The sequence below is a fragment of the Artemia sp. Qi Xiang Cuo genome, chromosome 14 (assembly GCF_049724085.1).
Source record: "Artemia sp. Qi Xiang Cuo chromosome 14, ASM4972408v1, whole genome shotgun sequence".
Taxonomy (NCBI): domain Eukaryota; kingdom Metazoa; phylum Arthropoda; class Branchiopoda; order Anostraca; family Artemiidae; genus Artemia; species Artemia sp. Qi Xiang Cuo.
The window spans coordinates 34,559,530-34,631,618 of NC_142807.1; the positions used below are offsets into that span (position 1 = coordinate 34,559,530).

At 34.5% G+C, this 72,089-nt stretch overlaps 1 protein-coding gene across 3 annotated transcripts; it reads right to left on the reverse strand.

Annotated features, from left to right (window-relative positions):
- Window positions 1-445: 445 nt before the first annotated feature.
- LOC148944402 (DNA topoisomerase-like protein cin-4) lies at window positions 446-32,871 on the reverse strand. Of its 3 annotated transcripts, XM_089100736.1 has the most exons (5): window positions 32,779-32,871; window positions 22,521-22,697; window positions 5,081-5,210; window positions 2,104-2,233; window positions 446-1,016 (listed from the first exon to the last, which is right to left on the reverse strand). In XM_089100736.1, the coding sequence occupies exons 2-4, from the start codon at window positions 22,695-22,697 to the stop codon at window positions 2,127-2,129; spliced, it is 414 nt and encodes a 137-aa protein (XP_088956862.1). In that variant the 5' UTR covers window positions 32,779-32,871; the 3' UTR covers window positions 446-1,016; window positions 2,104-2,126. The 3 variants fall into 3 exon arrangements, 1 of the variants encoding a protein (XP_088956862.1); XR_016142886.1 differs by lacking the exons at window positions 446-1,016; window positions 2,104-2,233; window positions 5,081-5,210 and adding exons at window positions 3,462-4,017; window positions 15,948-16,079; XR_016142887.1 differs by lacking the exons at window positions 446-1,016; window positions 2,104-2,233; window positions 5,081-5,210; window positions 22,521-22,697 and adding exons at window positions 3,462-4,017; window positions 15,948-16,079 and having other exon boundaries at window positions 32,779-32,856.
- Window positions 32,872-72,089: the final 39,218 nt, after the last annotated feature.

Consider the following 72,089-nt stretch of genomic DNA (forward strand, 5'->3'; position numbering starts at 1 on the left):
TTTGCCAATTGATTGCTCTAAAATTATATTCGATGTATTGGTCTATTTTATCTATATTATAATTATTATATTAATTTAGTAGTATAGATTAGTTAGCGTATTCAAGGATTCCAGGACCATGATTTTGAGCAAGATCACCTTCCCAACTGACTCAACCTTTTTATATGGGTTCCTTAAATACTTTCTGAGTCTAGGAACAGGCAAGTAGCAAGTATATGATAAGCTGTGAGAATACAAATTATAAAGTTGTACTTAAACATTCTTTTCAATTTTTATTTAGATAAAGAGAAAATAAAATGTTTCGAATTTTTTTTCTTGTTTACTTGATTGTTGACTCCGGATACGATTTCTTGGCTGAGGAGCAGAAGCTGTACAAGGAGCAGAAGAGCTTGAATGAGCAGTAAATTCGTTTAGCGAGGGATGAGCAAAAAAGATAATTTATTGAAAAAAAAGTAAAGGGTTCTATTTCTTTTAAAATGTAAAAATGGGGAGAAAAAAAAAGGCATAAATAACAATTATACGGAGAATGAAACGAACTTAAGGTTAAGAACCCTTGATATTTATTTTAACTTTAGAATTACAAGAAGCCATGTCTGTTGCAACGACTTTTTATGTAAAAATACATGCCATTACACAAAAAGATGGCAACAGTATACAGACTACACAGAATTAAGTTCAAAATTTACTGCTCAGCTCTAATTTTCAACCTAGAAAACACGGCCCTTTTTAGCAGTAAAAGCGCTTTGCCTGTGGAGCCAATAAGTTCATACGCATGTAATTTTCCAAAGATTTACTTAAAAATAGGTCTATAAAAAGTAGGTAGAGCTGATTCTTGTTCTTGTGAAGCGAACTTTGAAGATTTTGCAGGGAATTATGTCCAGTAGTAGTGATTATGTTCAGTGAAATTTAGTAGTTTCAAGTAGTCTATGCTATTATTTTCTGTGATTGTGTTTAATTGAAAACTTCTATAACTCAAATCATAGGAAATAAGTGGCAAATAGACTGATCGGCAGCACCTGAAAAAGAAACAAAGAAAATAAAACATAGAATATATAATACCTAAAATTATAACCTCTCTAAAATTCTCGTCGTCGAAAAAGGCACGAAAATACACAGAAACAAATTATTCAAATTTTCATTCTATGAACTTCATAACTTCATTCAGGATAAAGTTATTCAGTCATTATTTCTGTGGCACATTCAATTTGTGAGGTGCGTCTTAATATGTCTCTGTGGCGTGTACCCGATGGTAGCCGGAGTAGCACTGCATTCCGTTTTGAGGAATTTTCCACAAGTAGGACGGGGTCAAGCCATCTCCACCATCGAACTTTTATAACATATAGCACATGAGGGTAACCCCTTATCGCGGATGTCACCCCTTTTATCTCTTTCCTCCTTAATAGAATAAAATTTTATTGTGAAGAATCCTCTTTTAATATCCTACTCTATTATTATTTCACAGATTGCTTTTCAAGCTCATCCCCCACAAATAACATAGTTGCTCAAGTTTTTGTGGAAAGACGCAATTGGTCATCAGTGCCTCCTAATGAAAGGCAGCGAAACCTCAGAATGGTTGTTGCTAGATTGGATCAATCTAAGATTGGATCAACTCAGAAAAGCCATCTATCATGTGTACCACTTAGACCAATCTCAATCATGACATACAGAGCAGTGAGGTTGCCATGCAGGGATAAACGCTCCTCAGGCAAGACCGTGACCGTAGTGACGGCGCTAAATACAGAAAAGGTGTTGCTGTATATCTACAGAGCCTTATACCATAATAATGCCCAAATATACCAGATTCAGCAAGCAAAGAAGCTCTGTACGTTAGGGTAACTCCCTCAAATACATTCAAAAAAAAAAATAATAATAAATAAATAAATAAATACTAATAATAAGAAACTGGTTGCAAAAAACTGGTAATAAACTAAAATAAAAAAAAAATCGTTTAAAACAAGAGCCAAACAATTTTCTAATAGGCCCCTGACCTTTTTGCAGTGTTAAGGTCTTCCAATTTGAAAAATATAATGATTAATCATGCTATTTACTTTCTAAGTGGATTTGGAAAATAAAATTCTAAGTGAAAAAAATAAATAATAATACCTTTGTAGTACTTAATGTTGTAATTATCCCAGTCGGTTATTGTCTTCTTCCATTCCTCGAGACCTCGGAGGATTGACGGGCGAAATTGATGAAAATAATTTATTAGTCGTGCTTTTAGGTAGCATCCATCCTAAAAAAATGAATCAAAAAATCAAAAAAAATCAAAGGACTATTTCTCATAGTGTTGTATTTCTAATTATTTGTACAAAGCGCTACAACAGCTATTACTTGGGTAACTAATAATTATTTTTGGATCTACTTCCTTTCAACGTATCTTCACAAGTATGACATATGCTACATATATACAAATATATTTGGTTGGCCAAATACATTGCTAAGAGGAAAATCAACATAGAACTACGAGAGGACTTTCATTATTTGTTTATGAGTTGGAGAGAAAATAATATTTGACATCTTTACTGGTATTTGGGAAAGCTAATTATATATATTATATAATTATAATATTTATATAATTATACAATTATTTATGTTTGACTCTATTTTTAGTCATCAAATGGTCTTATGGAAACCCTAGACGGTCAACCCTTTTGATTGAATACTTCCATCAATCAACTGATTAAACCATTATTGACCGTCAAGGAACCTGTTTGAAGCTTGATTCAAGTGTTGATGGTGATTGATAGAAAGCTTGAATGACTCAATCAGTTCCTAAATGGTCAATCTTGCTGTAATCAATTGATTGACGGAAGTTTTAGATCAAAATGATTGACCGTCTAGGGTGTCCTTTATTCCTTTGAATCCAGACTTTTAACAATACCCTGTTTACAATAGTTTCGTTTTAGCAATATTCAGGAGTACGTAGCAGGACATTTCTAGCGTTGGGTTTCCAAGCGTCAAGTTTTTAAGTAAAGTTCTTAAGCTATAAAACTCGAGACTGAAAGTATTACTTTGCCAATTGATTGCTCTAAAATTATATTCGATGTATTGGTCTATTTTATCTATATTATAATTATTATATTAATTTAGTAGTATAGATTAGTTAGCGTATTCAAGGATTCCAGGACCATGATTTTGAGCAAGATCACCTTCCCAACTGACTCAACCTTTTTATATAGGTTCCTTAAATAATTTCTGAGTCTAGGAGCAGGCAAGTAGTAAGTATATGATAAGCTGTGAGAATACAAATTATAAAGTTGTACTTAAAAATTCTTTTCAATATTTATTTAGATAAAGAGAAAATAAAATGTTTCGAATTTTTTTTCTTGTTTACTTGATTGTTGACTCAGGATACGATTTCTTGGCTGAGGAGCAGAAGCTGTACGAAGAGCAGAAGAGCAGTAAATTCTCTTTGCAAGGGCTGAGCAAAAAATATAATTTATTGAAAAAAAGTAAAAGGGTTCAATTTCTTTTAAAATGTGAAAATGGGGAGAAAAAAAAAGGCAAAAATAACAATTATACGGAGAATGAAACGAACTTAAGGTTGAGAACCCTTGATTTTTATTTTAACTTTATAATTACAAGAAGCCATGTCTGTTGCAACGACTTTTTATGTAAAAATACACGCCATTACACAAAAAGACGGCAACAGTATATAGACTACACAGAATTAAGTTCAAAATTTTCTGCTCAGCTCTAATTTTCAACCTAGAAAACACGGCCCTTTTTAGCAGTAAAAGCGCTTTGCCTGTGGAGCCAATAAGTTCATACGCATGTAATTTTCCAAAGATTTACTTAAAAATAGGTCTACAAAAAGTAGGTAGAGCTGATTCTTCTTCTTGTGAAGCGAGTTTTGAAGATTTTGCAGGGAATTATGTCCAGTAGTAGTGATTATGTTCAGTGAAATTTAGTAGTTTCAAGTAGTCTATGCTATTATTTCCTGTGATTGTGTTTAATTGAAAACTTCTATAACTCAAATCATAGGAAATAAGTGGCAAATAGACTGATCGGAAGCACCTGAAAAAGAAACAAAGAAAATAAAACATAGAATATATAATACCTAAAATTATAACCTCTCTAAAATTCTCGTCGTCTAAAAAGGTACGAAAATACACAGAAACAAATTATTCAAATTTTCATTCTATGAACTTCATCACTTCATTCAGGATGAATTTATTCAGTCTTTATTTCTGTGACACATTCAATTTGTGAGGTGCGTCTTAATATGTCTCTGCGGCGTGTACCCGATGGGAGCCGGAGTAGCACTGCATTTCGTTGTCAAGAATTGCCCATACGTAGTACGGGGTCAGGCTATCTCCACCGACTAACTTTTATTATATGTAGCACATGAGGGTAACCCTTGTTACGGAGGTCACCCTTTCCATTCTCCTTCCTCCTTAATCGAATAACAGTTTATTGTGCCTAATCCTCTTTTAATATCCTCCTCTATTATTATTACACTGTTTACCTTTCAAGCTCATCCCCCACAAATAACATAGTTGCTCAAGTTTTTGTGGAAAGACGCAATTGGTCATCAGTGCCTCCTAATGAAAGGCAGCAAAACCTCAGAATGGTTGTTGCTAGATTGGATCAACTCAGAAAAGCCATCTATCATGTGTACCACTTAGACCAATCTCAATCATGACATACAAAGCAGTGCGGTTGCCATGCAGGGATAAACGCTCCTCAGGCAAGACTGTGACCATAGTGACGGCGCTAAATACAGAAAAGGTGTTGCTGTATATCTACAGAGCCTTATACCATAATAATGCCCAAATATACCAGATTCAGCAAGCAAAGAAGCTCTGTACGTTAGGGTAACTCCCTCAAATACATTCGAAAAAAAAATAATAAATAAATATATACTAATAATAAGAAACTGGTTGCAAAAAACTGGTAATAAACTAAAATAAAAAAAAAATCGTTTAAAACAAGAGCCAAACAATTTTCTAAAAGGCCCCTGACCTTTTTGCAGTGTTTAGGTCTTCCAATTTGAAAAATATAATGATTATTTATGCTATTTACTTTCTAAGTGGATTTGGAAAATAAAATTCTAAGTGAAAAAAATAAATAATAATACCTTTGTAGTACTTAATGTTGTAATTATCCCAGTCGGTTATTGTCTTCTTCCATTCCTCGAGACCTCGGAGGATTGACGGGCGAAATTGATGAAAATAATTTATTAGTCGTGCTTTTAGGTAGCATCCATCCTAAAAAAATGAATCAAAAAATCAAAAAAAATCAAAGGACTATTTCTCATAGTGTTGTATTTCTAATTATTTGTACAAAGCGCTACAACAGCTATTACTTGGGTAACTAATAATTATTTTTGGATCTTCTTCCTTTCAACGTATCTTCACAAGTATGACATATGCTACATATATACAAATATATTTGGTTGGCCAAATACATTGCTAAGAGGAAAATCAACATAGAACTACGAGAGGACTTTCATTATTTGTTTATGAGTTGGAGAGAAAATCTTACACCCCTTCCCACCAATTTGGGTACCAACCCGGTGCCAGGTGTATAGATGTTTTATCAGCACTTGCAGATGCCTTGATTGACGCCAATGCGTTCGGTTCTTAATTTGTTCTGGGAGGACCTAACGTAATGCTGCTTTCAATATCCTTATTCAAGTAACATTGAACACAACCAAGCTTAATGAAGAGGGTCAGCCCTGCAATTGTTAGACCACAAAGAGATGCGTATTAGTTTAAAATCCAAACCAAGATTGCTCAATTCAGCAATAATGTTCCTGTTGCCCACAAAACATAATTTTGGTTTGTAGGTTAGAAATTAACCAGGTTAGAAAAGAACAGTACCCGTCATAACATTCCAGTTAACATGAAAGAAACCATAAGTCAACAATCCTTGGAAGCTCATGGAAAAAACTAAACACCGCTATAAAAACTAAATTGTTTAGACAAGCAGCTGATATAGACTGTCTTGTCGTTGCTGTCCTAACAGTCTATTATACAGCATTCTTTTTACCATAGCAGCTGCTCGAGCAGTCTCATTCTTTTTACCATAATAACTTCTCGTGCAGTCCAATAATGACCAAGTCTTTAAGCTACTGAAAAACCTGGGTTTGCTGTTACCTGTATGGGATACAGTTTCAGGCATATTTAAAGCAGATATCCAGACATGTAGTTCTCTTAAACTAACTTAAACTAACTCTTAAGCTAACTTTTTAGTCAACTAAGAATTGGTTCGTCAAATAAAACGTTCAAAGTTAAATAAGAATTACAAATAGAACGACAAAATTACTTTTTTATCTTATTAAACAACATTAAAAAAAAGTTAGTTAATTAAATACAGAAACAAGTTATTTTTTTTATAACAAATTTTAATCAAAAAGTTTTGACGGTAATTGTTAAGTAAATGAAACACACTCACGAAATAAGCTTAGGTTAGATTCCACAAAACTGGTTTCAAAGCATAAAAAGACAAGGGACAGGTGACAGAATGCATTAGACTTAAAAAAATTGGGCTATATATTATCACATTGCGGGGGGGGGGATGTAAAAAGTGGGGTAGCGTATTAGCAATGCTACTTGGCAGTTTTCTTGGCTTAGTAAAATTTGTTGGCAGACTGTCTGGAATTCTTGGGGATTTCCCCAAACATCTGTCTTATCAAAAAAAATCTGTTCCAAGAAAAAAAATGTTTGCAACTCATCTTACAAAAAAAAAACATTTATGCAGACAAAAATTTTTTTGTCTGCATAAACTCTTCCATTCCTATGAATCAAATTCCGGAATTACAGCCTCAGGGGTCATACAGTCAGCAACGTCCAAAATTAGGGACTTAGGGATCTTCCTAAGACCAAAATAGGGACCAGATCAGGATGGAATTTCAGTAACCAGGTTAGAAAACCAAAGAACAGTACCCGTTGTGACATTCCAGTTAACATGAAAGAAACCACAAGTCAACAATCCTTGGAATCTCATAGAAAAAACTAAACATCACTATAAAGACTAAATTGTTTAGTCAAGCAGCTGATATAGACTGCCTTGTCACTGCTGTCCTAACAGTCTACTGTACTGCATTCTTTTTACCATAGCAGCCAGCTGCTCAAGCAGTCTCATTCTTTTTACCATAGTAGCTTCTCATGCAGTCCAATAGTGACTAAGTCTTTAAGCTACTGAAAAACCTGGGTTTGCTGTTACCCGTATGGGATACAGTTTCAGGCATATTTAAAGCAGATATCCAGACATGTAGTTCTCTTTCCCACAATTTACTTCCCACTTTCACAATTTCAAACCCCCAGGTAGAATATTTGGATTTTCCTCCACCAAGTCTTATAAAATAAAATATCACTAACTTAGTACTCTGCAACCAAAAAAAACTTTTTTCTTTTGACATTATGTTGAAAAACTTTCTCAAGGACCATTAGGGCAGTTTTTGTGTTTCAAGAAATTTTAACAGACATTCAAATGTTGTTTTTCTTGCACATGTATTTTCAATAGCTCATACTTGTCTCTGGGGCATCAAATTGTGAGAAAAGTGATGCACTGAGTCCTAACATAGTAGTTTAGTGGCAAATTGCTCACAAGTGGCTGTGCTAGTGTTACATGAATGACAAGCTGATATTATTATTTTTTTTATAAAATTTTATAGCCGTGCAGTTTCTTTTTCCATTTTACTCTTCAAACTTAGTTGACTAAGTGGCTGCACCTCCTCACCCTCCGCAACGCTTAAAGATAATTCTTAATAGTAGTGTCATTGCTAACTTTTTAGTCAACTAAGAATCGGTTTGTCAAATAAAACATTCATTATTCCGTATATTGAAGGGGCTGTCCCCTCTCAACACCTTGCTCTTTACGCTAAATTTTTTGGTTGTTTAAAAAAAATAGAGTTGTGAGAAAGAGACAACTTTAGCGTAAGAGCAAGGCGTTGAGGAGGGGACAGCCCCTTCAATAAACATAATAATTTCTGTTTATTTTAAGTTTTAATGTCAATCCTTACTTTCAGTTAAAAAAAACGTGTTTTTTTAATTTAATTTTGAACATTTTTGAAGTAATACAGGTTTTGATTTTGGCACAGTACATGAATAATTGAAAAAAAAATTACATATAAATTTTACTTTTATTTAGTTAAATGGCTTTCTCAAAAGTTGTGTAATTTTACTTAAGAATGTCTTTATTAGTAATAAATATACTTAACTTACAAATGCCTCTGGATTTTATACCTTCAAAAAATGAAATTATAATCAAATAGTGAGTTTTTAATGGTACTTGTTAAGTAAACAAAACACTCACAAAATAAGCTTAGGTTAGATTTCACAAAACCAGTTTCACAGCAAACAAAGACAAGGGACGGGTGATAGAATGCATTACACTTAAAAAATTTGGGCTATATATTATCACATTGTGGGGGGGATGTAAAAAGTGGGGTAGCGTATTAGCAATGCTACTTGGCAGTTTTCTTGGCTTAGTAAAATTTGTTGGCAGATTTTGTTTGGAATTCTTGGGGATTTCCCCAAACATCTGTCTGAAAAAAATTGGTTCCCCAAAAATCCCCTTGAGTTCAGGGTTGCCACCCCTAGTGATTTATCACTAGTGACAATCCACCCCTAGTAACTATCACTTTCACTTAAATTGGCATAATTCTTTCCCTACTTTCCAAAGTTTTTGTCTCACATTATTTATTATATATATAAAAAAAAAAACAGAAATAGATCATGTCTAAATCCCCTTGTTCAGCAGCAAAGTGTAAAGGGGTTGGTTCTGATTCCTCAAAATCGTCAGTCTTCAAGTTGAGGCTTGCTCCCTTTTTGAAAAATTATTTAACTACTGATATATGCCCTTGTTTTGAAGCCAAAAGTAAAGGAGTGCTTTGTTCATAATCTAAAGCATCTATATGTGAACCTTTCAAAACAAGTAACAGACACATATCTAGTTTACCTTGTCCAGCAGCAAAGTATAAAGGCATTTGTTTGTCAACCTTTGAAATGTGACTCTCCAAGTTGAACTTTGCTCCTTTTTTTAATGATAATTTGCTACAGATATTTGGCCTTCTTATGCAGCTAAATGCCTTCTTTTGCAGCTAAAAGTGATACCATTGCATTTCCTTTGCAATGATTTTACACAATACCCAGAATGCTGCAAAATGGCAGAAAAAGTTATTGAATTCAGCAAAGATGGTTCCCCAAGCAATATTTTTCTTAGTCATGTGGATTCAGCCTTTGACACTTTAACTAGAAGAGCTCAATTTATCATCGGAAACAATACTAGCAACCTTGCAGAGTATTTTATGCATATAGTTGCTAAGCCATTTGATGAAGCAACTTGTTGAGCAGCAGGCCAAAAGTGCCATAAACAAGCAGACATGGAAAGCTAAAAGACGTCTGTTTGCAAAACTATTTATGAAGAAAGTTTTGAAACCCAACAAAAACTATGGCCAGAATGCATGTGTTCCAGATTTAGATCCTGATTCTCTTGAAGATGCAAAAAGTGATTTTCTGAGCCATGTTTAGTGTACTGACTTAAAAATTCACGAAATAGAAGAAGCAAAACAACTTCAGATAAATTGTATTGACAACAGATGGCTATAATACAGAAAAAATAGAATAACTGCATCAGTAGCTGGAATAATTTGCAAAAGACAGACAAAGACTGTTGCATTGCTAGTGCACCAACTGCTTTATCCCAAAAACCACCAGACTAAAGCAATGGAACATGGGCAAATGTACTAACAAATTGCTATATTGGCTTTTGAGAAAAAGATGGACTACAAAGTGCATCCTTCAGGACTTTTTGTTCATATTAAATGTGGATTAGATTTTGTCCGGTGATATGGTTTTGGAAGCAAAAAATCCTTTCAGTGCCAAAACTTTAAATATAGAAGAATGGAGGCTATCCCAAAAAAATATTTGTCTTGAAAACAAAGATAATGGCAAATTACAGCTTAAAAGGTCCTATAACTATTTTTACCAAATACAAATGCAATTAGTGTTGTAACAAAGATTTTGGCTATTTTGTTATTTTTTTCAGCAAAGGCAATCCATTTATTGAGAAAGTCAATTGTGATAAAGAATTCTGGTAGAAAAAAATTCTACCAGAATTACAAAAGTTTTATCTTGAAGCAATATTGCCAGAAATAATTGACGCAAGATTACCAAGAAATATGGAAATACAAGAGCCATTTTTATAAAAAGAATTTGAACAGTATTAACACTCACAACAGACAAATAGTTGCTTCTATACAAATTAAATTTAAAAAAAAATACAAATAGATACTTGTGAATACCACACTAACTTTCCATGACAATAAATAAAAGTTCAAATAGGGATAAATTGTTCTAACAGACAGTGATAATTAACAAAAACTACTTGATATTTCTGTCACATTTACAGTGACCATCATCAGCAGAAACAATCACATCTATTAAAAGGATTTATCCCTATTTGAAAATTTATCTATTGTTTTAACTGAAGTTTTTTCAATGGAAATTAAGGAGCAATGTTGAAACTTCCAACAAACAGAAATTCAACATACACAAAGGGGTATGCCCCTCCTCAACACCTCGCTCTTCACTCTAAAGTTTTTTAGTACTTAATCAAAAGCTTGGCAACAAAAATTTGCAGTTTTGACATGATTTGCCCCTTTATAGAAAACAAACAACTTATTTGCAAAACCAAGGAATGCAGCTATTGCATGATTAAAATTTGAAATTTGGCACCTTTTCTGGTTATAACTGATTGTTTGACTGTAGTATCTTTTTCCTGTATTGTGATTGGTTAACATTTAGGGCTAAAGGTTTCAGCCAATCAGATGTGGCTAAATTTTTCCATTAATTTGTACATTTAAAGTGATTTTTAGAACCATTAAAGAATCCATCAGATTCAAATAGGGAGGAATTGTTGGCATTTTCTCTTTTGAAGGAATTAACCTAGGCTATCTGAGGTTAGAAATATTTGGTAAATATCTACCAAATCATATTATTGAGTTAGGAATAAAGTGAATACACTAGGCCTGTTTTTTCACTCATCAATGTGCTAAGATCTTACATCTTTTGTCAGAAAATGCTTAAAAGTAAAATCTTTGAACAAAGATCTTATATCTTTGGTCATTTTTGTGCAAATGTCTTTCATCATTCTGCTCTGATCAGCGGTCTGAGAACAATGATGAGTGGATCATCAAAGTTCTCTCATCATTTTTCTATATGGCAGAAAGATGGCGTCTTTCACATATGTTGTTAACATCAGCAGGTTGTAAGATCTTAGAACAAAGATGAGTTGAAAAACGATAATCTTTGCAGAAAGATGTAAGATCTTAGTGCTAAAAAACATGCCTACTATTTGATGCCTTTTTTTTGCTGATTCCAAATATAATAAGCATTTCTTTCAGAAATGAATTTCAGCCCCCCCCCCCCCGATATAGGCTATTCCTAACCAAACCTAACCCTGAATTGGCCTATATAGGGGGGGGCTGAAATTCATTTCCAATGGAAATGCTTATTATATTCATAATCAGCATAAAAAAAGGCATCAAATGTTGTATTCACTTTAGTCCTAACTCAATAATATGATTTGGTAGATATTTACCAAATATTTATCAGAAATTTACCTGGGCTTGCTTTAATAAATTGAATATAGCTGTAGGCCTTTATATAGGGGTGGGGGCTAGAATTCATTTCTGACAAAAAAGATTATTATATTTGTGTAGAGCATAAAAAAAGGCATCAAGTGAGTGGTATATTCACTTTAGTTGAAACTCAATAATATGATTTGGTAAATATTTACCATAACCATCACATTGGATTGGGTACCAGGGCATACAAACATTAGTGGAAATGAAATGGCTGATACTGCAGCAAAACAAGCATCCATAAAAGACAGGCAAGCATTTGTAGGTAGGCCTATCACACCCAGGATGGTTAATCAAATTGGAATAGTGATAAAGAAATTGAGAATAAAGATATTCAAGGACAGCCATGTGTTCTCAACAAATATGTTAGTTATACAAAAGAAAGGCAATTTAAAAAGAAAATATATGGACTGCTAAGTAAATCTGAAGCCAGGGTGATATTCAGACTAAGGTTATTTGAATGTGCAGGAACAGAAGACAGGAGGAAGGATATTAGACACTTTAATAGAGAAAAAAGAATTTGACAGAGTAGTGACATACTAAGTGAAGCGCAGGAAGAGAGGAGGAACCATAAATTTCAATAATAAACCATATGTAATACTTACCAGAAAAGATTAAAAGGGATAAATCCACTGTATCCCCATTGCCATTCAGCCCCTGACCCCCTGTATGTTGAATTGTTGAGTGTTGAGTTGATGTAATTATTTGATTAAAATGGAGGTGTGGTTGCCAAATGTTGGGAACTGCATATTCTAAAGTTGTGCCGTCTAAAAGTGAAAATGCTCCAAAAACCCCATTTGACTAGTGAAAATGCGGTGAATGAATGATTTCCCCCCTCAAAATGTGCACCGATTCAAAAAATTCAACTTTTTATGCAAAAATACACACCATTACACAAAAAGACGGCAACAGTATACAGACTACACAGAATTAAGTTCAAAATTTACTGCTCAGCTCTAATTTTCAACCTAGAAAACACGGCCCTTTTTAGCAGTAAAAGCGCTTTGCCTGTGGAGCCAATAAGTTCATACGCATGTAATTTTCCAAAGATTTAATTAAAAATAGGTCTACAAAAAGTAGGTGGAGCTGATTCTTGTTCTTGTGAAGCGAATTTTGAAGATTTTGCAGGGAATTGTGTCCAGTAGTAGTGATTATTTTCAGTGAAATTTAGTAGTTTCAAGTAGTCTATGCTATTATTTCCTGTGATTGTGTTTAATTGAAGCCTTCTATAACTCAAATCATAGGAAATAAGTGGCAAATAGACTTAACGGAAGGTCACACCTGAAAAAGAAACAAAGACAATAAATATATTGAATATATAATACCTAAAATTATAAGCTCTCTAAAATTCTCGTCGTCGAAAAATGTACGAAAATACACAGAAACAAATTATTCAAATTTTCATTCTATGAACTTCATAACTTCATTCAGGATAAAGTTATTCAGCCATTATTTTTATGACACATTCAATTTGTGAGGTGTGTCTGAATATGTCTCTGCGGCGTGTACCCGATGGTTGCCGGAGTAGCACTGCATTTGGTAGCCAGGGATTGTCCATGCGTAGTATGCGGTCAAACTATCTCCACCGGCTAACTTTTATTATATGTAGCACATGAGGGTAATCCTTATCACGGATGTCACCCTTTTTATTCTCCTTCCTCCTTAATAGAATAAAATTTGATGAATAAAAGAATCATTTAGTCGATAGAATAAAAAAATCAAGTTGATGACGCATTTGCTCATCAGTGTCTCCTAATGAAAGGCAGAGAAACCTCAGAATGGTTGTTGCTACATTGGATCAATTTAGTTTTTTTGATCGATTGATAATAATTGCATCAGCAGAAAATTAATTATCCGCGTAAATTTGTTTTGCCTTTTGCAGAAATACCTATTTTTTACAAGGTTTAGGGAAAACAGCATACAGAATAGAGCTGACTGGGAAAAATTTAAGCAAAACAGAGTTGACGATATTTTTTTTCTAACGGTTTTTTTTCCTGTCTATCTGCTTTTTTAAGAGGATTTCTCCTCCAAAGTTTGAAGTTTGATCTTTTTGTATTTATTGAACTAATATTTAATGCATATTTAACTCATAAACATAAAACATAAACTGATCTTATTTGTATTTATTGAACTAATACATAATGCATGTATTGTCTTAAAAGTAAAACCTAAACTACAACATAAAACTTAAATCAATTCTGGTCTACATCAGGTATGCAAAAAGCTCAAAAGCTGCTAGTAGCATTCCAAAAGCTACCAACACTTTAGCAGCAAAACTGTGCCCTATTCTAATCACAAACATAAACAGAGAATTACTGCTACATTGTAATTTGGCTGGTTTAGGCTACTAATCTTCCACATTCCAGCTTTCCCATTATCTGTTATAACTGTATGTACACCTTGATAGCTACCAGCCCTTTTTAGATTCTTTCAACTGACGAATAAACAGTTTTGAGACAATTTGGCTATGTGTGAAAGATTTGGACAAATATTCACTTTCCGTTGAAGAGAAGTGTAGTAAGTAAAAACTTCTCCACGAGGACAAAGAATATCAACGACTTAAAAGTAAATTTTCACATGGTAATATTGAATGTCAATGAGCTTTTAGTTTGAACAAGTTTTAAAAAGCAGCAGCATGAAAGCTCTCTCACAAAGCGGTACTTCTCTAATTATGTGCTAAAGCCATTCTAATGTACAAATTGAATTGGTCTCAGATCAAATTTTGACCATGTCCTATATTTAGTGAACTCAGAAGAGCCATCTATCATGTGTATCACTTAGACCAATCTCAATCATGACATACAGAGCAGTGCGGTTGCCATGCAGGGATAAACGCTCCTCAGGCGAGACCGTGAACGTAGTGACGGCGCTAAATGCAGACGAGGTGTTGCTGTTTATCTACAGAGCCTTATACCATAATAATGCCCAAATATACCAGATTCAGCAAGCAAAGAATGTCTGCACGTTAGGGTGACTCCCTCAAATACATTCGAAAAAAATAATAAATAAATAAATAGATAAATAAACACTAATAATAAGAAACTGGTTGCAAAAAACTGGTAATAAACTAAAAAAAAAAAAAAAAAAAAGCAATCGTTTAAAACAAGAGCCAAACAATTTTCTAAAAGGCCCCTGACCTTTTTGCAGTGTTAAGGTCTTCCAATTTGAAAAATATAATGATTAATCATGCTATTTACTTTCTAAGTGGGATGACACAATTTACTTTTTTATCTTATTAAACAACATTAAAAAAAGTTAGTTTATTAAATACAAAAACAAGTTTTTTTTTTATTACAAAATTTAATCAAAAAGTTTTGACGTTAATTGTTAAGTAAATGAAACACACTCACGAAATAAGCTTAGGTTAGATTCCACAAAACAGGTTTCAAAGCATAAAAAGACAAGGGACTGGTGACAGAATGCATTAGACTAAAAAAAAACTGGGCTATATATTATCACATTACGGGGGGGGGGGGGGATTTAAAAAGTGGGGTAGCGCAGTTTTCTTGGCTTAGTAAAATTTGTTGGCAGACTTTGTCTGGAATTCTTGGGGATTTCCCCAAACATCTGTCTTATCGAAAAAAATCTGTTCCAAGATAAAAAAAATGTTTGCGACTCATCTTACGAAAAATAAAACATTTATGCAGACAAAATTTTTTTTCTTAGAATCAAGATCCAGTTAATTTTGCTTATTTCACATGCAAAGTTTCAAAATAATTATACAAAAAAGCAGGTAATTAAAACAATGAAACAATAGAATCAATGAAATCTTTAATAAATGAAGAAAGCTTTGTTTCTCTCAGTTGAGAGAGATCAGGCAATCAACATACATGCCATGCAGGAAGTGACATACATCTCTTAAAACATCTAAGCCAGGATATGGATGGAAAGCTCCCTAGGAGAATTCCCTAACAATCGAGAATCCTTTACACAATGAAAATACCTGATTTCCTAGGTTGATATTTTAAATGAAACTGCCAAACCAGTACAAAGCTCTCAGTGTTGGCTAGCAATGACATTCCAAATATTGTTGAAAGTCAGTAATAAAAACTACAGGTATCTTTGAAGGAAAACAGGAAACTACCCTAACCATCATTTCAGATGATGAAGTGACGAAATTACTCAGTGCCATTTCAGGACTTTTAACAATTTACTGTGTATATTCCCTACATTTGTATCTACAGGACGAAATACATACAAGTTCTCCCAACTCGACAAAATGCACTGATTTCAGTAAGCATCTGTTGTCACCAACAACTTTAGCACAGTGGTAAATCGGCTAATCGACAGACTTGCAACTCTAACACGGCTAAAACTCACAAAGAAAAATATACCATTTGGGACAAAGACTTACGTGGTCCTAGTTAGTGATTATGAGTACACTACCGTACCGTAGCTTTCTATGATCTTCATAACCTGTATATTTTCTAGCCTTCTCCAAGCCGAGGATTTCGACTATTGAAAGGAAAACTTGATGGTTGTTTGACTGAAAAACAATTTTGGAATGGATAATAATATAAATATATATATATATATATATATATATATATATATATATATATATATATATATATATATATATATATATATATATATATATAAAATAGAATTTGATTTATTGGCTAAAATAGCACAAAAGCTAGCAAAAGCACGTCAGAATTACAATGTAAGAACAGATGTTAGGGGATAAACATAAAACAAAAGTTATATCAATTATTAAAATAGGAAACAAAATACGAAACAAGATAGTTTTTGTACCTCAAGGTCGTCGTCTGGTAACACAGCTTCAAATGAGTGTTGGGAACTCTACAACCGTTGACTCCTGTATTAGGAAGGATTGGAGGATTTTATTTAAAGGGAGGGAGAAAACGTCGAGGATCGCCAGAACTTGGGCACTTGTGACCAAAGTTAATGGTAAGGATGTGACATCATGATTCCAATGTAATAAGTTCAAGTCTAGCCAAACCTTCATTGTATGTAGTATAGGCCGTCCCCAGAATAATTTCTATTGCTCTTTTGAATACTTTCAATTTTCGAACATTGGTCTTTGGTCAACCCAGGGTGCCAGACAGGACAAGCATATTCCAGACAGGGTCTAATATAAGAACAATAAATGATTTTATGGTTATGAATTGATAGGGAGAACCTTTTGAGAAGGGAAAAAGATTTAAGGAGAACAACTACCAAACTTAAATAGGTGGGACATGTGGGAGTTCCATTTAAGGTCATTGTCCAACTGCACACCAATCAGTTTAACAATATTTAAATTTGGTATGCAAAGGTAAGTATCGATAGGGGGTATATTTAAAAAAAGAAAATAACATGAAACTGCTTTTGGGTATGCTTTACTTGAGTTTAACATTATAAAGATCATTCTTTAAATTGTTAATTAGTGAATCGAGTGTAACATTCAAAGTATTAGATGTTTGACAAAGATTCAGTAATGTCAAATCATCTGCAAATTTAAGAGAGTTGTCAAAACTTGGTAAAACATTATTAAAAACTATTAAAAATGCTAAAGGACCTAACTTAGTCCCTTGAGGTGCTCCACAGGAAATTGAGGAAAAACCTGATGAATCTCCATTATGGAGGACTACACGTTGCTCACGGCCAGACAAAAAGCTAGCTAACATACTTAAAACAAAATCTCTTGCACCTGAAGCCCTTGCATTATCAATAACTGTCCGATGATCCAAGTTTTCGAAGACTTTGCTAATATCAGCGAAAACAGTTTCAATGTAGGAACTATTTAACTCAAGATGTTTGAAAACAGTGTCAAGTATATAAACTAAGTATTGTACCTGGCGCTTATTCGGCCTTAGAGCAAACTGATTTTGGTGAAGTTGTCTCATATAACGTCAATAGGGGAATTGTATATAAGACTCTCCTATATACTCGAGAAAACGTACGTTATTGACATTGGTCTTAAGTCAGAGGGAATTTTTGGGGTCTTAGTGTTTGGTATAGGAGGCATAATAGCTTGTTTAAAACGCACTGGAAAAATACCATCTACAAAACATTGGTTAAAAATAGCAGTTAGAGGTACACTTAAATACTGGGCACATCCCACAATCAATTTGGTAGGGCACCTTGGTATACTGACTTATTTGTGTCAAGAATTTCGAGTTTAAGTTGAGTCTAATGAATTTCAATCACAGGATTGTCACTCACTGCACTGTTGGCCGGCATATGCTGGAGTGGCGGGTGAATTTTACAAAATGAAGCAAAATGATCATTTGACATCCGCACCCACTGGGTCACCATTACTGTCCAGTAAGAAAAATTTTGAAGAGACCTTTCCCACGAGATCTTGGACACTTTTGTGGAATTTCTTGGGGTCCGAATACAATAACTTATTGAGCACGTGCGCACCATGCTCGTGTCTTGCTTTACGGATTTTGCTTCCAACAATGTTTCTAAGCTTTCAAGATTCTTGGAGAAATCCTTCCTTGAAGAGATTATAGCATTTTTTTGTTATGCACAAATTTTTTTTATCTATCCATAGTTTGCTGTTGGATTTGAGATTGAATTTTTTCACTGGAAAGGTGTCACAATATAGCTGGAAAAGTTCCGCTGAAAACTTAGAAGCCATTTCATTACCATCAGTAAGACAGGATATTGGCCCAAGATTTGGAACTAAGTTTTAATTTGAAATGGGCGACCTTCTTGTCAGTAATGGTCTATAAGAGTAGCTGATCAATCGCTTAGGAGGAAAGGAAGATAAAGGGGTCCGAAAGACGCATAGATGGTCACTTGCCCCTAATGGAGGGGTGATTTTGGGGACACAGTAGTAATCTTCAATGTTGGTGAAAAGTAAGTCTAGGGTTTTATAACCGCGTGTAGGCGACTTGACCACTTGATCAAGGCTAAGAGCAGAGCTAAGCCACTTTTAGTCTAGCTCATTAAAATCACCACATAATATAATTGCAGCATAAGGATACTTGCAGCAAATTCTGTCAGTATAAAGTTGCAGATATGCCGTCAGCTCCTTCTTAAATCCACTACGAGGAGGTAATAAATAATACAGAAAATCATGCAAGATGCTTCTTTTGGGAGGTTTTTGGGTCTGGTCCATAGCCATGAACTTCAGTTTTGGAGTTGTTCACTATTTCAGAAAATTAAAGAATCCGATTAGGAAGGGTAGACCGACAAAAAAAAAAGCCACTCCTCCACCATGACAAAGAGGAATACCATCTTTGTCTATCCTGGGCTTGAAATGGGCGTCATAATTTGGAATGGAGCAAAAGTCTTCAGTTGCAGACCATGTTTCGGCAAGGCAAGCAATATCAATTTGGTTTTTGTCAAGACTGACAAAAACCAAATTTGAAGTTCATCCATTTTATTTACCAGTGACCTTACATTCGCTAGAAGGATTCTGGGAAATGTGTAGAAGGAGGAGCAATGTATTATACCAGGGTAACCCTAATTATATATATATATATATATATATATATATATGGACCAAGATTCACTCGGTTGAACTAATTTTATATATATAAAAGTGTCTGGCGCAACCCCCTTCCCCCTCTCTTTCCCCGCAGAAATGCAAACCCCATACCTTAATTCACACAAGGAAAAACATTGTGAATTTTTTTCTAAGCCTAGTTGTTTAAAACAAAGATAGAAAGGGCAGTCTTAAACTCTAGGGGCCCAATTCTCCAGCTTCAATCAAAATAGCTGACAAGTACAGAGCAACAATGATCTCATTTTAATTTTGGCTTGCTTAAAATAAATGCCATGTTATTTCACAAACGGTAAACATAAAGTGGAACCTAAAATAAAATTTTTCACATTCTCTAGAAAGACCTATGTAGACCTAGAAATAAAGAGCCCCAGGATATATTATGGAATGGTTTATCTTGTGAACAAAAAAAAATTATATTTTCGGCAATAAACACTTACTCTATTCTTCGCCTGATTTGCAAATCATAGGTAGCGCTAGCGATGCCTAAGTAAAGAATGATGTTGGCACAATGCAATATTTATTTATTTTTTTCTGGTTTTGGCCAGGGCACTTCCTATCGAAGCAGTTGTCGTAGAAACTTCGAAAAGGGCTCATTCGATTGGAATGGCTAGTGCCCTTTTTAATAGTCGAAAGTGATTGGAAGGCAATATGCTCCCCTTCCACGCCCACCATTTCTAACACATCCAATCAAAATTTTGAAATAGCCATTTTGTTAACGCAGTTGATAGTTGTGGAAATTCGGTCTCTGAGGATGATACCCCCCCCCCCCCCAGCCCTCAGAACAAGGGTTGTAAGTTATGACCTAGGGGCATAGAAGGTTTTCTATAGAAAGCATTTTCGTAGAAATTTCGAAAAGGGTTAATTCGATTGGAAATTGGAAAAAGCTAGTCCCCTTTTTAATTATCGAATGTGTTTGGAAGGCAACTAACACCCCTTCCACACCCACCATTTCCCCTAACACATCCAATCAAAATTTAGAGATAGCCATTTTGTTCAACGTAGTTGAAAGTTCTGGAAATTAGGTCTTTGAGGATGACAACCTTTCCACCAACCCCCCCCCCCCTCAAGCCCTCAGGACAAGGGTTGTAAAGTTATGCCCTGGGGGCATAGAATTTTTTTTTTATAGAAAGCGTTTTCGAGGAAACCTAAAAGAGTGCTCATTCAATTGAAATGGCTAGTGCCTTTTTTAATAGACGAAAGTGATTGGAAGGCAACTAATACCCCTTCCACGCCCACCATTTATCCAAACACATCCAATCAAAATATTGAGATAGCCTTTTGTTTAGTTGAAAGGTCCGAAAATTGTATTTTTGAGGATGACACTCCTCCCACCCCCCTCAGGGCAAGGGTTGTAAGTTATGCTCTGGGGGCATATAAGGTTTTTATTGAATGATTTGTGGTAGAAACTTGAAAAAGGACTCATTCGATTGAAAATTCAAAGGGCTAGTGCCCTTTGGAATAGTCAAAAGTGATCTGAGGGCAACTAACCCCCCTCTCACGCCCAGCTTTTCCCCAAACCCATCCAATCAAAATTTTTAGATAGCCATTTTGTTCAACGTAGTTGAGTTTTGGAAATAAGGCTGAAGGATAACAACCCCCCACAGCCCTCAGAACAAGGCTTAAGTTATGCCCTAGGGACATAAAAGATTCTTATAGAAAGTGTTCTCGTAGAATACTCAAAAAGGGCTCATTCGATTGAAAATTGAAAGGGCTAGTGCCTTTTTTAAGAGTTGAAAATGATTGTAGGGCAAATAATCCCCTATCATGCCCACCATTTCCACAAACACATACGATCAAAACTTCGAGATAGCCATTTTTTCATATAAGTTTTTAACAGAAAGCCATGTTATAGGAACTTCAAATAGGGCTCATTCGATTGGAAATTGAAAGTACTAGTGCCCTTTTAAATTGTCGAAAATGATTAAAGGACAACTAACCCCTCTCTCAAGCCCAACATTTCCCTAAACATCCATTCAAAATTCTGAGATATCCATTACGTTCAAGGTAATCAAAATTCTGAAAATTAGGTCATTGAGGATGACATTCCACCCAAAGCCCTTGGGGCTAAGGTTGTAAGTTATACCCTGGGGGTATAGTGCTTTTTATTGAAAGCCTTGTCGTAAAAACTTGAAAAGCGGCTTATTGGATTGGAAACTCAAAGGGCTAATTCCCTTTTTAATAGTTGAAAGTCATTGGAGGGCAACTAAACCCCTGCCACACCCACTTTTCCCCCAAACACATCCAATCCAAATTTTGAGAGCTATTTTGTTCAATAAAGTTGAAAGTTCTGGAAATTGGGTCTTTCAGGATGACAACCCCCGCTCAGCTCCCAGGGCATGGGTTGTAAGTTATACCCTGGGGGTGTATAAGGTCTTTTTTTTTTATAGAAAGCGTTGTTGTAGAAACTTCATAAAGGATTCATTCAATTGAAAATTGAAATGGCTAGTGCCCTTTTTAATAGTCAAAAGTGATTGTAAGGCAATTAACACCCTTTCCAAGCCCACTATTTCCCCAAACACATCCAATCAAAATTTGGATATAGCCATTTTGTTCAACGCAGTTGAAAGTTCTGGAAATTAGGTCTTTGAGCAGGACACTCCCCCCAAAGTCTTCAGGGCAAGGGTTATAAGTTATGCCCTGAGGCTATGCTGGTATTTTACCCCAAGCTTTGGAAATATTCTGGCTCTAAAAGCCAAAATATAATTTGTACTTTACTGAAAAAATCTTTTAAATGTTTTCACTTTTCTAACTTTAAGAAATCAAAAATTAATTATGATTTTAAGGATTAAATGTATTAACAGAACACTCAACCACTCATTAATCTGAACAAAATAACGAGATACTAAACACTTTTATTTTGGAATTGTTTTACTATACCTGACAAATTACATAACTAAGACCAGGAACTTACGCAGGATTTTAGCTTTAAGGGAGGAACATTTAGGAGGACAGAACGTCGAAAAATCGACAAATTAAATGGTAAATACAGGATACTATGGAAAAAATTACAGCCAGCCCAAAACTCTATTGGCCATATGCCTCATCGCGTGCTTTGTACATCCCTTATTAGTTATTAATAAGAAAACTGTAAATTTAGTTTTGGGTTTAATGTTTCTCTTTAATATTATAATAGCAGCTTATTCCAGAAATATTACCAAAAATCATGATAGAGTAAATATCAATTTCATGTGCATTACGTTTTAAAAAGATTTGTTTGTACTCCCCCTCCCCTCGAAAGAAAACTTACCGTTTCAGGCCTGGGGATTATACATCAGTTTCTACCACAGCCTCGCCTCATCTCTCCCTTAGAACTAATTATGTGTTTGTGATGACTCAATGAGAGCAAGGATGTTCTGGCATTAAAATACACCCTTTGAGCTACCTCCCTAACTACAAAACAATCAAAGTAAACGCCTAGAGCCATCCCATCACCATTATAGATAAAAATTAGTTAATATCTACCTTGGTGAGTAGAAACACACCGTATTCGTCATGACCAATAACAGACAACCCACTGCAAACCATAGCGTTGATTGAGTCTTCTGCAGTTACAATTAGAGTGCAAGCAAGTGAAGAACTTGTTCCTGCTTTTATTGCATCCTCAAATTTAGGTACACCTTTGAATTTGGAACGCCTCATCTTCAACAAAAACAGTGTATCAAAGTTAACAAACAGAATAAGAAATACCTTTTCAAGACTAAAAAATAAAGCCAGACACAAGCGAGCTTTATAAAATCATGCTAACAGCAAAAGAAGAAAGAATATTATACTCAGAGATTAATCATAGGCAGCGCAATAGCACGGCCTAAGTAAAGAACGATGTTGGCACAATGTATTATTTATTTGTTTGTTTTAGACCAAGGCACTTCGTATCAAAGGAATTGTCGTAAAAACCTCAAAAAGGGCTAATTCCATAGGAGATTGGAAGTGCTTCTGCCCTTTTTAATAGCCGAAAGTGATTGAAAGGCAACTAACACCCCTTCCGCACCCACCATTTATCCAAATACATCCAATAAAAATTTTCCAATAGCTGTTTTGTTCAACGTAGTTGAAAGTTCTGGAAATTCTGTGTTTGAGGATGACAAACCCAACACACCCAGGGTAAGGGTTGTAGGTTACATTCCGGGGCATATAAGGTTTTTATAGATAGTGTCGTCATAAAAACTTCAAAAAGGTTCATTTAATTGGAAACTGATTGGTTCTAGTGCTCTTTTTCATAGTAGAAAGTAATTGAAGGTAAACTCACCTCTCTTTCACGCCCACCCTTTCCCTGAACATATCCAATCAAAATTTTTAGATAGCCATTCTGTCCAATGTAGTTGAAAGTTCTGGAAATTAGGTATTTTTTTTAGAAACTATAAAAAGGGCTCATTCGATTGGAAATTTGAAGGGCTAGTGCCCTTTTCAAAAGTCGAAAGTGATTGGAGGGAAACCAACCCCCCTCTCACGCCCCCCCCCCGTTTCCCAAGACACAATCAACCAAAATTTTGTGATAGCCATTTTGTTCAACGTAGTAAAACGTTCTGAAAATTATGTCTTTGAGGATAACAGCCCCCCTCCCACAGCCCTTGGGGCAAGGGTTGCAAGTTATACCCTGGGGGCATATAAGGTTTTTTTTTATAGAAAGGGTTTTCGTAGAAACTTCTAAAAGGGCTAATTAGATTGGAAATTGAAAGGGCTAATGCCATTTTTACAAGTAGAAAGTGATTGGAGGGCAAAAAACCCCCTCTTACTCCCACCATTTCCCACAACACATCCAATCAAAATTTTCACATAGCCATTCTGTCCAACATAGTTTAAAGTTTATGAAAATAAGTATTTCAGGATGACAACCCCACTAAACCCCCAGGCAAGGGTTGTAAATTATGCCCTGAAAGAAAGCATAGGGGTTTTGAACCCTACTCAAATTAATTTATGCTGGTTTAGAGTTTGACTCTAATATTTATTTTTTAATTTTTGTTCGTTTTGGGTTTCATTTATTTATTGATACTGATTTGGGGTAGTTGTATGTTTGGTAGATTATATGATAGTCCGGACGCAAGGTGTTGAAAATGTGAACCATACCACGACGGAATGGGGCTGCTACGAGAATTATCCTACCCTCCACCCCTAAATTGACAACGCAGATTCAAAAATACCAATGGCACTTTCTTGTAAAGATTGGAACCCTCCAAAACTTGACATCTTAATATATTTTGGTGTTTTATACAAGAAAAGGCATGTTCTGCAAAGTTTGAAGGGTAGTTTTTCTAATCAAATAGAAATGCTTGGACGCCGCAGAATATTTTCATAAAAAAATAACACAATTAGTAACAAAAAATGCCAGAGTTAAAAAAAAATGGCAAAACTATATGAGTCTTGAACAGTCTTGGAAAGTATAAACAAAATCAAATTGAATATTAGATATATAATGATATTAATTGTTGAAAGATCCAACAGTTCAAGATTTTTTTTTCACTGTAATTTTTATTTTCATTTTCAATGCTGTAAGAACTGGAAAATAATAAATTTGTAATATACAAGTAATTCGTTTTCAGTGAAGCATCAAAGACGCAGAAGGCTTTAGGTTCTTAAAGTTAAAGAAGGGGACAGAATCCAAATTTTGCTTGTAGTGAAACTATATTTGTCTTGACCAATCTTGAAAAGAACTAATAGATTAAACCGAATATTTGATGCATAATGATGTTAATTGCTTAAAGCTCATCAGTTCAAAATTTTACTGTAATTTTAATATTTATTTTCAATATTAAGCACAAAAGAAAACATTTGTAATATAATCCGTTTTCAGTAAAGTACCAATGACGCAATAGGTTTTAGGCTTCTGCAGTGAGACGATACCCAAACTCTTGTTTGTAGTTATTTTTATTTGATTCAAACTTGATTTGTATTCAATTTAAGTTTCACTCGTTTTAAGATTTATTTATTCATTTACATTAATATATATTGTATGTTTGTTCGCATTGATTGTTTATTTAATTTCTGTTTGTTTAAAGTTTCATTTATACTTTAATAGCAAAATATTTGTTTTCGTTTTAAGCTTGATTTTCATATTCAATGTAAGCATTACTTGCTTTAAGATCTATTTATTCATTTATATTATTACTTATTGTATGTTGTTTTGCTATGGTTCTTTATTTAATTTCTGTTCGTTTTGGGTTTCATTTATTCTTTAATAGTAATTTCTGGTCGTTTTGAGTTTGAATTTTAACAGGTATTTGTATCTCCTGAGCTTAAGTTTAAAATGACCTTTACTTTTCTTTGAAAAATTATTTTTCAGAAAGTTTTTTTTTAAATTAATTTTTTTTCGTTTATGATTGCAAAAAGTTTCAAGTTTTTATGGCATGGGGGGGGGGTGCTTACTGTCCGATTATTCTTGACTTCAAAGTCTATATGATTACCTCTTTGATAAAAACCTTATATATGAACAATAGACAGCTTGCATAACTTTCATAACTTGACAACAATGAATGGATTGAAAAAATAGCTCCAATAAGGGGGTTTGATCATTTCACTTGCTGACAAAAAGGGATCACGACTGTTTGGAATTGACCTTAATAGGAATTTGTGTGCCAAAGCAATTTTGCATCTATCACAGAGTTTGCATTTTAACCTTATAATTGGATAATTATAATAGATTTCCTATGTGTTCTTCCCATACAAAAACCCTTCCCATAAGTTATAAACCCCCCTTAATAAGTTATACCCAGGGCATAACTTACAACGCCTACCCCTGGGCCCTGGTGGGATTTGTCGACACCGGAGTTTTTTGTTATCAGAACTTTGAACTATTTTAACAAAATGTCTATCTCAAAATTTTTATCTGATGCATTTAGGGCGTGGAGGAGGGAGAGGGGCTAGTTGCCCTTCAATGTCTTTTGACTCTAAATAAGTGAACAAGAACTATCAATTTCCAATCAAATGAGCCATCTCTAAAGTTTATACGAGCATCCCTTCCATAAGAAATAATATGAAAGATTCCGAGAATCCTTAAACTACAACCCTTACCCTGAGGGCTATGGAGGAGTTGTCATCCTCAAAGAAATAATTTCCAGTCCTTAAAACTACGTTTAATAAAATGGCTGTCTTAAAATTTTGATTGGATGGGTTTGGGGAAAAGGTGGGCGTGAGAGGGGGGTTAATTGCCAACAAATCACTTTCGACTATCACAAAGGGCACTAGCCCTCGGAATTTCCAATCAAACGAGCCTTTTTTGAAGTTTCTACAACACCGCCTTCTATAAAAACCTTATATGCCCCCAGGACATAACTTAAAACCCTTGCCCTGAGGGTTGTGGGGGATTGTCCTCCTCAAAAGCATATTTTCTATCTGGAAATCAACTATGCTGAACAAAATGGCTATGTCAAAATTTTGATTGGATGTTTGGGGGAATGATGGGCATGGGGGGGGGGGGCTAGTTGCCCTCCAATCACTTTCGACCATTAAAAAGGGCTCTAGCCCTTTGAATTTCCAATTGAATGTGCCTGTTTTGAAGTTTATACGACAACAAATTCTATAAAAACCTTATATGCCCCCAGGGCATAACTTAAAACTTGTGCCCTGAGGGTTGTGGGGGAGTGTCCTCCTCAAAAACATATTTTCGATCTGGAAATCAACTATACTGAACAAAATGGTTATCTCAAAATTTTTATTTGATGTGTTTGGGGAAATTATTGCCCTGGGGGGGGGGGGGCTATTTGCCCACCAAACACTTTCAACTATTAAAAAGGGCACTAGCCCTTTGAATTTCCAATCAAATGAGCCTTTTCGGAAGTTTCTATGACAACACCTTCTATAAAAACCTTATATGCCCCCAGGGTATAACTTAAAACCCTTGCCCTGAGGGTTGTGGGGGATTTTCCTCCTCAAAAACATGTTTTCTATCTGAAAATCAACTACGCTGAACAAAATGGCTATCTCTAAAATTTTGATTGGATGTTTTTGGGGAAATGATGAGCGTGGGGGGGCGGGGCTAGTTGCCCTCCAATCACTTTCGACTGTTGAAAAGGGCGCTATCCCTTTGAATTTCCGATCGAATGAGCCTTTTTGGAAGTTTCTGCGACAACGCCTTCTATAAAAACCTTATATGCCCCCAGGGGATATCTTAAAACCCTTGCCCTGAAGGTTCTGGGGGAGTGTCCTCCTCAAAAACATATTTTCTATCTGGAAATCCACTACGCTGAACAAAATCGCTATCTCAAAATTTTTATTGGATGTATTTGGGGAAATGATGGGCATGGGAGGGGGGGCTAGTTGCACTCCAATCACTTTCGACTATTAAAAAGGGCACTATCCCTTTAATTTCCAATTAAATGAGCCTGTTTTGAAGTTTCTACGACAATGCCTTCTATAAAAACCTTATATGCCCCCAGGGCATAACTTAAAACCCTCTCCCTGAGGGTTGTGGGGGAGTGTGCTCCTCAAAAACATATTTTTTATCTGGAAATCAACTAGTCTGAACAAAATGGCTATCTGAAAATTTTGATTGGATGTGTTTGGGGAAATGATGGGCGCAGAGGGGGGGGAGGGGGCTAGTTGCACTCCAATCACTTTCAACTATTAAAAAGGACATTAGCCCTTTAATTTCCAATCGAATGAGCCTGTTTTGAAGTTTCTATGACAATGCCTTGTATAAAAACCTTATATGCCCCCAGGACATAAATTAAAACCCTTGCCCTAAGGGTTGTGGTGGAGTCTCATCCTCAAAAAGATATTTTCAATTTGGAAATCAACTATACTGAACAAAATGGCTATCTGAAAATTTTGATTGGATGTGTTTGGAGGAATGATGGGCATGGGAGGAGGCTAGTTGCCCTCCAATCATTTCGACTATTAAAAAGGGCACTAGCCCTGTAATTTCCAATTGAATGAGCCTATTTAGAAGTTTCTATGACAATGCCTTCTATAAAAACCTTATATGCCCCCAGGGCATAACTTAAAACTCTTGCCCAGAGGGTGGTGGGAGAGTCTCCTCCTCAAAAATATATTTTCTATCTGGAAATCAACTATGCTGAACAAAATGGCTATCTTAAAATTTTGATTGGATGTGTTTGGGGAAATGATGGGCGTGGGAGGGAGGGGGCTAGTTAAACTCCAATCACTTTTGACCATTAAAAAGGGCACTATCCCTTTGAATTTCCAATCAAATGAGCCTTTTTTGAAGTTTCTATGACAACACCTTCTACAAAAACCTTATATGCCCCCAGGGCATAACTTAAAACCCTTGCCCTGAGGGTTGTAAGGGAGTGTCCTCTTCAAAAACATTTTGTCTATCTGGAAATCAACTACCCTGAACAAAATGGCTATCTCAAAATTGTGATGGGATGTTGTTGGGGCAAGTATGGGCGTGGGGGGGCTAGTTGCCTTACAATCACTTTTGACAAGTAAAAAGAGAACTAGAACTCTCAAATTCCAATCGAATGAGCCCCCTTTGAAGTTTCTACAATGACCCCTTCCATATGAAGTGCCTCTGGGAAAAAAAAAAATAATTAATAAGAAATAATAAAACATTTGAGCCATATGGCCTTTACTATAGACAATGCTACAGCGTTGCCTCTGATTAACAAAATAGCTAACAAAATTTGTCTCTTTATACTTCCTTCCTACAAAGTCCGCCATCAGCAAGATCCAAATGGCACTGTTGGTGCCAACTCTCAAGTGGAAACGCTGAGGCTTGTGGACTCCCAGTACTTTTAAGAATGATGTTTAACCCCTCAGTTGTAAGCTAATTTTCATATCTACATTGTGTTTTTCAATTCTGCAATATGTAAGTGTGATATAGCACTATAACAACGCTTTTGATGTTGTTTCTTTTGTAGAAATGTTTGGAAGCATAAAACAATGTCATTATTGCAATAATGATGATCCAAAACCCTTAACCAGAGGCTTTCAAGAATACCTCTAGAATGTTCCTCCTCCAATCCCCCTTAATAAGCTGGGGAATCAAAGTACAAGCAATAATATATCAAATTAGATTATTAGAGGTTTGGTTATGTTGGCAAAGTGTTTGACTTTGAATTAGAGTGGCTTTCATTTGAGACCTGATTGGTTCTTTTTTCTATCATGTTTTCTCCTTTCTATGCACTCATTTTAAGATAATTTAGCTGTTTTTGTAAATGTGATGCACTCATTTTTCAAGTATGTCCCAGGAAGGTATTTGGTCAAGTATTTTGATTCAAAAGGGAATAGAGACCATCCAGTCCATGGTTTGCCATGACATTCAGAGTAGATTACTAAATCCACACCCCAACAAGTGGCGTAATCTTGTCAAAATTCTGTGGGGGCAGGGCCAACGTTGGAGGCAATTTTCCCAAATCAAGTGAAAATTACAGAGAAAACTGAAAAGATGTATAGTAATAAAAAGAGTAAAGATGTACTAAAGAAAATTTACCTGTTTCAGTGGATGCTTGAATTATGCAGGCTTATCTTAGTTTTCATAATATTTTTGGAGAAACTAAATTTAATCTTGGAGGGAGAGGGGGGTATACTTGGGTCTGGAGGAAAACTGAGGTCTGGGAGGGGAAGTCACCTCTGTCCCATACCCAATTATGCCCCTGACCCAAGCCCACAACCACTTAGTGGGTTGAGAAGTGTTGACATGTGGTTCTGGAACCACTCAAAGTTGCATCTTGAAACAAGGATTAAACTTACTTGTTCAAATTATTTACTAGACAATTCCACTGTAACATTCTCTCCATATGTAAGAAATTAAAAAAAAAACAAGTTTTTTGTAACTGAAAGTAAGGAACGACGTTAAAACTTAAAACAAACAGAAATTATTCCGTATATGAAAGGGGCTGTCCCCTCCTCAACGCCTTGCTCTTTACGCTAAAGTTATATATTGTTTAAAAAAATAGATTTGTGAGAAAGTCAAACTTCAGCATAAAGAGCAATGCGTTGAGGAGAGGAAAGCCCCTTTCATATAAGAAATGATTTCTGTTTGTTTTAAGTTTTAGCGTTGTTCCTTACTGTCAGTCACAAAAAACTTGTTTTTTTTTATTTAAGTTTTGAACGTTTTTGAATTAATGCAGGTTTTGATTTTGTCTCACTGTACATGAATAATTAAAACAGAATTTGCATATTAATTTTACTTTTATTTGGTTAAATGGCTTTCTCAAAACTTGTTTAACTTTATTTACGGAAGTTTTAATTAGTAATAAATATAAGTAACTTATGAATTAACTTACGTAACAAACTTCTATATTCATATATTTTTAATATATATATTAGGGGATTTGCCCCCTAGTCAATACCTTGCTCTTTAAGCTAAAGTTCAAATTTTGTTCCAATTCTTTAAAAATGACCCCTTAGTCACAAAGGCTGTTAATTAGAATAAATAGCTCTTATGCAAGTACTAAAAAATCTTTGGCTTAAAGAGCGATTTATTGACTAGGAGGTGGACCCAATCATATATATAATATTTTCTGTTAGTTTTAAGTTTTGATGTTGCTCGTTACTTTCAGTTGAAAAACTTGTTTTATTTTTATTTAATTTCTAATCTTTTTTAAATAATGCTGGGAAATCTGGCGCCCCCTTCATAGCAATGTCCCTTGTCCCATGAAAACTTCCTCCCTGGAAAGATCCTCCCACATAATCCCTGACCCACCAGAAAAAATCCCCCCTGAAAACATCTGTATACTTCCCAATAACCAATACTATATGTTAACATTGGGTAAAGTTCATAATTTTCAGCCCTCCCCCCAGGGACTTTGGAGGATTAAGTCATCCTAAAAAACATATTTATCATGTTTTTGATCATGCTGAACAAAATGGCTATCTCAAAATTTTAATCAGGTGACTTTGGGGAAAAAATGAGGGTGGGAGAGGGCCTAGTTGCCCTCCATTTTTTTGGTTACTTTAAAAGGGCACTAGAACTTTCAATTTCCATTCCAATGAGCCCTCCAACAATATTCTAGGACCAATGTGTCAATCCAATCACCCCTTGAAAAAAAAAATTAAAACACATCTGTGATATTTCTTCTGGCAAAAAATGCAAAATTCCACATTTTTGTGGATAGGAGCTTGAAATCTCTACAGTAGGGTTCTCTGCTACGCTTAATATAATGGTGTGATTTTCATTAAGGTTCTATAGCTTTTAGGAGGTCTTTCCTCCTTTCTGCAAAAATCAGCCAACATTTCTTAGGCACGTAACTTTTGATGGGTAGGACTAAATTGATGAAACTTATATATTTGAAATCAGCATTGAAATTTGATTCTTTTGAACTATTGATTGGAAGCAAAATCCCAGTTTCTAGTTTTGGTTACCATTGAGCCAGGTCACTCCTTACTTACAGTTTGTTACCACAAACTGTTTGATTGTGCATCCAAAGACAAAGAAAGACATTCATTTCAGAGTATTTAGTGGCTTTTTATTTAGAGGCAGGTCAAATAAATCCTTAAGCCTGAAGGCACATTTCTGTTGAGCTAACAAAATTTTCTGCAAGTGTGTCGATACATAAAAATATCTGCTCAGTTAGCCTTTTGTGCTGTAGCTACTTGCCAAGAGCTACTTTCTTAATACAGTCAGTTTTACTACTGATGACGGTCACTAGGGTAAGACACCCAGTAGTCGGCCACCTGCCTATTCTTGGACAGAATCTTTTATACTATTTTAATAACCAATTTACAATGAGCTGTTTGTATGTCCAAGTTTAGGCAGAATTGTCACTTGTTAGTAAATTCAAAAATAGGAGGAGCTGTACAAGTGAAACTATTTGAATTAGTAACCTACTTGTTCAGAAATTCTTCAGAAATTTTTTGATACAAAAATTAAGTTTCTAGGTGTATAATAAATTAATTAGAGTAGTTTAAATGTCAAAAAGTTTTCAAAATGATTAAAGTGTCCGACTACTGGGTGTCTTACCCTATATATGTGACCAAAACATCTGGTATTTTTGTGAATTTCTATACACTATCTATTAAACAAATTGGATTTGAAAAGGACATTCCATGATTATTTTGTAGACAAGTTTGAAGTATCACTATAGGCTTCCTTTAGACTTTGTATCACTACTGAAAATTCTCTGTTTTATAAAGAAAAAATAACTAGATTTCCAGAGTTCATATTATGTTTGAAATGTTCATTATTTCAAGTAATATAAGGTAAGACCAAGATTTTACCTGATAAATCAATCCATTATTTAAGTTGTGAAATGACTTTAAACTTATTATTTTTCTGCCTAAGTTTTTAAGATAATTTTAATTGTATACTGAAAGTTACTGATGTCACAGCTCCAGTAGGACAACGAAAAGTGCTATAGATAAGTTTGCTGTTGTGAGGCTACATATTCACTTTTGACTCCTAAATTAATGTTCTTGTTTTTATACTTGGCTTTTAGTGTTTTCAGTAAAGCACTCATTTTCTGAAATGTCACAAACACAGGGAAACATCACAGTTGATTTCTTTGCTTTAGTTTTAATGATATGTTAGATAGGCAATGAAGTAACAATTTGTGTTTGTTTTAAGTTTCAACTTTGCTCTTTACTTCCCTCAGAAAAACTTTTTCATAATCAATTAATGTAAATAATAACTAACATTCCTGAATCAGCTCCAAATGGCAATTTCTTCCCACAAGACAGTTCTTCTAAACTTTTGACAACTATGGACTGTTTAATCTTTTGGGACATTGTATATAAACGAAGTGATTACAATAAGCCTTCTGAGTCCTTGCAGGAAGAGAGGAGGAACCATCCATTTCAATAATAAACCATATGTAATACTTACCAGAAAAGATTAAAAGGGATAAATCCACTGTATCCCCATTGCCATTCAGCCCCTGACCCCCTGTATGTTGAATTGTTGAGTGTTGAGTTGAGCTAATTATTTGATTAAAATGGAGGTGTGGTTGCCAAATGTTGGGAACTGCTTAGTCTAAAGTTGTGCCCTCTAAAAGTGAAAATGCTCCGAAAACCCCATTTGACTAGTGAAAATGCGGTGAATGAATGATTTCCCCCCTCAAAATGTGCATTGATTCAAAAAATTCAATGCGCAACTACCTCAAAAAAGCCTTAGAATGAAGAAAATGCGCCCTATCTGGCCACTCTGCTTGCGCCAGGCTATAAAATGAGAAGCCGAAAAATAAGCCAAATGTAATAGAAACAGTCAGAACGCAGATTACAAATGGCTATCCTAAAAAAATTTAAAGGTAGAGCCTAAAACTTACATTCATATATCTAGGGATGTAAAAATGTCTATAAAAATTTATTTTCTCGAAATTAGAAGAAGAACTTTTGGATAAAAACGACATGTTAGCCTCAGCCGGGGTCATTTCTATTTTATTCGTTAATCATTGTTATTTCATAAGATATATTTGAATGTTGTTTTTCTTCCAATCCAATAACTTTTTATAGTTTTTTTTAGCCAAACCTGTGTTTGAGGATTCTCAAATACTTTATTAAATCAACCAGAATTTGCAACGCTGTACTGTCTTTTTGGATGAAACTTTTAACCATATTTTGTTAAAATTATGTTAAATTTGTTTCTAAAGCTGAAGTTGTTTGTTCTCTTTCATTAAGCAACTTAATCTATAAATTTAGGCTTATAATAATTTTTTAACCTCATAAGGATTATGTTAAATTGATAAAGTTTAGGCTCTGGCTAGTTTCGGGAGTCCCATTATAAGGCGATAAACATTGGGGCTGAAGTTTAATAATTATTGTCATGGGTTCAATAATAGAAATATGTTAACATTAAATAAAACATGTTAACATAATAATAAATAAAATGTTAACATTTCTGAATAAAATTTAGTTATGGTAGACATCGTAAATTATTTGTCTTACCTCGGTTTTGATTCTGGGTTGAAAAAAAAAACACATTCACCTGGCTGGTTAAATTCTGTTTAAAAAATAGTCTGAAAATCTCATGTTGTTTTTTAGATAAATGTTTAAAAAAATTTGGTTTTAAGAAAATTCAAGTGAGAGACTCTAGATAGTTTCATTTCCGGAATTTTGGTTCCAGATTAAAGTGCTATTAGTGTTCTTTTTAAGATAAGTATGTGAGAAAATCATAAACAGCGTGCATCACAAATATATTGGGTAACTCATAAGCACAGTTTATATAATTATCCAGTAATTTTATCGCAGATCATTTCTGGTCTTCATTCTCGGTAAGAACAAAAAGCTCCTCCTACTTATTTCTGCATTAGCGGTTTTGTCTGTTTCCGCTTGTTTCCAACAAAGTGCATTATTCGTAATAGCGGGTTTCCACTTGTTTCCGATTAGATCACAGTCTGACTTGTCTACCCGTGAAAAGATCTGATTCCGCTTATGTTTCTATCTGCAAAAACGTTCTCTGGAGCACTCGCACCTTGGTCCGGGTTTTTATAATGGGTGAGATAGGGAAAGATCATACTGGATAATTATATAAACTGTGCTCATAAGAGTGGAAAATGGCGCTAGTGCAAAAAAAAACTATCAATGTCATCTACCGTTCGGAAACACTTAGTATTTATTTCAGTGAAATAATGTCAATAATAAATTTACTTAGTATAATTGGTAAAATTAGGGTAGTAATAAATGTCTGATCTCAGTTCTTTACAGAAAAATGATTACAGAGTTTGTAAACAATGTCGTGTCACCACACGCTAGATGGTGTTCATTTCTGTCAAGACTAGTGCCAGTTTCCCCTCTAGTAAGATACTCTGTCCCATCATTAATAGAGCAATATTGCTTGGTCATTTTTAGTTGATAAAATGCACCATCTTCTATATGAACCTGACCTTAATTCTGATAGAAGATGGTAAATTGTGTCTAGTAAAAAAAACTAAGAGATATGACCATACGAATTCTGGCAGCCTTCTTTGAGCAGGTCCGCTGATCGACTATCGAAGAATTTTGATGTGTTGAATAGGGAATACAATAACGTAGGTTTGTCGTTTAATGTGTCAAAATCTGCCATCTTGTTTTTCAATGCGGAGCAGTGCGAAGAAGAAATCCATTTGAACGATTCAGTTGTGAAATCATCTGAGAGCTTTACTTACCTTGGTTTACCAGTCGGTCGAAGCCTCCACTCCACCGGGATGCTACTTATACGCATCGTAGAAGTGAGAATCCGGATTGTGTACGGGTCAATTATTGGTAATAGACATCGGTTCTGCCGTAAATATTTTGTGTCCCTGTATATTGCCATTGCCCTTCCACATGTACTGTATATAGCACCTTTTTGGAAATACCTGTCGTCTACCTAGTGTGCAAAAGTAAGAGTTCTGTTTTTCGATTCGCGAAGTTCCTTCTGAGACTTCCATCATGGTTAAATAACTCCTATATCCTGCCTAATTATGGTGTATCCCACCCAACAGTCTGTGTTAACCCTGTCGCCGAGACTTTTTTGAAAAACGCTAAGGGATGAGCGAACCCGTTGCTAGCCATCCTGTGCCAGTAGTTTTGCTAATCTACATCAAATATATTTAGTGATGTTCCCTAGTGTGACTTTTCTTTTCTTTTTCCTTTGTTATACTCCGTTTTAATTCCATGTGAATTTTCGGGCAATAAATTTACTTATTTACTAACTTACTTTGCATTTTTTTTCAGGCTTCAAATTATATAAATGAAACAATTTAAAAGATTCGCTTACTTAAATGAACTTTAAACAAGCCCAGATTTTAAATTGCTTGGGCTCAGAACAAAAAAAAACAAACTACCGGGTATTTTTGACCATTACATAACTAAACAAGTAAATGTTTTCCCTGAGTGTCGGGTCTATTTTTCAGTGATTACCTCAACATCTTTTACTTCAGATGGATAGTTCCTGTCTCTGCACAAACAATACTTAATTATCTGGCTTTTTAAGGGTAAAGTTTGTTAAAAAGATTTCTTGTTCATGGAAAAGACTCTCAGAAGAGATACTGGTGGCGGCTCCGTAAAATCTATTTCGTGGAAACTTTGTATGGGTATTTCTGGGAACAATATTACAAGACTTGAGTGGATCAATTGAAATTCTGTTGAGCCTTAATAGATTCAGCAGCTGGCCAAGCATATCAGACTTTTACTACTAAAGCTTAATCGTGTTAATACCATAAACTAGCTTGATACTGCTGTAGGCTAAATAATAGGGATTGTCACGGTAATAACATTTACTTATACAGACTGAACAGCAAGCACGGCCAAATTCTCTCTTGCTATTTTGTTCTCAGCTTAGAGAACATCGTCAGGAGAGATATAAATTTCACTCAAACATGGATGAAGGTCAGTTGCAATCATGACGGATGTGTTCTGACCAAGGTTTATCATCCTAGAGAGTATTTTATTTGACAAAAATACTCTTCAGTAACATTTGAGAGTACACCTCAGAAGCATTTGAGACTAAAAGCGGTTCAAGATTAACAGCAGGCTATGCCAACTTGTGGACACTTATATGTCTGCTATGTATCATTATGTATGAGCCAATGAATTGACTTTGTTAGTATTCATATTTTCGGCCATTTGTCAAATAATTTTCATACTAGTACTACTACTAATAACTCAGTGCATCATCGGCCACCAGTTGCCAACACTTCAAAACACGCTCTTTCTCCATCTCAATATATTAAGATCCTCCCTTAAAGCTGCTTTAGTAAATCGACGTCGATGTCGAACATTCAAGCCAATGGAGCCCCAAAATGAAAGTTGTAACATCATTAAATTATAGACAAATGGGTAAAGAATCAGTTTGCCCTACACTACCAGGCATCCCAAATTTCAACTCCAAATTTTGATAACTTCAAAATTTTGTCACCCTACACTACCAACCAACCCATATTCATCATAGTAGTGTTATCTGTTGAGTTGATCATTGTATTTTCTCAACATAGAAAAGAAGAGTTAAAAACAATCAACTGATCTACGAATTTGTTAGAATCAAATACGCCTAGTTAGTTTTCTTGTGCATACAATTTATCGTTGCTTTAAGAATGGTATATTCCTTTTGTATAATATTGGCCCAACAACTGCTCTGTTGCTGTGCCTATATCATTCTTGAGAATAAAAAAGGTCTACATTCAATTCTATAATAAACTGCTCAATAAATGGTTATAATCTTCATCGAGAATAAAATACGTAGTTTTAAAAGCTTTTGATATTAATAGCAGCAAGTTTAGCCATCCTTCAACAAGGGGAAAGGAGCTACTAATTTTTCTACAAGGGGCTAGAATACCTACAAAATAAACAACAAAAACTGACGTTCTAATATTACTCCCGCTGAAATGAATTAATTGAAACTTGCGGTTCATTCCCATCCTCAAACAGGTTTTAAACCTACAGTAATTACAGGAATGTCTTTTTCCCTTGCTTGGCATGCTGCAATTCTTTTAATATGAACACTGGTAAGTTTTGAATCGATACAAAAATAGTGTTGTCATCAATTTTGAATGCATCTCCAAAAAATGTGTTTTCCATGTGGAACATGAAAGGATGCCATAGTGATAACCAGCAGATACAGCCCCACATACTCTACAAGAATAAATTGTAGCCGCTAAAAACCAAAAAATAACTTGAAAAAAAATTTACAGATGAAAAATATTCGTAGACTGGTTAAAATAAAAGTCCTGGGGAAACAGCACATCCTCTAAATAGAATTGACAGAAAAAGCTGTTTAATTTTGTCCGTCTTAAGTCATATTTTGTATAATTGACACATATGTTCTAAAGGAACACAATTGACTTTCCTACTAAGCTAATTGTGACACCCTTTCATTATAATTGGTAATCCCCACTTTGCATATACTAAGTAAACACTTGCAGTCTATATCATTTACGTTTTGCACTATATTAGGGAAATTCAACTTCCTGTGCAGTGTTGCCAAAGGGACACTTCTTTTTCAGTACCTTTTATTCAGTATCATTTAAGTACCTTTTTATTTTTCCCTAGCAAACCCAATTCCATCTTCTTTTACTGACTCTTTTTCAGTTTCATAAGCAGACATTTCATGACAAATTAAAACCTACTGAACAAACTGTTACAAGCAAACGATGAGCACGTGAATAAGATAAATGTACACTACTTATTTAATACAATCCAACTCTCAAAAGATATTACTAATACAGTTTCTTTCTGCAATTTCTGAGATTCAATGTGTAGTAAAAGTTAAGCATAAATAAGTTTAAAAGAAATACAGTGTTACGTAGATGACACACATCTTTTAAGATAGAAATCATTACTGTGGAGATTTGGCATTCTAGGAATCAGAATTTCTGGATCCAACTAATCTCACCTGTCTTAAGTCGCATTTTATATAATTGACCCTTCTGTTCTAAAGGAATACAATTGAATTACATACTAAGGTAATTGTGACCCCCTTCTATTATAATTGGCAATCGCCACTTTGCATATACTAAGTGGACAAACACTTGCAGTCAATATCATTTACGTTTTACACTATATTAGAGAAAGTCAACTTCAGTAAAAGAAACTCTAGATAGTTTCATTTCCAGAATTTTGGTTCCAGATTAAAGTGCTATTAGTGTTCTTTTTAAGATAAGTATGTGAGAAAATCATAAACAGCGTTCATCACAAAGATATTGGGTAACTCATAAGCACAGTTTATATAATTATCCAGTAAGTTTATCGCAGATCATTTCTGGTCTTCATTCTCGTTACGAACAAAAAGCTCCTCCCACTTCTCTCTGCATTAGCGGTTTTGTCTGTTTCCGATTGTTTCCAACAAAGTGCATTATTCGTAATAGCGGGTTTCCACTTGTTTCCGATTAGATCACAGTCTGACTTGTCTACCCGTGAAAAGATCTGATTCCGCTTATGTTTCTATCTGCAAAAACGTTCTCTGGAGCACTCGCACCTTGGTTCGGGTTTTTATAATGGGTGAGATAGGGAAAGATCAGACTGGATAATTATATAAACTGTGCTCATAAGAGTGGAAACTGGCGCTAAAGCAAAAAAAACTATCAATGTCATCTAGCGTTTGGAAACACTTAGTATTTATTTCAGTGAAATAATGTCAATAATTAATTTACTTAGTATAATTGGTAAAATTAGGGTAGTAATAAATGTCTGATCTCAGTTCCTTACAGAAAAATGATTACAGAGTTTGAAAACAATGTCGTGTCGCCACACGCTAGATGGTGTTAATTTCTGTCAAGAGTAGTGCCAGTTTCCCCTCTAGTAAGATACTCTGTCCCATCATTAATAGAGCAATATTGCTTGGTCATTTTTAGTTGATAAAATGCACCATCTTCTATATGAACCTGACCTTAATTCTGATAGAAGATGGTAAATTGTGTCTAGTAAAAAGAACTAAGCGATATGACCATACGAATTCTGGAAGCCTTTTTTGAGAAGGTTCGCTGATCGACTATCGAAGAATTTTGATGTGTTGAATAGGGAATACAATAAAATAGGTTTGTCGTTTAATGTGTCAGAATCTGCCATCTTGTTTTTCAATGCAGAGCAGTGCGAAGAAGAAATCCATTTGAACGATTCAGTTGTGAAACCATCTGAGAGCTTTACTTACCTTGGTTTACCAGTCGGTCGAAGCCTCCACTCCCCGGGATGCTGCTTATACGCATCGTAGAAGTGAAAATCCGGATTGTATACGGGTCAATTATTGGTAATAGACATCGGTTCTGCCGTAAATATCTTGCGTCCCTGTATATTGCCATTGCCCTTCCACGTGTACTGTATATAGCACCTTTTCGGAAATGCCTGTCGTCCGCCCAGTGTGCAAAAGTAAGAGTTCTGTTTTTTCGATTCGCGAAGTTCCTTCTGAAACTTCCACCATGGTTAAATAACTCCTATATCCTGCGTAATTATGGTGTATCCGATCCAACAGTCTGTGTTAACCGTGTCGCCGAGAATTTTTTGAAAAACGCTAAGGGAAGAGCAAACCCGTTGCTAGCCATCCTGTGCCAGTAGTTTTGCTAATGTACATCAAATATGCTTGGTGATGTTCCCTAGTGTGACTTTTCTTTTCTTTTTCCTTTGTTATGCTCCGTTTTAATTCCATGTGAATTTTTGGGCAATTAATTTACTTACTTACTAACTTACTTTGCATTTTTTTTTCAGGCTTCAAATTATATAAATGAAACAATTTAAAAAGATTCGCTTACTTAAATGAACTTAAAGCAAGCCCAGATTTTAAATTGCTTGGGCTCAGAACAAAAACAAACAAACTACCGGGTATTTTTGACCATTACATAACTAAACAAGTAAATGCTTTCTCTGAGTGTTGGGCCTATTTTTCAGTGATTACCTCAACATCTTTTACTTCAGATGGATAGTTCCTGTCTCTGCACAAACAATACTTCATTATCTGGTTTATTAAGGGTAAAGTTTGTTAAAAAGATGTCTTGTTCATGGAAAAGACTCTCAGAAGAGATACTGGTGGCGGCTCCGTAAAATCAATTTCGTGGAAACTTTGTATGGGTATTTCTGGGAACAATATTACAAGACTTGAGTGGATCAATTGAAATTCTGTTGAGCCTTAATAGATTCAGCAGCTAGCCAAGCATGTCAGACTTTTACTACTAAAGCTTAATCGTGTTAATACCATAAACTAGCTTGATGCTGCTGTGGGCTAAATAATAGAGATTGTCACGGTAATAACATTTACTTATACAGACTGAATAGCAAGCAAGGCCAAATTTTCTCTTGCTATTTTGTTCTCAGCTTAGAGAACATCGTCAGGAGAGATATAAATTTCACTCAAACATGGATCAAGGTCAGTTGCAATCATGACGGATGTGTTCTGACCAAGGTTTATCATCCTAGAGAGTTATTTATTTGGCAAAAATACTCTTCAGCAACATTTGAGAGTACACCTCAGATGCATTTGAGACTAAAAGCGGTTCAAGATTAACAGCAGGCTATGCCAACTTTTGGACACTTATATGTCTGCTTTGTATCATTATGTATGAGCCAATGAATTGACTTTGTTAGTCTTCATATTTTCGGCCATTTGTCAAATAATTTTCATACTAGTGTTACTACTAATAACTCAGTGCATCATCGGCCACCAGATGCCAACACTTCAATACGCGCTCTTTCTCCATCTCAATATATTCAAATCCTCCCTTAAAGCTGCTTTAGTAAATCGACGTCGATGTCGAACATTCAAGCCAATAGAGCCCCAAAATGAAAGTTGTAACATCATTAAATTATAGACAAATGGGTAAAGAATCAGTTTGCCCTACACTACCAGGCATCCCAAATTTCAACTCCAAATTTTGATAACTTCAAAAGTTTGTCACCCTTCACTACCAACCAACCCATATTCGTCATAGTAGTGTTATCTGTTGAGTTGATCATTGTATTTTCTCAACATAAAAAAGAAGAGTTAAAAACAATCAACTGATCTACGAATTTGCTAGAATCAAATATGCCTAGTTAGTTTTCTTGTGCATACAATTTATCGTTGCTTCAAGAATGGTATATTTCTTTTGTATAATATTGGCCCAACAACTACTCTGTTGCTGTGTCTATATCATTCTTGAGAATAAAAAAAGGTCTACATTCAATTCTATAATAAACTGCTCAGTAAATGGTTATAATCTTCATCGAGAATAAAATACGTGGTTTTAAAAGCTTTTGATATTAATAGCAGCAAGTTTAGCCATCCTTCAACAAGGGGAAAGGAGCTACTAATTTTTCTACAAGGGGCTAGAATACCTACAAAATAAACAACAAAAACTGACGTTCTAATATTACTCCCGCTGAAATGAATTAATTGAAACTTGCGGTTCATTCCCATCCTCAAACAGGTTTTAAATCTACAGTACTTGCAGGAATGTCTTTTTCCCTTGCTTGGCATGCTGCAATTCTTTTAATATGAACACAGGTAAGTTTTGAATCCATACAAAATAGTGTTGTCATCAATTTTGAATGCATCTCCAAAAAATGTGTTTTGCATGTGGAACTCGAAAGGATGCCATAGTGATAACCAGCAGATACAGCCCCACATACTCTACAAGAATAAATTGTAGCCGCTAAAAACCAAAAAATAACTTGAAAAAAAATTTACAGATGAAAAATATTCGTAGATAAGCACTGGTTAAAATAACAGTCCTAGGTAAACAGCACATCCTCTAAATAGATTTGACAGATAAAGTTGTTTAATCTCGCCCGTCATGAGTCACATTTTATATAATTGACCCATCTGTTCTAAAGGAATACAATTGAATTACATACTAAGCTAATTGTGACACCCTTCCATTATAATTGGTAATCGCCACTTTGCATATACTAAGTGGGCAAACACTTGCAGTCTATATCGTTTACGTTTTGCACTATATTAGGGAAATTCAACTTCCTGTGCAGTGTTGCCAAAGGGACACTTCTTTTTCAGTACCTTTTATTCAGTACCATTTAAGTACCTTTTTATTTTTCCCTAGCAAACCCAATTCCATCTTCTTTTACTGACTTTTTTTCAGTTTCATAAGCAGACATTTCATGACAAATTATAACCTACTGAACAAACTGTTACAAGCAAACGATGAGCACGTGAATAAGATAAATGTACACTACTTATTTAATATAATCCAACTCTCAAAAGATATTACTAATACAGTTTCTTTCTGCAATTTCTGAGATTCAATGGGTAGTAAAAGTTAAGCATAAATAAGTTTAAAAGAAATACAGTGTTGCGTAGATAACATACATCTTTTAAGATAGAAATCATTACTGTGGAGATTTGGCATTCTAGGAATCAGAATTTCTGGATCCAACTAATCTCACCTGTCTTAAGTCGCATTTTATCTAATTGACCCTTCTGTTCTAAAGGAATACAATTGAATTACATACTAAGGTAATTGTCACCCCCTTCCATTATAATTGGCAATCGCCACTTTGCATATACTAAGTGGACAAACACTTGCAGTCAATATCATTTACGTTTTACACTATATTAGAGAAAATCAACTTCCTGTGCAATCTTGCCAAAGGGATAATTCTTTTTTATTACCATTTAAATACCTTTCCATTCTTCCCTAGCAAACCCGATTCTACCTTCTTTTACTGACTCTTTTTCAGTTTCATAAGCAGACATTTCATGACAAATTAAAGCCTACTGAACAAACTGTTACAAGCATATGAGCATGTCAATAAGATAAATATACGCTACTTATTCAATATAATTCAGCTTTCAAAAGATATTACTAATACAGTTTGTTTCTGCAATTTCTGAGATTCAATGTGTGGTAAAAGATAAGCATAAATAAGCTTAAAAGAGATACAGTGTTGCGTAGATAACACACAGCATTTAAGATAGAAATCATTACTGTAGAGATTTGGCATTCTAGGAATCAGAATTTCTGGATCCAACTAATCTTTGGCTTTTTTACTTTCAGATGGATAGTTCATGTCTCTGCAGAAACAATACTTAATTATCTTGCTTATTGAGGGCGAAATTTTTTAAAAGGATGACCACATCCAGAGTTTTTAAATCCTCATCCAGAGAAATTCCACCTTCTGCTCCTATGTTGACGTTTACTTAACGTAAGGTTAACTCACGTCTCGCAAAAATTTAAATTTCAACTTCTATCAAATTTTTAGTTGCTATGTTGTGAACTTCTCCAATCATAATTGGAGAAGTGGGGGTTTACGTTATCTAAGGTAAAATAATTTACACTTAAACAAGTTATTTAACGGTTTTGCATCCCTAGTAAACCCCAAAAATTCAAAACTCTATTAGGGCGGGGTACCACATATTTCTAGGTTAGAATCCTTCCTCTACTTTCATTTTGGAAGTGGTAATTGACTACTGTGAAACGTAATTTCTCAAAAATCTACTATCAGAATTACGGCTACTAAGAACTTGCCTGAGGATCCAACTCTCTAAACCTTATTCTGTATTTTAGAGCACCCCGTTTCAGAATTCTGCGATTCACATTCAGTTTTTGCTTTTGAGTTTTAACGGAGTGTTTTTTCTGTAATTCTAATTTTTGACGTGTCTTTTTTATTTCAACTTGCAAATTACTTATCTTTTGCGAGATTTTTATGGTTTGTCATGGGCAGACTGATAGATTGGGATTTTTGGAAATCAGGGCCCTAACTTTTTTAGACCTAAGATGGGTTCTTGCACCTTACTCTATGTCACGGGGCTTTTGCACAATATATCCTATAGACGTTTTTGTAATTTCTTAACATAGGCTTTTTTCTTATATTCTACAATAAATTAAGTTCTTATGTTTTTTTTGCCTTTGTTAAATTAGAGTTATCTAGTTTCTGTTTTTTCATAATTTTTAAACTTGTTTCGGTCGAAAACAGGATCAGCCGCTTTGTGGCATGTTTGAAACAGGTATGATGCGGCATGGCCGCTTAGAAGCAAAAATGAATTCTTGTCGAAAAGGAGCATGTTTAAGAGCTGACGTCACAAGACTTGTTTTGTTTCTTAAGCTAATACGAAGGTGATGACATGCCAATTCTAAACCAAAAACGACTCTATGGAAATGTGGCACGTATAGGCATCATGTCAAAAAACTTGTTTTTGTTCTATAATCTAATATGAAAACTATGGCAAAAGTTCATTTGCATTGAATAATTAAGGGTTTGCTGGAATTCAGTGTTATATTAAGTACTTTGAAATAAAGATGGCAGTGAGAGATAAACCCCTTTTTAAAAAATGGATGTCTTTTCAACTTAGGATTTATAAATACCTACTTCTAAGGTGTAGAATGTACAAAAATTGAAGTAGACATTTTATTTGCAAATATATTTGTTTCCTTTATGTATAAATTATATTTTTTGGAAGGAGATTGTATAAAACATTTAATTAAAAATTTTTGATGGTTTTCGTTCAAATGAGAAATTTTGTTTATCACTGGTTTCATATTAAGTGGGACTCTTGTTAAAACGGATTTAAATGGCCATGTTCATTGAAAAGGGGTGATTCTAACCCTCTAAATAGCTCTCTCTGGAGCTATTGTTTTATCCTTATATCCTTTCACTCTATACCTTCAACTCTGTTTCTACTTAGCCTTTTGTGTCATTCCTATCTAGTATTCATTCATATAGAAAAAAATTACAAGAAACGTTGAATCGATAAATACTTTATTTTAAATAAGAGATTATTTTATAAAATACATGGTTGTGTCTTCTTTCACTGTCAAATCCATAGACACTTTGAGTGTCTGTTTTGTCGTTGTCGGGTAAACTTCGAAAGGTTAAATTTTCGTTTTTTTTTTCTTATTTCTTTTTTGTTTAGCAATGAGGACAACTTGAGGGAGGTCCTTGTTGAAATATTTGCTTGTTTCTTCGTCATCATGGTTTGCCACTGGCTGACAAAATCCTTGTTTTCTCACCTTTTTTGATTTTATTTTTCATTTTATTATTTTCTTTCCTCTCTGAGTTTCATATGTCAAGTATAGCCTGTGTGGTCTTATAAGTTTTTTAAATATAAAGTTTTTGGTGTTAGTGATGTTTAAGTAAAGAGCGACTCGGTCCAACAACAATCAAAATAAAAAATAAAATTTATTCCTCAAACTCTGCGGGCCTGATGAAATTCACCTGATTTTTGACAAAGGAGGAAACAGCATCGAAATGTAAAGCACGTTAATATTCAGCATATTAGAGAGCCTCTGTGTAGAAGTTTTTAACTCCTATTTTCTATCTAAAATCTTGAATTTTGTACTTTTTACTAGAAGAGATACGGGTTTATATGTTTCGTTCCCCATGCCCAATTGTAGCAAACCAAACCTGGAAGATTAGAAGAGGGCTTGTTTGATCGTGAATCACAAATATTACTGACCTTTTAGAATAACCAAAGATTGGAGGGTAGCTAGCAATTGTTCCACGCCTCTTTTTACCCATATAATGACAGATCAAAATTTGGCATTATTAATTTGATTTAAACAGTAGAAAGGTCCAATAATTTATCTTTGGGGAGGAAATGATCCCTTATAGTCCCAGAAGAAGGAACTACAAGTTACGCAGTTTGCCCACCGTTCACATATAGTATTTCTCATTGAAGAATATGAGAAAAATTATAATGGGAAGCGGTATTTTTTGGTGGGAAGGGGGTCCTTGAGTGGTATGAAGCCCTTCCGGGGGAATAATTTTGCATGGTAAGATTCAAGGAAATTTCTGTGGCAAATTTTACACAGAAAGCAGGAAAGGATTTCTTGTCAAAATTTGAAAAACAATCAGAAATTCCATTTATAAAACCAAGTTTTAAGCTTAAGAGAAACAAGAGCCATTTTAAATATGAGTGGAGCGGCTCCTTTCTCAACCCTTGCTCTTTAAGCTAGTTAGTTTTCGTTTTCGTTCTATGACTCGCTCTTTTAGGAATGAGTCATAGAACACAAGGGCTGTTGAATTTGAAGTATTTTTAAATAACTTGCTTTTTAGAGTAAAGAGCGAGGATTGAGAATGCGACTGTACTGGAAAAACTTCTGATCATTTTAAGTTTAAACCTTGCTCTTTACTTTCAGTTGAAAAAATTTGTCTTTTCATTTGTTTATTCAATAAAATCAACCGGTTACTGACGCCAAATTATAAATTTTGGACTTCATCAATTTTACCTTCAAATTTTGGACAAATTTTGGACAGTAATAAAACAGTGGAACTTAAACAGTAAAGAAATTGGAGCGAATAAACAGCAATATTATAAAGTTGATATGTATTTATTATAGTCAAATTTTATAGGAGATAAAACATACGCATTTTCATATGTTAATAAATAACTCTTAATATGGCAATATTAACTAAATCTGCTTATTCCAAAAATCTGCTGAAGTGTACAAATGCTTTTGGGAGCATTTCGGGATCTATTGTTTCATTTCTTTAGTTAATTAGGGGGAAAACAACTGTATAGATTATGCTTAAAATTAGCTGTTTAGAATATATAATTTCGTAAAATGAAATCCTGACACGGTAAAAAACGAACAAAGATAGGACAAAGCCTGAAAACAAACCAAAATAAGATGCACATGGTTTTTTTCTCTTAGAATTGATAGTAGAAAGTTAAGATGACATCAACTCATTGATCTGGAAATGTGAAGGATTTTCTATAGTTAGGACTTAGGAAAAAGTTGTCCCCTGGTATTGGAGGATTAACATACGGGGGTCACCACTTTTAAAGGCAAAAATGGCGCAAAGGGGTTGCTATGCCACTTACTGGAGGGGGAGATCCCTCGTCGGCCCAAAATAGTAGGATTTCTGCGGTTACTCCAACGGTTCCGTACATACTAGCGTGATCGGATGGTCCAGGGCCACTTTTAAAAGCCAAGGTTTACCGATAAGATTTCTAACTATCTCTTTAGACTCAACCTAGGCTGAAAAGTTAAAAGAGTACATAGTATAAAAAAAGTCTTACTGTATTCACTTCACGCTGCATAAGAACTGATTTAAAAAAAGACTTTCTCCCAGCCCACTCCGCTAGACGCGTGACTGTGACATGGGGTACGGGGTGGTAAATTAATTCTTCCAGCCAATCCTAGGTCTTTGCCAAGAATGGCAAAGATTTGCAACTTATCTCACAGTCAGTCACTTAATTGAGGTTAGTAATGAACCAGGAGAAACAAAAAATATTCTCAAGAAGAAAGCTATCAACAAACTCCTAGGTGATGACATATTGCAAACAGCTATAACTCAACTATCTTCCATCAAAAATGACATAGATTCCACATCGAAGCTAGTTAAGCCTGTTGAATCAACTGCTAATCAAATCGATGCCATTGCAATAGTTAAAGGCAAGAAATCTAAGAAAAAAACGGAACACTTTACATCCCAGTCCAAAATTACCACCAATGATAATTCATCGGCTGAAGAAGAATTTCAGTATTCAAATCAAGCAAATGATGAAACTTCGACCACAATGGATATTTTAATGTATACTATGCAAGATTTTACGTTTTTCACGAAATTATCACTGTGCAATAATGCTGTTTTTAACTATTACGATGACCAAAATAATTTGCGCAAAAGCCCCTTAGCTAGCCCTGATAGCCCCTTAAGCCGTTTTAACTGTCAATATCTCGACACGTTAGATTTTGTGAAAAATGTAACCAAAGCTAATTGAAGAGACAAAACTTAATATAATCTGCTTTAACATCAAAAGCATAAGAGACAAGTGGACTAATTTTAAAAATTTAATTTTTATTAACGGCTACTGACCTTTCAACGAAATTGGAATTACGGAGATGTGGCTTTCAGAAATTGATGATACTAATGAATTTTCCCTCCCTGGCTTTCAAGCTATTCATATTGAAAGAAGATTAACCAAGTCCTCTGGTGGCATTTCTCTTTACATCTGGTCAAGTCTAAAATTCACCAGGCTATTACACTGTGAATCCTTATTCTCGCAACCTATAAATAATAGATGCATTTATTCAATAATTGTTGATATAAGTGTTGACGACAATTCTTTTATTTTTTCATTGTTTTATAAACCACCCTCATTTCCGACACCTATCTTTTGTAATCTTTTTGATGACTTTTCTAGTTTTATTAATTTATCACAAAAGAAGGCAATAGTTTTTGGGGACTTTAATTTTAATTTACTAAATGTTAGCAGTAAATAATGATTGTGATACCTTCTTTGAAACATTTACCTTAAGTGGTCGTCTTCCAACAATTTTTTTTCCTACTAGAGTTGATCCTATGAGGTCTACCGCTACTGTAATTGATAACATTTTTGTATCCACTTCCCTAGGAAACCACCTGTCCTCCAAAATAATATTCTCTGACCTGTCAGACCACTTTCCAATCTATCTCTTCCTACCCTTCCAACCAACTACTAAACACCCTAGAACTAATATCCCTACATCTAATAGAATATATAATATTGTGAATATGAACCGGTTCACGGATCGTTTGAAATAATTTGACTGGTCCAAGATTTTGGATTGTAAGAATCTTAATATAGCAAAATTTTGTATTACACAATGACTGAGTCATCTTGTGAATTCGTACTTTTAAATTTTTAAATCAAACTATAAATCGACCTTTACACCCCCCAAGATTTTCGAGTGACGTACCATCTCTTTATATTTTAAAAATAACATATGTAAGTTGGCTTGCAAAACCAGTAGCGTTATTGACCTAACTAATTATAAAACTTACAAAAACTTATATACCAAACTCATCCGTGAAGCAAAAAAAAAATATTATTCAAAAATCACTCACTGCAAAGGGAACTTGCAAGGAAAATTACACCATCATATTCAGCATATTTGATAACTCTACTTTATAAGTTTCAAGGCCCTATACACCATAATACGGAATTTTACATTTTTACCACAAGAAAGATCTCGAATGCATGTTACTTTGTTTCTTTAATTTCTTCCCCAAGGGTGACCAAATCGAAACAGTGATCCTATAAGCTCAGAAGACGGTTCATATACAATCGATGCAAAACAAAATTTGGCGCGATATAATCAACTTCGTGACAAAGCTTTTTTAAAGTATAAAAAAGGTGGACTTGCCCTTATCGAAACTAGAATACTTTGAAACTCCATTTAAAAGGCCATTTCTTGGCCAAACCTAAACATTTTGACACTCCTGAAAAGCCAAATTTCGTTTCAAATTTTGCTTCAAATTTGACATCTTTCAATGCAAAGCAGCTAGTTGCTCTTCCCTTTCTCGAACAGCAACAAGTTCATGAAAATGAATAAGGTCAATTAAAATAATTCTATAGAGCATTAAGTGCTACCTAATAATTGAGCTATCACTAGTCCTACCTGGGTTTTGTTGGGGTAATATAAAACAACGGGCTAAAATTTACCAACTACTAAATAATCGAGCATTTCATTTGTGGTTTTTTGCGCACTGTTAGTTAGAGCTGCGTCCGAGAAACTATTTATTGTACGTGGATCTGTTGCATCTTGACCAAGAGGTATCTAATTGATATCTTTTGGTGTATTATCATTGTGTTGGAAAATTTATTAGAAGTGTGCAAACATTTTATGCACATACCATTAAACACATTTCCTTGGACCACTAGTGCTACCTGGGTTTTGTTGGGGTGATATGAGAAAATGGGCTAAAATTTACCGACAACTAAATAATCGAGCATTTCATTTGTGTTTTTTGCAAACTGTCAGTAAGAACTGCGTCCTAGAGAATATTTATGGTGCTTGGGTCGGTTACAACTTGACCAAGAGGTATCTTATTGCTCTGTTTTTGGTTATTATTATTGTGTTTGAAAAGTTTTGTGATGCGTGCAAACAATTTTTGCACAGAGCAGGAAAGACCCTTCCTTGGCCCACTAGTGCTACCTAGGTTTTGTTGGGGTGATATGAGAAAATGGGCTAAAATTTACCGACAACTAAATAATCGAGCATTTCATTTGTGTTTTTTTGCTAATTGTCAGTGAGAACTGCGTCCTAGAGAATATTTATGGCACTTGGGTCGGTTGCAACTTGACCAAGAGGTATCTTACTGCTATGTCTTCGGGTATTATGATTGTTATAGTAAAATTATTTTATTTGTGCAAACAATTTTTGCTAAGAGAATGAAAGACCAATCAATGGACCACTGATACTACCTAGGTTATGTTGGGGTGATATGAAATAATAGGCTAAACTTTACCGACAACTAAATAATCGAGCATTTCATTTGCAGTTTTTTGCAAACTGTCAGTGAGAACTGCGTCCTAGAAAATATTTATGGCGCTTGGGTCGGTTGCAACTTGACCAAAAGGTATCTTATTGCTCTGTCTTGGGTATTATTATTGTGTTTGAAAAAGTATGTGATGCGTGCAAACAATTTTTGCACAGAGCAGGAAAGACCATTCCTTGGCCCGCTAGTGCTTCCTGGGTTTTGTTGGGATGATATGAAAAAATAGGCTAAAATTTACCAACGACTAAATAATCGATCATTCCATTTTTACAACTAAAAAATCCTTAATGAAGCATAGGACTTTTCGCTACTGTATATTATATTCAAAGTATTTTGGACAGATTAGGAAGAGCATTAAATAATTAATTCAGTTTAATTAGCCGGAGTGGTGTCATATATAAATATAAGTACAAAGTTGTTAACTAGTGAGAACGCATTTGGCAATAGTATAGAAAAAAGACGTTTTTGTTTGAGAATGATTATATTTCAAATTAACCCTTACTTTGATTATTATTTTCTTGGTATAAAATTCATATCTAACATCACCCTGTTGTCACTTCCCCGCCACGTTGAGGCGAAACTGATAGTGCTTTTGATTTTGTTTTTATTTTGTGAAGTATATACGTATTATTTAAAAAAAATAAACATTTTATAGTTATACCTCTAAATAAAATCAAAAGTACAAGGGATGGCCCACCACTACAACTACCAATGAAACTGTAAGCGATAAAACTGTAATCAAACTGCAAGCAATAAAAAGAAAAATAATGACCCTTTGAATTTCAGCTTAGGCATTCCTTTTGAATTAGATATAAACGAAATTTGTTTTGTCGGTTTCTTTTTTGCTCATTACTGTTGTTAATTTTCAGCTCATGACAGCTTTGGATAAAAAAGAAGACAAATGAAGAATTAGAAAATCATAATGCTTGAGAACATTGTATCAACCGTTCTGAACTACAATTGAACAAAAGTGTAAGATAAAAAAATTTTGAAATATTATAAAGCTAATCTTCAATACTCTGGTAAAATCAAATGTTATATTCGTGGATAAGAAATACTAATTAGTAATGAATCATTAGTGCAACTTAACATAAGTTATATTCTTTTATTCTGTTTCACAGTTTTTATTTCATATTTAATTTCCCTTTTCTGTTTGAAAAAAAATATATGATAATAAGTGTGATATCATCTCGAATTATGTAATTAAAACGATAAGATATGCGAATAATGTATAATTATACATTAAAAAATTTAGTTTTTTTCATAGTGCAATTTGTATGTTCTCTGCATGTTTTGCAATATTCATCTTACCTCGCTCACTTCCCAGAATATTTGAATAGTGTCATAATACAGTGAATAATTTCATAATACAGTATATTCTACAACGAATAAAGACAAACTGAAAAATAAATAGCCAATAAATACAAACTTTCGATTAGAAAAGCACCTAGAAACTACAAATTAAAAAGCTCTTAATAACCATGCAAAAAAGAAAAATCGAGAAGAGAGGGAGGAGAGTGGGGAGGAGGAGAGAAAAAGAGATAGTACTTCAACTCATGGTGAAGTTGGAATCAATTATATGAAAACAAATTTAGTAGCTGTAGCAGTTGACTTCAATCTTTTATTATGACTCAAGCACCTAAATATAAAACACACAATAAGCAAAACAAAGCACATGAGGTAGCATTAACACTTGCAAAGGGAAGGCACATTCGGGCTAAGAAGGTAATAGTACATATTGCTTCTTCTCGATTAAGCTGTCTATAGAGAGGTGGTAGAAGTTTGGTCTAATTGACTCATAAATTCATCTTTTTGATGGGTTTCACAATTCTCTCGTGGCTTGTTTGATGAGCTCTGACGATAGGAGTTTCAGACTGGCGTTCAAGGCTAGTCTGGAGTGCTGGTTGTGCAAATCGGGTTTATCACTGCATTATAAAATGGGAACGTTTGTTTTGGAGTGCATGGTTCATATGGATGGGAGGAGTGACGTGTTGGTGTTATGACAAGAGGCAAAGCACTTGGCTTAGAGGCAGAGGTGATCCTATCTTGGGCAATTCGTATCTCTTTTCTAGTCCCTTTTTCTTATGCTTCATTAGGACCTAGATTACTACTCCTTGGGCACTACACTTCTGACATTACTTCAAGTTGTGAAGGATAGGGCTGGGATATATGAATCCAGTTTCTTCTTAGCAAGGGCCATGTTGCTCTTCTTAAAAAGTATGAACTTGGATTATCGCTAAATTGCATTAGTGAAATATATTAAAAATTCATCCTTGAACAAGGAATCTAAAGGACAAAAATGTTTTATTGTACATTCAAGTTTTATTGATAAATAATTTAAAAACATTATTAAATCACATTATTCATAGGGAACCGAAATCAATATCATATATGTGAGAAAGGGTTATTTTAAACAAGTCACTACCCCTTGTGTTTTCCGACGTTTCAATAAATCGATGTTGAAAACGTCGGTTCTTTGTATTTTCTCCAGATATCTTTCTTGCCTTGTTTCTTTTTTCCTGTGAGTTATGTAATTATATCTGTAAAAGCTGTGTAAACGGTTATTTTTCTATTCATATTGTATTCGCCATTTTTCATTTCTTTATATGCGTATTGTTTTAAAAAAACAAGGTTTTAATTTAGGGGTTACGGGTGACACATCATAGCTAAAGCTACTTTCAGATAACAAGTTTGGTCCGTATTGTCGAGGGGTGAAAGAAAGGGCATAAAGCTGATTCATTCGAAGTAAGTTGGCTTGATTCATTCGAAGTAAGTTGATTCATAATCGTGGACTTTTTAGCCTAGGTGGAGTCAGGCAGCCTAAAGAAGGGCTGAGATTATATTATTTGTAGTAAGAAAAGAGTTGCGAGACATACCGTCAGTTACTAAATAGACAGAGGGTCCGTTTACCCTCCGAGGAGAGAGTTAGAGAGTTTAGTTGTGACTCAGTGGAGATGCAGTCTGTTTCGAGAGCATAACAGTTGGACCGTTCACTCTCGTGACAAGACCCTGGACCGGGATATACCAAGAAACAGGTTCCGACAAACTCTATGCTTTCGGGACAGTATGGGTCAGTGACAGAAACTAATTACACTATTTGTCACCAGTGAGAGTTCCCCTCTAGTAACTGATGTAGCACCTTTTTTGTGCCAATATCTGGTGGTAGTCGTGGCTTACCAATAGACACCCAATATGTATTTTTATTTGAACAGTGGGAACATACCATTTCCTTGGTTAAACGTGATAGTCCAAGTAAAATCACGCCACCTTGTCACTCAATGGTCGGCAAACGACACCTTTCTGGTACAAACTAGCATTCCTAAGGCATTTTCAGACATTTCCCATCAAAAGAACCATATAAACTAGACTAAAACTTAAAGAATTATACACTAGATCGTTTAAACTTAAAGAAAATTCCCAATAGCGTTTCTTCTGATGATTTGTGACAAAATACGCCAGCAGGGCACAATGTACCTTTCTAGTGGCAACCTCTGGTACCCGTCATCATCACTTGAGCGTTTTCTGGCGTTTGGATATCACAATATATATATATATTTTTATTTTAACAGTGGGAACATGCTATTTCATTGCTAGAACGTGATAGTTCAGGGCAGTTCACTCCACCGTGGCACTCAATGGCTGGCACAAGTTACCCTCTCGAGCAAACTATTAGTCTTAAGGTATCTGCAGGCATTTTATCGGTAAAAATGATGCGTTCAAGTGTATATTGGAAGTTTTTCGTCTAAAAAGTATGATTTAGGAGTTTTAATTGTGCTATCTATTGTTATATATTGAACGAATCACCTGTCTTTATGTTTCTAAGAAACATTTGTAAAAAGTTGCTTAAATTTACGTTTGTTGATTGGGCTCGTCAGTGTTAGCTTTTTTGGTGTTTCCAAGTGTATTTTGGAAGTTTCTCGTTTGAAACGTAAGATTTAGGATATTTAGTTTTACTGCTTTGTGGTTTAGCTTGTCTGTGTTAGCGTTGTTGGTGATTCCAAGTGTTTTAAGTTTTTTGTTTGAAACGTTTAATTTAGGATGTTTAGTTTCAATGTTTCGAGGTTTAGCGTGTCTGTTTTAACACTGCTGGTGTTTACATTCGTATTTTGGAAGTTTTTCATTTGAAACTGTAATATTTAGGATTTTTAATTGTGCTCTCTCACGGTTTAGCTTGTCAGTGTTAGCCCTCTTCGTGTTTCAAAGAGTATTTTGGAAGAAGTTATTTAGTTCTTCTGTTTCGTGGTTTAGCATTTATGTATTAGCTTTATTGGTTTTTCCAAGCGTTTTCTGGAAGTTTTTGTTGGAACACAAGATTTAGGATATCTAGTTGTGACTTTTGCGGTTTATCTTGTCTGTTTTAGCTGTGTTGCTAATTCTTAGTGTGTTTTAGAAGTTTTTCGTTTATAACATATGATTTAGGATGTTTAGTCTTGCTGTTTCGTGGTTTAGCTTGTCTTTTTTAGCGTTTTTGGTGATCCCAAGTGTATTTTGAAAGTTTTTTGTTTTGTGTGTCTGACTGTGTTTGCCTCTCTCTGTGTGTTGGTGTGTCTGACTGAGTGTTTGTGTGTGTTTTTCTATTTAGACACAGCAGAGCCTACAGAAGTATCTACAGGATCTTGTTTTGTATTCACTACATGCAACTGTTTAACAGTTCCTACATATGAGCTACATGTTTTCTGGCATCTGTTTTCAACAGTTATAACAAGTGGCTCTTCTGTGCTTTATTAAAAGAGATTCAAGTACCTGGACAGCAAATTTGATTCTATATTTATTCATTAGTTCAATAGTTTTCTTGTTTACCATTTCAGTATCCTTGTTATATAGATCTATGAATATATTAGATAGTGTAGATCTACCTTTTGACGTATTGTTGTTAGAAGGTGATGGAAGATCAATTGACAGTGCGCGTCCCATTTCTGTTATTTCATGCTTGTACTCTTGGTTGTGTTTAACACACATAAGCCAACAGCATAAAGACTATACGTTTGGAGATATTCGGCAAGAGCAACGATGAAGTTCTCTGCTGCGTTGATCCCTATCCTTCATCAGATTTTTATATTTGAAGCTAATAAACTCCCGTGGGAGGTGCGTACTGGCTTCTGGCTATTAAGAAGATAGAAAGTTTTTCTGGAGAAATCACGTATTCCCAAAATGAAATGATTCTTGGACTTCGTATTCGTTATATCACACATATTGACACACAATAGAGCAAACAAATCACTGCAACCATTCAAAACATAGCTAAAACTCTCTCTAGGCATATTTGGGTAAGTATTTAAAGTATCAAAGCTTGTCAAGCTGAAAGTAGAGTAGCCATCGATAGTTCTTGCTGATGCACAGTTAGAAGTTACAAGATTCACAAGGTACGATACCATTTCAGTTGTGACCCAAGTATCAGGCTTCAGCAGTGATTCAAGGTCTTGAAAGAAAATTGGAAACACGTCTGTGTCCTCCCTCAAGGGAAACCAGTAGCTCTCCACCAATCTAGTCTCTCTGCGTTTTCTACGATAGCAGAATCGGTAGATTTGACCACTATTCCAAAAATTTCTTTTTAAATGCTGGATCACTTGCTTTGCTTCGTCATACAAATCCCTAATGGGACCTTTAAACACGTAACAAAGGCAAAGAGCGGTAGGAATTGTAGACTGGTTAGCTCAAACACGAAGATTTAGTCACCCTCTCCTTTTTTGGGGTTTCACCAGTTGAGTGGGGCTATGAGGCCTTTTTTGAACAGTCTTCACAAACTGTACATCTTCCGCTTGCTTTGCAACTTTTGAATTATGATTCCCATCAGAGCGTTTCCATTGGGGTTTGGAACTCTTTTTAAGTGAAGCTAATTCAATAATTTTTTTTTTCATTTCTGAAACCCGTTTCCAATGTATTCTTTTCCCTGCTCATTTCAAAGTTAGATTTTGAAGTTTTATGATCTGACGTGGAAAAACTCCCCTCATTCTGATCATCACTATCAGCAGTAGACGACAATTCCTTGGCTGCTAGAGAATCTGCTGCAGGTTTAATATTGTAACAGTCCTGAATGGTCAATGAGCTTTTTATTCCTGGCCTCACGTACCTTTTAGATCTCCCCTTCACGTTCTTGAGTGTTTTCAGCTGTATAACTGATTTTTCTGTTACTAGTGCATGTCCTCGAGATCTTGAAACTGCTAGTTTGCAATTACATGCAGAGATTCCAAAATTACAAGAACAATCATAAACTTCAACCAAGCTATTCCTCTTAGCACCCTTTGTAACAATTTTATTTCCTCTAACAGTGATTGTTTCTGTTCGTGGTGTCACAACATTAACCTTCTTTCTAGTCAGATTTGAAACAAGATACACTTGCTTTTCGTTGAAAAATGTAACATGTCCCTTTCTCCATAGAGTTTCTGCTATGTCAAATAAACTACTTTGCTGGCGGTCTTCTCTTGTCGTATTTATTTCCCAAAAGGAATCTGATGCATCTACTTCTTGGACCATACGCAGAAAAATTTCATTCCTCGATTCAAGTGGATCTTCTTCCTGCTTGATATGAACTAAGTTTTCCTTGTATGCCTTCTCAAGGAGTATATAATCTTTAATTCTCTTATAACCTCGGGACATGTTTGTATTATTTTCATTGTCTAAACGAAGACGACCCAAGATACAGCGATCCAGCGGTAGATCTCGCTTTTGTTCTATAACTCTTTTCATCACAGCATTGAATGACTGCATTGAATGTCATTCAATGCTGAATGACAGCATTGAATGACATTCACAGCATTGAATGACACTATTGTTGGTTATTCCCGAGACTGGATTAAAATCAGGAATCTGGGAAACGATGAAGGCACAATCATACTTCAACATGTCAAATTCCAGATTATCTCGAAAGTAGGTAAATGCAGGGATGGACCATTTCACGAGCCTGTCAGTTCTTATTAGGTAAGACTCTTCTTCACTTTTTGATCTTAGCAACTAAAGAATATCATCTTGAACTACCTTGATGTCTTCTTTAGATGCCCCCATTTTCTGAAGTCCATGTTTTGCATTGATCCGATAGTATAGCCAGCAATGAACAGCCTGAATAAGAGGAAATATTTTTTTTTTCGCAACCTCTATACCCTTTTCTCTATCACTCACAAAAGAATTTTGCGGTGAATTGATGCTTGGTGCTTTCTTCATTAGAACTATAAACAGCTCTTCATGCGAATCAGCTGATCTATTTGTGTGAAGTAAAAATGCAATTGGAATCAGAGGTGTTGTCCCCTTATGGTCGAAGTCAGGATGTCGGAATATCAGAGCTGAAACCCAGTAATTTCCAATGTTATATTTGGTATCATAATAGAACACTATAGTGATATCGTGTCTTACAAATTACTCAACCTCTTCTTTTGAGAATTCTTATAGGCTGGTGACGGCTGCCTCTCCTTGCACCAAAATTTTATAGTTAACAAAAATTTAAGAGTACATAATAATATCATTACTCAAGTTTCCCTTTTCTGTTTATATATGGATTAGTCTATACAAAGAAAAGTCATCATTTACCTGCCGATTACTTCTTGGAACAGTTTTATGAAGATCCGTCATGGTCTTTCTACACTCGATATGAAAATGTTCTCGGGGCGTCATTGTTGTGGTTTGGTCTACATTTTTAGCTCTTATTAAGACAAAGGTCTCTAAGTTAACAAAAGTGAGCTCTGTTAGACAGTTTGTCCTTTGTTTGCGTACATGGGGGTCCCTACTTAATAGAATGTCACAAGGCACTAATTATTTAATCACCTAGCGCATGAATTGATCACATTACGATTTGAATGCTCATTACTTATATCAACCGATATTAATCATAAAATCACATAAATAGCATTCAATTCACCATTGATTAAATAGCTATCTGAAGTTTGGGTGACAAGGGGGTCCATATATTGAGTGTCCCCCACTACTTCTGCTATAGCGGTAACCATCGGCCTTGTAGTCTTGTAAGTATTCAAAACTATCTGAACATACTAAAAAAATACTATCTGCAGTAGGATAGGTTCTTGCAGAGTCTAAACTTTGATATACCAGTTTCGTGAGCGGTTCTTAATAGTTGGTAAGAATTATTAGGTCGACATTCTACGGGCACGGGGTTGCAAAGAAATTGTGACATGTTATTGTACCATAAGTTGCACTGTCTGGTTATTCTAGCATTTATCCTATCAGACTGATTAGTTTTAGATGTGTTTGACAAAAAACCCACATAAAGAGACTTTTCAATATAAGCAGATTTATTTTTCTCAGACTGTGTACTATAAATCTGTGTTTCGTAAGAGCCCTGGTATTTGTCTTCACATAATTCATTGGCTATGTATACCGTTTTGTTAACGTTACTTCTTTGTTCTGGGTCTCTTTTATTGTTTTCATCATAGGCGTCATTAATCTGGAACTTATTTTCTACTTCCTGTCGAAAATATTCCACCATATTCTCTTGGTAGTCAACCTTTTCCATGTCCTTGCGCTCTTTAGTGTCCATGCAATCTTTAATGTACATGCACTCTTTAATTTCCATGCACTCCTTGAACTCCATGTCCAGCTTATCATTTTCAAAGTTCCCTTTTCAAAGTTTCAAAGTTTCAAAGTTTCAAAGTTTCAAAGTTTGCTTTAAAGTGTGTTTGGTAACCTTCCTTGTTGATTTTAACTCCCTGTTGTTCATCTTCATCTGTGGATTTGCATATTGTACTAGTAGTAACCGTACAATTACTTGAAAAGGGACAAGGAAACCTACGCCTGAGGCATGGGTATGTGTGTATATTTTAAACGAATTGGGGTTACCAGGATCATTTGCAAAGAGGTATCATTTCTATAGTAATTTGAAAAATCATATGGAATTTGCTTGAAGGTATATACTTTGCGTACGGGCCCATACCAAACATGTTGGTTATAATCTGTTCTGGTTCAAGTTTTTCTGACACAATTAACTGAATTTCTATTTCATGATATACTAGTTTTTTTTTTTAGGTTAAATCCGTCTCGGTTGCTTGAAGGTATATACTTTGCGAAACAGGTTGGTTATAATCTGTTCTGGTTCAAGTTTTTTCTGACACAATTAACTGAATTTCTATTTCATGATATACTAGTTTTTTTTTTTAGGTTAAATCCGTCTCGGAAAAAACGGTGTATCTTTTTTGGATGCCAATTATTTTTGTATATATTAAGATTTCATATTTGATTCTCCATCAGTTTTGAAATTAGTAAGAGAATTGAATTCAAGGAGAATAGTTTTTATTTGCAAGGATATTAGTAGAGGAAAAAAAATGAGGGGTGCATTTAAATTATTGGAGATTAATGATGGAGCTAACAACAGTGATGTAATTACTTCTTTAGTTTACGAGATTTGCGAATTTTTTGTGAAGAGGTATTAGCGTAAAAGTATTGCAACGGTTAAGAATGCCTCACGGGGTAATTAAAGAATGGGGTGCTTACATCAGATACTTAATAGATTTGACGATTACAAGAGACATTGCTAGAGTCAAATATATTGGGTGTTGGTGATATTATGACCCTCCAAGTCCCCTGGGGAAAGGGCTGCACAGTGTATCGGTATCGGATGTATCATTTTTGGGCGTATTGCTATCGCAGGTATCTATACAGACTTTTAGTAGCTCGTATAAAAGATATTACTCATATCTACGTTCTTCCTATAAATTCAACCATCAGCAACTTCAAAACGGCACTAAAAACGGTACTTTTGGTGCAATGTCTCAAGTGGAAAAGTTGGGGCTTGTGGACTACCAGCACTTTTAGATTGACGTTTAATGAGTCAGTCGAAAGCTAATGCTCGTATCTACGCTATGTTATCATTTCTACCATCACTTAAAACAATACTTTTTATGTCACTTCTTAAGTAGATTAAATAAAAAAAAACAAGTTTTTTTTTTTTTAATTAAAGCAATGAACGACGGTAAAACTTAAACCGAACAGAAATTATTCCGTATATTAAAGTGGCTATCCTCTCCTCACCGCCGCGCAAATTAAGATAAATTTTTTTATTTTTTAAAAAAAAAATATTCTTGATACATTAAAAAATGTTGTTAAACCTGGAGGGTGGGAGGAGGGGAACGCCCCGGTCATATAAATAAGAGAGGTTTATGGATATTGGTAAAAGTGGTATTTTACTTTTAAAAAGTTCAATATTAGAAGCTAGCTTCAGCAGGAGCTTAGGTTAGTAGTGGTGACAATTGAGATATAAGGAGCAATTGCCCTCTATTTTTTACAAAATACCTTTTAGTGGCATTTATACTTTTAAAAAATAAAAAGTTCAATATTCGAATCTATCTTCAAAAGGAGCTTAGGATAGTAGTGGTGAAAATTGAGATATAAGGAGCAATTGCCCCCTCTTTTTGAAAAAATTCCTTTTTGTGTCATTTATACTTTTAAAAAATACAAAGTTCAATATTCGAAGCTATTTTCAGCAGGAGCTTAGGATAGTAGTGGTGACAATTGAGATATAAGGAGCAATTGCCCCCTATTTTTGAAAAAATACCTTTTTGTGGCATTTATACTTTTAAAAAATTCAAAAATCGAAGCTAGCTACAGCAGGAGCTTAGGAGAGTAGTGGTGACAATTGAGATATAAGGAGCACTTGCCCCCTATTTTTGAAAAATACCTTTTTGTGGCATTTATACTTTTAAAAAATAAAAAGTTCAATATTCGAAGCTAGCTTCAGCAGGAGCTTAGGATAGTAGTGGGGACAATTGAGATATAAGGAGAAATTGCCCCCTATTTTTGAAAAAAAATAACTTTTTGTGGCATATATACTTTTAAAAAATACAAAGTTCAATATTCGAACCTATAACAATGTAAGGTATAATATATTTTTAATGAAATAATGTCATGTAGAATTGAACAACTTTGGACATTTTGAATCTGTTCCATAAAATGCTTCACCATGAACTCTCTTGATAGTATAGCTATTGTCTTCTCTTAGTTCGTAATCAGTAGAATAATCATTATTCCATTTTGACTCATACACAATTTTAATAGGTGTGTCATCGACAGGGTCAATATGCTTTTCGTCTTTGGTATTATTTGATTCATTAACTGTTTGATCAATGGCAGTAACGTTTGCTGGTACTTTGTTTTTCATCGATTCATCTTTATATTCCTTAGTGATATTTTCTGCTAATGCCCTTTTTATTTTTCTAGCAATTTCACTGTCTATTATCACACTATTTTTACACAGGTAACAGTTCCGGCACGTAGACAAGATATGGTTTATGATATTAGTAGAAGAGTAGGCCTTTCTTTTCATCTTTGCTTTCGTTTGAATGCTAATACCCAAAAGCTGACGATATGGTTTAACACTGGGTAACATGTTACCACAAGCACTAGCAAGAAGATGCCCCTCTTTATCAACTATTATTTTTATGTTGGCATTCTCTTTGAGTGTAATCATCTCCGGAGATCTTCATCTCGCATATCCACCATCATAAGAGTTGAATTTTTTTGATCCTCCAAAGAATTTCAATTCCTTACTGTCATGAAAACACACGCATACATACCCGAGAGTACTACCACCTGTACTTATTTCATAGTTTACATACTCCTCTTTGTCAGCATTCAATGCTACAATAACACTATCATGTGAACACACTTTCTTAAAATGCTTCATCTTCACTTTTTTAGAGATATTAGTTATGTGTTTATCGTTCCACTGTGTAAGAAATACTGATTTAATATATGCAATAAACTAGGTAGTGTCGATAACCGGTCATAGAGCAATAGTGGGAAAGCCACAACGTGTCTCAGGGACAAGCATAGAGTACAAATCATTCAAGAAATTGTGAAAATATTTGTAAGCAAGTAATAAACACGTTTTGAAACTACATGCTATGTGCATGCCTTTCCTTGGCACCTTTTCAAAAATGAGCGGGGATCCCCCACTGGGTCCTGCACATTGCAAAAAGTGAGCAGTACGAAAAACTTGAAACCTTTCCAAACGAGCGGGGATTCCCCACTGATTCCTACACATTGCAAAAAGTGAGCACTAAGAAAACTCCACGTTTTCAACAAGACTGGTTTTTTAGGGACCAATCAGGAGAGATATGCAAAGTCGACATAGCTTTATTTCATTTTTTTAAGGTTCATTTAGACTAGGTTACGTGCGCGCCCGTAACCTAGTCTTAATGAACCTTAAAAAAATGAAATAAAGCTATGTCGACGGTGCATTTCTCTCCTGATTGGTCCCTAAAAAACCGGTCTTGTTGAAAACGAGGAGTTTTCTTAGTGCTCACTTTTTGCAAAGTGTAGGAATCAGTGGGGAATCCCCGCTCGTTTGGAAAGGTTTCAAGTTTTTCGTACTGCTCACTTTTTGCAATGTGCAGGAACCAGTGGGGGATCCCTGCTCATTTTTGGAAAGGTGCCAAGGAAAGGCATGCAAATAGCATGTAGTTTCAAAACGTGTTTATTACTTGCTTACAAATATTTTCACAATTTCTTGAATGAATTGTACTCTATGCTTGTCCCTGAGACACGTTGTGGCTTTCCCACTATTGCTCTATGACCGGTTATCGACACTACCTAGTTTATTGCATATATTAAATCAGTATTTCTTACACAGTGGAACGATAAACACATAACTAATATCTCTAAAAAAGTGAAGATGAAGCATTTTAAGAAAGTGTGTTCACATGATAGTGTTATTGTAGCATTGAATGCTGACATGGAGAAGTATGTAAACTCTGAAATAAGTACAGGTGGTAGTACTATCGGAAACGTCTGCGTTCGTTTTTATGACAGTAAGGAATTGAATTTCTTTGGAGTACCAAAAAAATTCAACTCTTATGATGGTGGATATGCGAGATTGAGATCTCCGGAGATGATTGCACTCAAAGAGAATGCCAACATAAAAATAATAGATGATGAAGAGGGGCATCTTCTTGCTAGTGCTTGTGGTAACATGTTACCCAGTGTTAAACCATATTGTCAGCTTTTGGGTATTAGCATTCAAACGAAAGCAAAGACGAAAAGAAAGGCCTACTCTTCTACTAATATCATAGCCCATATCCTGTCTACGTGCCGGAACTGTTACCTGTGTAAAAATAGTGTGATAATAGACAGTGAAATTTCTAGAAAAATAAAAAGGGCATTGGCATAAAATATCACTAAGGAATATAAAGATGAATCGATGAAAAACAATGTACCAGCAAACGTTACTGCCATTGATCAAACAGTCAATGAATCAAATAATACCAAAGACGAAAAGCATATTGACCCTGTCGATGACACACCTATTAAAATTGTGTTTGAGTCAAAATGGAATAATGATTATTCTACTGATTACGAACTAAGAGAAGACAATAGCTATACTATCAAGAGAGTTCATGGTGAAGCATTTTATGCAACAGATTCAAAATGTCCAAAGTTGTTCAATTCTACATGACATTATTTCATTAAAAATATATTATACCTTACATTGTTATGTGTTCATTATTTTTAGAGTAGGCTAGCATATCGAACGTTTAGAATGTCTATTAAAACATCGGAGATGTAGGAAAAGGATTTACATACATCATATATTGGAAGCATTTAAGTTATAGTATGAATTGCTTGCAAAAAAAACGAAAATAATACTACTAGTAACAGCTCACTGCACTAAAAAACCATCTGATGTAGTCATTGATATTGTTTATCAAGAAGATATATGAATGAATTTAAGGTATAGTATGAATGGATTGCAAAAAAAAATAAAACTAATAATATAAAAAACTCACTGCACAACAAAACCAACTGATTTAGTTACGAATATTTTTTATAAATAATATATATTAATGAAATTGATTTATTTTATTAATGTATTGCAAAAAAAAAAAACGAAAGTGCTACTACTAGTCACAACAAACTGCATCACAAAACCATATGATGTAGTCAAAGCTATGTTTTATCAAGAAAATATCTGAATGCATTTAAGGTATAGTATGATTTCTGTATTGTGTATCCAAGAGGTGACTTCAGGAAAGAGTTTGTTACTTGCTTACAATAGAACTATTCTAAAGAACATGAAGGGGTTAAGCTTAAAGATATTTATTGCTTAAATGTATTAACAGATTTTTTTTTTTGAGAAAAAAAACAACAACAACAAATGTTTACATAAAAATACTACTTAGAGTTCACTCTTAAACATCCACAAACGATGGTCCCATGATATAGGATAGTTTTTAACATGTCTTATGGATTTATCCCGATCAGGTATGTTCTTAGGTATCCACTGTGCGAAGAACCTAACCTCGTCTTCAGGACGGTGATAGCCCCCTTCAAATTTAGGACACTTAAACTCTTCTAGATTGAAAAGTGGAATCCTAGGGTCACACTTTTGAATTAAAACTTTATCTGTAGGCACATTGCCCTTTACGTAGAGCGCTTCAACTCCGAAAAAGCTGCAAATTTCACTGACTTCCTCCTGGACATTTCTCAGTTCCTGACTAGTATTATTAAGTGGTGTAATCACTCTATCATAGAATCCCAGTCTGTTTATATAACATAATGTAGTACTCCACAAGCTTTTATCATACTCAAACAGATTATAGTTCACTAACCAATGATAACAGTCAATTTCTTCGAGATCCATAGACAATAATAAAAAAGCACATTCGAATAGAACACCGCAAGATGATTTTTTCAAACTTATAAATTCGGTGTCAAACAGTCCTATCATCTTGGAGGCTATTAATTTAGTTGTTAAGCAGAGAAATACTTCATCAAACTTTTATATCTTCGCTCAAGGTTGAATGGAGTTATGACTAGTGAGATGAGTCTTAAAACCATCTGAATTCAGTGTGGGGAGGAGTCATAAAACCCCTGTAAGTTATTGCGAGGGGGGTTATTAAACTCTCGGTAACTGATAAAGTCTGTGTCATACTGTCCTATCATCTTGGAAGTTATTAATGTAGTTGTTAAGTAGAAAAATACTTCATCCTCCTGGAATTATTTAAACTGTACTCACTTAGGTTAAAAATTAATATATTTTTGTATAGTTTCAACTAGCTATGTTGTCTGAAAACCAAAACAGCTAATTAAATATTCTAATTCATGATTTCAGGCACGTAAGGCTCAATAGTAACCGAAACTCTAAAAAAAAACTATTAACCGTTTTGAACTTGTGAAACATTTAATAGCCTTACATTTCTAAATCACAATGAACATTAAAAAAAAAAAAAAAAAAAAAAAAAACTCTTTGGTCGCTGAATCATTTTTTTGTTTTGGAATGCTTAGCAAAACCATATAACGGGGTATAACGATATCACAGGGTATTTCATTGCGTGATTTAATAGACTAAAGCGTCTCACATCTCTACCATTATACAGAAGGGTGTGTTTGTCCTTTTTCTGTGTTTTTAGAAGTGCCCTTAACTGTTTTCTTGTTTCACTCGAATCGTTGTCAATGTTTAAAGGGATATTTTCACCATGTATTTTGGTAGCTTGCATCGATGTGGTATCGGTCCATCTCGGTCGTTTTTCAGGGGGAGATTAATTTCATGAATACACTTCCTCCTTAAAAAAAAAAAGAATAAAAATTTATTAAGGAAATAAAAACCCCACTTTTAAAGATAAATTTTACCTCTAAAGTTGATTATGATGTTTTTAGCGCTCTATGTTTTAGTGTATTAGAAATATTCACAAAAAATTTTCCACTGAAAGTAAGGAGAAACACTAAAAATTAAAATGAACCAAAATTATTACGTATATGAGGGGGGTTCCCTCCTCCTCAACGCCTCGCCTTTCACGCTAAGTTCAAATTTTGTTCCAATTCTTTAAAAATGACCCCTGAATCAAAAAGGTCGCCTAATTAGAATAAATAGCTCTTTTGAAAGCAATAAACAAACTTTAGCCTAAAGAGTGACGTATTGACGAAGGGGCGAAACCCCTCATATAGGTATTTTTTTCGAAATTTTGGTGCAATTGCTCCTTATATCTCAATTTTCCCCAATACTATCCTAAGCTCCTGCTGAAGCTAGCTTCGAATATTGAACTTTGTATTTTTAAAAATAATAAATGCCACACAAAAGAATTTTTTCAAAAATAGGGGGAAATTGCTCATTATATCTCAGTAGTCACCAATACTATCATAACCTGCTGCTGAAGCTAGATTCTAATATTGAATTTTGTATTTTTTAAAAGTATAAATGCCAAAAAAAGGTATTTTTAAAAAATATGGGTGAAATTGATCCTTATATCTAAATTGTCACCACTACTATCCTAAGATCCTGATGAAGCTAGCTTCGAATATTGAACTTTGTATTTTTTAAAAGTATAAATTCCACAAAAAGGTATTTTTAAAAAATAGGGAGCAATTGCTCCTTATATCTCAATTGTCACCACTACTATCCTAAGCTCCTGCTGGAGCTAGCTTGGAATATTGAATTTTGTATTTTTTAAAAGTTTAAATGCCACAAAAAGGTATTTTTCAAAAATAGGGGGCAATTGCTCCTTAAATCTCAATTGTCACCACTACTATCCTAAGCTCCTGCTGTAGATAGTTTCGAATATTGAATTTTTTAACAGTATAAATTAAACAAAAAGTTATTTTTTTTCAAAGATAGGGGGGCAATTGCTCCTTATATCTCATTTGTCACCACTACTATCCTAAGCTCCTGCTGAAGATAGCTTCGAATATTGAACTTTGTATTTTTTAAAAGTATAAATGACACAAAAAGTTATTTTTTCAAAAATAGGGGGCAATTGCTCCTTATATCTCACTTGTCACAACTACTATCCTAAGCTTCTGCTGAAGATAGGTTGAATATTGAACTTTGAATTTATTAAAAGTATAAATGCCACAAAACTGTATTTTTTAAAATATAGTGGGCAATTGCTCCTTATATCTCAATTGTCACCACTACTATCCTAAGCTCCTGTTGAAGCTAGTTTCTAATATTGAACTTTTTATTTCTTAAAATTATAAATGCAAAAAAAAGTTATTTTTCAAAAATAGGGGGACTATTGCTCCTTATATCTCATTTGTCAACACTACTATCCTAAGCTTCTTCTGAAGATAGATTCGAATAATGAACTTTGTATTTTTTAAAATTATAAATTCCCCAACAAAGTATTTTTTTTCAAAGATAGGGGGCACTTGCTCCTTATATCTCATGTGTCACCACTACTATCCTAAGCTTCTGCTGAAGATAGCTTCGAATATTGAACTGTGTATTTCTTAAAATTATAAATCGCACACAACGGTATTTTTCAAAAATAGTGGGCAATTGTTACTTATATCTCAAGTGTCACCACTACTATCCTAAGCTCCTGCTGTAGCTAGATTCGAATATTTAATTTTTTTAAATTATAAATTACAACGAAACTTATTTTTTAAAAAATAGGGGGCAATTGCTCCTTATAACTCACTTGTCACCACTACAATCCTAAGCTCCTGCTTTAAATAGCTTCGAATATTTAAGTTTTTATTTTTTAATATTATAAAAGACACAAAAGTGAATTTTTTCCTAAAGAGGGGGCAAGTGCTCCTTATATCTCAATTGTCACCACTACTATCATCAGCTCCTGTTGAAGATAGATTTGAATCTTGAACTTTGTATTTTTTAAAAGTATAAGTGAAAAAAAAAGGTATTTTTTAAAAAATAGGGGGCACTTGCTCCTTATATCTCAATTGTCACCACTACTAACCTAAGCTCCTGCTGAAGCTAGCTTCGAATATTGAACTTTTTAAAAGTAAAATACGACTTTGACCAATATCCATAAAACTCGATTGTGTATATGAACGGGGCTTCCCCCTCCACAACCCCTTGCTTTTTACGAAAAAGTTTGTATTTCTGCCGACTCTTTTTTTTTAAAAAAATAAAAAAATTTATCTTAAAGCGCGAGGCGTGGAGGTGGGGACATCCCCAGTCATAAACTTACTAATTTCTGTTCGGTTTAAGTTTTACCGTCATTCATTTCTTTAATTTAAAAAAAAAAAACTTGTTTTTTTTTATTTAATATACTTAATAAGTGACATCAAAAGTATTGTTTTAAGTGATGGTAGAAATGATAAACATAACGTAGATACGAGCATTAGCTTTCGAATGACCCATTAAACGTCAATCTAAAAATGCTGGTAGTCCACTAGCCCCAACTTTTCCACTTGAGACATTGCACCAAAAGTGCCGTTTTTAGTGCCGTTTTGAAGTTGTTGATGGTTGAATTTATAGGAAGAACGTAGATATGAGTAATATCTTTTATACGAGCTACTAAAAGTCTGTATAAATACCTGCGATAGCAATACGCCCAAAAATAATACATCCGATACCGATACACTGTGCAGCCCTTTCCCCAGGGGACTAGGAGGGTCATAATATCACCAACACCCAATATATTTGACTCTAGCAATGTCTCTTGTAATCGTCAAATCTATTAAGTATCTGATGTAAGCACCCCATTCTTTAATTACCCCGTGAGGCATTCTTAACCGTTGCAATACCTTTACGCTAATACCTCTTCGCAAAAAATTCTCAAATCTCTTAAACTAAAGAAGTAATTACATCTCTGTTGTTAGCTCCATAATTAATCTCCAATAATTTAAATGCACCCCTCATTTTTTTTTCCTCTACTAATATCCTTGCCAATAAAAACTATTCTCTTTGAATTCAATTCTCTTACTAATATCAAAACTGATGGAGAATCAAATATGAAATCTGAATATATACAAAAATAATTGGCATCCAAAAAAGATACACCGGTTTTTCCGAGACGGATTTAACCTAAAAAAAAAAAAAAAACTAGTATATAATGAAATATAAATTCAGTTAATTGTGTCAGAAAAAAATTGAACCAGAACATATTATAACCAAAATGTTTCGCAAAGTATATACATTAAATCAACCGAGACGAATTTAATCTAAAAAAAAACAAACTAGTTTATCATGAAATAGAAATTCAGTTAATTGTGTCAGAAAAAACTTGAACCAGAACAGATTATAACCAACATGTTTGGTATGGGCACCTACGCAAAGTATATACCATCAAGCAAATTCCATATGATTTTTCAAATTACTATAGAAATGATACCTCTTTGCTAATGATCCTGTTAACCCCAATTCGTTTAAAATATACACACATACCCATGCCTAAGGCGTAGGTTTCCTTGTCCCTTTTCAAGTAATTGTACGGTTACTACTTGTACTTACAATTTTGAGCTCATATTCTCTCAAATACCTCTTATTTCTTCTTATAAGCTTGCGAATTTCATTTTTTTTTCTTTGTATATGTCGATGGCTGTGCCACGAGAGCCTCTTGTCTTAGAGTATTGACACAACATACGAACAAAAATTACGAGTGAAACTAAACATATACGTATTTAATGTTCTTAAAAAATACATAAGCGAGTCCGTAATAGGGGATCAAATCTTTAATGAGTATAGCATTGATATAGAGCAGATGGATGTCAAATCCCCATCAAAAAGGGACCGAAACTGCTTCTGCTTCAATGGCTTGAAACTTTCCGAAAAGAAATTCAAATGAATTTACTGAAAAAATGTGTATTGTAATTTTAATACACATGTGCTGATATTTATTCCTTAAAATCTTAATTATTTTTTATTTCTTCCAATTATAAAAGTGAAAACATTAAAAAAAATATCAGTAATGTACAAATTATATTCTAGCTTTTAGAAAGCATAGAGTTTAGAACCCTAAATAGTTTGATTTCTTCTCGTGTTGATATTTTATTGCTTAAATTTTTGTTTGTTTTGGTGTTATTATTCGTTTATATTATTAAAGAGTGCATTGTGGGGACTTTTAGTGACGAAGTGTATATTCTTTTTTAAGGGTCTTTGTAGTATAGTTCTTTATTATTTTTTGGAAAAACTTATTTGGTTAACTAATAGAGTTTTATTTTTGTCTTGTATTTTTTCAATTACATAGTTTTTTTCATTGAGAAAGATTGAGCCTCTTCTGAAGTTAAACAGCCATCCCTTCCATAAGAAAATTAAATACCCCTGGGAATGACTAATGGCCCTTGACCATAATCTCTGGGGTCTTACTCGTCCATCACATTATCTTTGTTTATTATTGAGTAACTAGTTACTGGTATTGTCATAGCGTTATTCCATTTTTTAGACATGTAGGGCACCAAGACGTGTGTGGCTTATGTGATAGGTCGCTTACATCTTACAACTTGCTCGTGCTCTATTACTCTGATCTTAAAATAAAAAATACCGGGTGCACACATCTTTATTGACTTAGGCACTGCTTCGGCAGTTCCTGTGATTTTATTTTTTTTTGTCGTCGAGGTATTGAAAAAAAAACGACAAGTGTATTTTTAAATCAATCGAACATGAAATAAAATGATGTCGTCTTTTATTGGGTTGGAACGGAGAAAGGGGCAGTAGCAACACTACTATTAGTAATTTCTTTTGACAATATAAAAATAAACAAGACTATGCACATAATATTTTTTCAAGAACAATTGTTGCAGTAGAAGCAGTAAACATTAGCGGTGTCTGCTTTGACAATTAACTTGTCAAACACGCAAAGGTTTTTTTGTAGTTATATAAAAGCTTCTCATTCTAATATTAAGTAACCCTTGTGTTTCAGGAGACAACGTTAGAAAATTTGGGACAACAATTGAAAATAGTCAAACTTTAGCGTAAAGAGCAACGCATCAAGGAGGAGTGAAACCTCCTCATACAAAAATAGTTTCTGTTCGTTTTAAGTTGTAACGTTGATCCTTACTTTCAGTTGAAAAACAGTCTTTTTTTTAATTTGTTTTCTGATCGTTTTTCTAATAATGCTGGTAAATTTTCAATAATACATTAAAAGTACAGTAAAATAAAACAGTTTTTGTAATAAAAATTACAGGGAAATAAACACTTAAACCGCCGAACTTCCTGGAATTAATTTTCATTATTTTCAATAGTTCTTTACAGTTATACGAACTTTTATATTGATTTTTACACTTTTTGTCGTTGATGTATTAAAAACAGACGCACGCTATTCGAGATACATAGTTTTCAATAAAACGGAAAGGACATAACATACCTTAGACTTTTATGGTTTGTGAAGGGAGAAAGGGGCAGTAGCCAAACTCCTATTTGTAGTAATTTTTGTTGACCATATAAAATTTGGGGGACAAAAGTATTTTGTCCCCCCGCGATAAATTCCACCCGGGAAATTCCTCTGAGCCCCCCTGAAAACGGCCGTGGGGTGCCCCCCTTACCGTGTAGGTTTGAGGGATATCAGACCCAGAGAGTGCAGTTGAATGCCAAAATAGTCTAAATATCCATGAGCCTTCAGATAAATATAGGAAGGGGTATGAGAGGGGGAGGAGGAATTAATCTATCATCTCCTCTCATTTAGAATAAACATGAACAAATAAGAATATAATAATATATACTATAAACAGCTTATGCTACGGGGGCATGGCAGCCACTGCGGCTGTCAGGGAAATGCTTTTTAAGATGTCTATTAGTTTTAAAGCCGATATCGGAAAGGGCAAGAAGGGAGGGGTGTGCTGCCCTCTGTTTCTTTTTAAATATATCTGAACATAGCTTTAAAGTTTCAAAGGTATACAACGACAGGTTTCATACCAGCCGTTCCTTAGATATTGCTG

Coding starts and splice junctions, on each gene's coding strand:
- LOC148944402 (XM_089100736.1), bottom strand. CDS start 22,697: ATGAGGCGTTCCAAATTCAAAGGTGTACCTAAATTTGAGGATGCAATA. Junction 5,211..22,520: donor GTGTGTTTCTACTCACCAAG/GTAGATATTAAC, acceptor TCATTTTTTTAG/GATGGATGCTACCTAAAAGC. Junction 2,234..5,080: donor CAACATTAAGTACTACAAAG/GTATTATTATTT, acceptor TCATTTTTTTAG/GATGGATGCTACCTAAAAGC.